At 33.5% G+C, this 70,040-nt stretch overlaps 9 protein-coding genes and 1 non-coding gene across 17 annotated transcripts in view; 6 read left to right on the top strand and 4 right to left on the bottom strand.

Moving 5' to 3' along the window:
* LOC112714321 (F-box/kelch-repeat protein At1g30090) overlaps positions 1 to 241 on the top strand; it is a 1,828-nt gene extending 1,587 nt beyond the window's left edge. The window contains exon 2 of the mRNA XM_025765894.3: positions 1 to 241. This exon is cut by the window's left edge and continues 1,232 nt beyond it. Within this exon, the coding sequence (XP_025621679.1) occupies positions 1 to 93 (93 nt within the window). The 3' untranslated portion in view covers positions 94 to 241.
* Positions 242 to 3,239: 2,998 nt separating this feature from the next.
* On the bottom strand, positions 3,240 to 11,169 carry LOC112714320 (cullin-4). The gene is made up of 17 exons (XM_025765893.3): positions 10,589 to 11,169; positions 9,677 to 9,792; positions 9,215 to 9,561; positions 8,500 to 8,680; positions 8,187 to 8,309; positions 7,802 to 8,089; positions 6,752 to 6,877; positions 6,517 to 6,618; positions 6,382 to 6,435; positions 5,745 to 5,851; positions 5,592 to 5,652; positions 5,367 to 5,498; positions 5,115 to 5,252; positions 4,927 to 5,007; positions 4,689 to 4,769; positions 3,639 to 3,719; positions 3,240 to 3,551 (listed from the first exon to the last, which is right to left on the bottom strand). Exons 1-17 carry the CDS (start codon positions 10,893 to 10,895, stop codon positions 3,438 to 3,440), a joined length of 2,439 nt encoding a protein of 812 aa, XP_025621678.1. The 5' UTR covers positions 10,896 to 11,169; the 3' UTR covers positions 3,240 to 3,437.
* Positions 11,170 to 27,023: 15,854 nt separating this feature from the next.
* Positions 27,024 to 29,637, top strand: LOC112714319 (glucan endo-1,3-beta-glucosidase 14). Its single transcript, XM_025765892.2, has 3 exons — positions 27,024 to 27,799; positions 27,891 to 28,957; positions 29,040 to 29,637. Exons 1-3 carry the CDS (start codon positions 27,730 to 27,732, stop codon positions 29,115 to 29,117), a joined length of 1,215 nt encoding a protein of 404 aa, XP_025621677.1. The 5' UTR covers positions 27,024 to 27,729; the 3' UTR covers positions 29,118 to 29,637.
* A 6,637-nt stretch (positions 29,638 to 36,274) lies between these two features.
* Positions 36,275 to 37,038, top strand: LOC112718401 (pentatricopeptide repeat-containing protein At1g26900, mitochondrial-like). Its single transcript, XM_025770169.1, has 2 exons — positions 36,275 to 36,525; positions 36,669 to 37,038. Exons 1-2 carry the CDS (start codon positions 36,275 to 36,277, stop codon positions 37,036 to 37,038), a joined length of 621 nt encoding a protein of 206 aa, XP_025625954.1.
* A 642-nt stretch (positions 37,039 to 37,680) lies between these two features.
* On the top strand, positions 37,681 to 39,346 carry LOC112714318 (uncharacterized). The gene is made up of 4 exons (XM_025765891.3): positions 37,681 to 38,397; positions 38,476 to 38,622; positions 38,879 to 38,956; positions 39,024 to 39,346. The coding sequence occupies exons 1-4, from the start codon at positions 37,990 to 37,992 to the stop codon at positions 39,231 to 39,233; spliced, it is 843 nt and encodes a 280-aa protein (XP_025621676.1). The 5' UTR covers positions 37,681 to 37,989; the 3' UTR covers positions 39,234 to 39,346.
* Positions 39,347 to 39,682: 336 nt separating this feature from the next.
* On the top strand, positions 39,683 to 42,124 carry LOC112714316 (alkaline ceramidase TOD1). 2 transcript variants are annotated; one of them, XM_025765889.3, is made up of 4 exons: positions 39,683 to 40,137; positions 40,261 to 40,470; positions 40,578 to 41,138; positions 41,689 to 42,124. In XM_025765889.3, the coding sequence occupies exons 1-4, from the start codon at positions 39,885 to 39,887 to the stop codon at positions 42,036 to 42,038; spliced, it is 1,374 nt and encodes a 457-aa protein (XP_025621674.1). In that variant the 5' UTR covers positions 39,683 to 39,884; the 3' UTR covers positions 42,039 to 42,124. The 2 variants fall into 2 exon arrangements, with proteins under 2 accessions (XP_025621674.1, XP_025621675.1); XM_025765890.3 differs by having other exon boundaries at positions 39,704 to 40,137; positions 40,220 to 40,470.
* Positions 42,125 to 43,404: 1,280 nt separating this feature from the next.
* On the bottom strand, positions 43,405 to 44,299 carry LOC112718100 (uncharacterized). The gene is made up of 2 exons (XR_011866250.1): positions 43,758 to 44,299; positions 43,405 to 43,654 (listed from the first exon to the last, which is right to left on the bottom strand). It is a non-coding gene; the product is annotated as an uncharacterized protein (transcript).
* Positions 44,300 to 48,560: 4,261 nt separating this feature from the next.
* LOC112714315 (uncharacterized) lies at positions 48,561 to 52,343 on the bottom strand. Of its 6 annotated transcripts, none has more exons than XM_029289485.2 (4): positions 51,703 to 52,254; positions 51,489 to 51,542; positions 50,435 to 50,700; positions 48,561 to 50,064 (listed from the first exon to the last, which is right to left on the bottom strand). In XM_029289485.2, exon 4 carries the CDS (start codon positions 49,971 to 49,973, stop codon positions 48,699 to 48,701), a length of 1,275 nt encoding a protein of 424 aa, XP_029145318.1. In that variant the 5' UTR covers positions 49,974 to 50,064; positions 50,435 to 50,700; positions 51,489 to 51,542; positions 51,703 to 52,254; the 3' UTR covers positions 48,561 to 48,698. The 6 variants fall into 6 exon arrangements, with proteins under 6 accessions (XP_029145318.1, XP_025621673.1, XP_072060460.1 ...); XM_025765888.3 differs by having other exon boundaries at positions 48,561 to 50,008; XM_072204359.1 differs by having other exon boundaries at positions 50,435 to 50,605.
* LOC112714314 (mannosyl-oligosaccharide 1,2-alpha-mannosidase MNS3) lies at positions 52,201 to 56,429 on the top strand. 2 transcript variants are annotated; one of them, XM_025765885.3, is made up of 6 exons: positions 52,201 to 52,549; positions 53,049 to 54,007; positions 54,146 to 54,407; positions 55,207 to 55,404; positions 55,564 to 55,712; positions 55,809 to 56,429. In XM_025765885.3, exons 1-6 carry the CDS (start codon positions 52,472 to 52,474, stop codon positions 56,056 to 56,058), a joined length of 1,896 nt encoding a protein of 631 aa, XP_025621670.1. In that variant the 5' UTR covers positions 52,201 to 52,471; the 3' UTR covers positions 56,059 to 56,429. The 2 variants fall into 2 exon arrangements, with proteins under 2 accessions (XP_025621670.1, XP_072060458.1); XM_072204357.1 differs by having other exon boundaries at positions 52,232 to 52,549; positions 52,641 to 54,007.
* LOC112714313 (potassium channel KAT3) lies at positions 56,353 to 59,936 on the bottom strand. The gene is made up of 10 exons (XM_025765884.3): positions 59,205 to 59,936; positions 58,731 to 59,102; positions 58,590 to 58,647; positions 58,198 to 58,515; positions 57,877 to 58,116; positions 57,702 to 57,800; positions 57,589 to 57,621; positions 57,319 to 57,504; positions 56,725 to 57,244; positions 56,353 to 56,597 (listed from the first exon to the last, which is right to left on the bottom strand). The coding sequence occupies exons 1-10, from the start codon at positions 59,381 to 59,383 to the stop codon at positions 56,464 to 56,466; spliced, it is 2,139 nt and encodes a 712-aa protein (XP_025621669.1). The 5' UTR covers positions 59,384 to 59,936; the 3' UTR covers positions 56,353 to 56,463.
* Between the last annotated feature and the right edge of the window lie 10,104 nt (positions 59,937 to 70,040).

Here is a 70,040-nt window from a genome sequence, read left to right as displayed (position 1 = left end):
AAATGGAGCTTCAGTGTTCGGTGGCATGTAATCGATGCACCGGAGAGTTTATCTGATCTCACTCCTTCAAGCTCTCAGGTGCTGTTTGCATAGTTTTTCTTATTCTCTAGTACTGTGGTAAGAATGTTATCCGAATAAAATGTAATTAAATATAATTATCACAATAGTCTAGAAGTTGTAATCGCAGTGTGAGGGGATACTCTTTCGAATTATATTAATGGAAGTACCTTCTTGTGGTTCATTGAGCTCTATAACATGTTTTTTTGTCATAATTTCTAGTAATATGTGTCTTTTTGAAGCCATAGTAGATTAAAGTTTTGATGGGATAGAAAGGAAAATAGTGTTTCGGTGTAGTTTATACATAGGAACTAAATATATCGTGTGAGAGACAGAGACTGCAACAATAAAATGTTCTGCAATTTACATGCTTATTCATTTTACTTTGTCCATTAGGCTTCTTATAACCATAGATTGATTAACAGTAAGTAGGTTATAGTGACTTGTATAGCTTGGGACAATTGGACAAGAACTCAATAGTTTATGAACTGGAGCTTTTTACCTCACAGGTTAAACTTAACCAATCATGAGCTGTGCTAAAGGAAATGTAGTACCTAGTCATGAACCATTAACATATTAAGTAAATTTTTAAAACATAGAGACCAAATTGGTGGCCCAGAGGGACCAACAACTTGATGGAAAAAGACTTGTGATTGTCTTAACACCTTTAAATATAAGCTACATTTATTTACCAACTGTTCTTTAGAATTGATGTACATTGGTTTTAAGCATGTATCTGTCACTTCCTGAGAATTCCCAAGTTGTACATGATTGGATTTTGCTAATATATTCAATTCCTGTAAGAAAATTTCTCCCCCTTGTTGACCAAGTTGATCCCTCTATTCCTAAAAGACATTATAGGCTTTCTTAAGGTCAAAGAAAGCCGCGTAGAAACTCATTGCTACTTGTGCAAACCAAGTAGTGATGGTGTTGTGTAAGTATAGTATTTTCCAAGATACACGACACTAGACAACCGATGATGGTGTTAATTATGCTATTCTTAAGTTAATTATGCTATTCTTAAGTTTGTTGAAATCCTTGAATGCTAGCAAGTACATACTTTAAATAGATTTTAATGCTTTGCAACAAAAGGGTGATGTGCTGCTTGCTTGTGAAGAGGATGTGGTCATATTAATTAATTGAATAATTTGATATAGGGTAGGGTGAACCAAAGGCTATGACGTTTTTTTCTTAGATCCACGTTGCCATTATTGTAATGTAAGTAGCAGAATGATATGTTGCACGTGCTACTGTATTCATTGTGAAGATATTGATAATTGATCAGAGTGGGCCGTTGGGTCCATGAATTTGGTTTTGGTTTTGGTTGTTCATCTCAAATTATAACTTATTTTGGTGGTTGAAATCATACTTTTAGGTGAGATAGGTTACCTAGGAGTGGTTGAATATAGTCATTAGTCTTTTTAAGAAAGGTTTTGCAATAATTGTCACCGGACTACAAAATGTGAGAAAACATTGAAACGATAGAGATGTACAAATAAGTTTGTATGTCATATGGGAGAGGCATCTTTTATATTTATGTATTTGTCTATTTATTCAAATAAGTTTGTATATTTTCATTTTCATATAGTCTCCTAGCTAGCCCAACCTAACAAAACCTTTATTAATGATATAAAAGTAGAGAATTTTAATTCAAAATGGTAGATTTTAATTAATAACATAAAATACATGAACATTTTTTGTATTTTAAAAGAATTTCTTTAGAGCACTAATTGGACTGAATTTTCTTTTTAAATATTTTAATGCGAGAAACTGAGAATTATTAATCTAAAGAGTATTATAAACTAATGAAAGTTAGGCCAAATTGAATATTGTTGGAACCCTATGTTGCTATCAAAGCAGTGGATGCAGCAGATAAGGTATGGTTGCACTTAGTTGAGTGAATGCAAAGAAAGAAGCCAATCAAACCTTGCAGCTTATTGACATCTCCCCTAATTACCACTGTCTTGGGTCAAAGAGTCAATTTTGAATTTTCCCACAGCTAAAAAAGAAAATTCAATGATTATTTATCTTTATGTAAAAACAATGCAAACTTTAATATAAGTAAAGTTGTTATTTTATATTTATGGTTTTTGAGAGAGTCCAAACGTAAGCGGCCCACAAAAAGCCCACAATAGAAGCCCATGAAAAGTTTGATAGTTTACTTTATCGATTGATTTCCTTCGTCAAGAGAGAGAGGGATCGGTGGGAAGAGGAAGAAGCTAAGTGAAATCGGGAAAAAATGGGTGCCATCACGAGCGCGGTGATAGCAGTGGCGGCGGTGCTTCTCGGATGGGCGACCATCGAGATCGCATGCAAGCCATGCCTCGAAATGGGTCGCGAAGCCATCGATCGTAATCTGAACCCCGATTACGATCCCGACGACGATAACCGTGCAATTCGCGCACCTCTTAATCCCTCCTCCGCTGCCGACACGGATGAATCCTCCTCCTCTGCACCTTCCACCGCCGTCAAATCCGTTTGAGCTGCCACACTCATGATCACCACCCTCCGCCTGATTGGTATCGTCGTTCACTTCCTTCTGTAACTCAAATCAGCGCTTTTTGTTTTGGAAGAAGAACAGAGAGAGGAAAAAAGGATATTGTTCCCTTTATATGTAGGGTTGAGTGTGGGGATGTTAGTTTGATTAAATGTAATTTCAATGTTAGTGAATAATGAAGTGTTTGAGATTCGTCTACTTGATTTTACTGTACCGAAATGGAGATGGCGATGCTGTGAATTGTTATAGCAAAGTTTAAAAATGAATGTTTGATATTAGTAGCTTCGTTTAACGTGATAATGTGTTAGCTTCTATGATTTTCCAGGTGCGAAGTTGTGGAGAAACGACAGAACTCGTTGCTTCACACAAAGCGACGAATACAAACAGTGCATCAGAATGATACAAACAGTGAATGAACAAAACGTGGCCAACCGATAACTGTACGTCATTCAACGAGAATGGAATCACAAGAACTATTTTTTTGGGTCATGAAGTGAGAAGTTATTTTTTTAAAAGAAAAAACTCCATTGGTATCTCCCATCTCATCGCGATTTGTTTCCCTTGTTTATATTGCACATAAATGGAATGGAAGGTTAATGACCGACAACTTAATTTGTATCTAAAATAAAATGACATTTTGTTGATGATACCATTTATCTATTAATTCTATTGAATTTCTCGATCATTTTGGAGAATAACTTTGGGTCGCTCAGAATCTTCTATAAAAGGAAAAATTATCATGCGAGATATTATGCTTTACAATAATAAAGTACAGTTGTCGATGAATGGGGGTGGAAAAAAAGAACGGGAATCCACTGTTACTGTACATATGACGAGGAATCAAACATTAAGTTTGCCCCATGTCATTTGAAAATGTGAAAGACTATGCCAGATAATTGTATATTTGAGGGTTGCTCTTGTCCCTCTCCAGATACTCTCTGTCAATCAGGCTTTCAATCCTTTTCTTCAAATCAGCTGGTTTTATTGGAAACTTGAGCTGTTCATAACAAACCAATTCCTAAATCAGTATCAATTCTCACTATAACTATAGGGATTAATAAAATGAGGTGTGGTAATGACTTACCTGTTGGAAGAGTTCGGTAATAAGAAGGGTGTGACTAAGTACTTTCCTCGTCTTCATTATCCTCACAATGGCAGCATCAATCTGCAACAAAAACAAACGAGTCATAAGCTTTGTGAGATGAGGTGTACAACGCAAAATTGATATAATTTTTTGTTTTAAAAAAAGAAAAAATCTAGGGCATATACGATAATATTTGATATTGCTTGCATGCAAATGCAACAGGATTCCTAACCGAGGCATATGCTCTTGTTTGGTTGGACTTGGCAATTTTTTAAGGTGTCCAGTTTATTTTATCTATTCATTTTAAATTGAGATAAAAGTTTTATTATTATTATTATTATTATTATTATTATTATTATTATTATTATTATTATTATTATAACCCAAAAAAAAAATCCTGAAAATGGGAAATAAAATGGAAACAGGGTGGTGCCGCCATTTCAATAAAGTTAAAATAAAATTATAAACTTAAGTTGAAGATAGAAAACAAATCAAACACCTATATATGATATACAAAAATGCTATTTATATACCAAAATCAGCCACTAGTATAAAAAATATGTTGGAATACAAAATACACATTGGAAACGAGTTAAACAACACATGTATTTATACATAAATACACAATGACTGATTTTGGTAGCTGATTTTAGTGTACATCTACCATGATTGATATATATATATATGATATGTTGATCTAAATTACCTACAATTCCATATTGTAATATTCATGAATTTTAATAATGTAATATAGAAAGGATTAAATTAATGCAGCTTTTTACACCTTTTATCCCTTGAAATCTCTACAATTTCAAAGGTCACGGAAATGAAAAGATTTGATTGGGAGTGTTAGTGCATAAAAATTGTTCTTCAGATAACATCTTTTCTCATTATTGAATCCGACAGCTTTTCTTTTAGCTTGAGAATTTATTTGAGTGAGCTTTTCTTTAAACTTCAATAACATACAAAGACAAAATATTTTTCATGTACTATGGCCTATTGGCCTCTAAGATATGATCTTGAAAAGGCTTTTGAGAACAGAAAATTGACCTGATACTGACGGTCTTGGAAAACTCTTTCAGTGGTGCTTGTGTTTTCCTCCACTGTCTCCTTCAACTGAATGGCATTCACCTGTATTCCAGATGGTGAAGTTAACTCAAATAAAAAATTTAGAGGACTAAAACCAAAGAAAAGCAAAGTCCTTAACTTCCAGAATTGAAACAAAAGTGAAAGTTTGAGATTTCATTTAATCAGTTTCCTAGTGTGATCTAAGCAATGAGGGTGATACCTTTATACGGTAAAGAGGAGCTGTAAAGCCATCATTAAAAGAGAATGAGTCATCATCCTCCACATCTCTACCCTTCGGCGACTGTTGCAGGTTCATCAAAAGAAATCTCCATTAAGACACTAAAAAAGGACCATAATTACAAAATAAATTTTATACACTGGTAATTCTCTAAATGATTCCAAACATACCTTCTGTAGGACACGAACTTTTCCGCATGCAAGCGATTGCAGAGTCCTTCTCAGTTCTTTATCCTCGATACTGGTAGAGTCCTTGATATCTTGAAAGCTCAGTTTCTCGGCATCATTGAATAGCATCAAAACAACAGTCTGAAACTCAACCAGGAATGCAAAATGAATCCATCCAAAAATGTACGCAGTGCTATATAGACAGCAATACAGATAAAGAAATGATGTTACATAAAGAGGTTTTGATAGGCAAACCTGAAATAGGGAGACTGCCAACTCCTTTTTCCCTTTAGGAAACTCTGCCTTCAAGACACAGTGACCTAATGAATTTTGCCACATCAAACGCCTTCCACTGTATTTGCTCAGATAGAACTCTTTGAAAATATCCTGAAGGAAAAGGAAAAGAAAACGGCCATGTCAGGTGAGCCACTGTCAGGGACACCAAAAGTTGAAGAGTATTAATCAGGGCTAGTGCTGAACCTGGTAAACATTCAATTCATGAGGAAGTCTAACATCCATGGGTGGATATGTTGGCCAGTACCTGCACACATCCAGCAACTTAAAGTCAATGGAGTAACTGAGCGCAGTAAGTTATAGATCATTATAGCTAAGAAACAAAAGACAACAGCTTACCCAGTTGTCAGGACATGAACACTCATTTCAATTCCTGATGGGAGTTTTGTCCTTGCTTGGGATGACTGTTTGAAGGACTCATTTATTTCTTTTGATAATTCAATGTCCTGAGGGAGAAAATATGCAAGAAACTATGAAATAAAAGCTTGGTAATCCATTAAGTTAGTCAGGTCACGTTGATCATAGTTACAATGAACCATCAAATTAGGACACAATATCAACATAAATGGACACTATCAAAGAAAGTTACCATAATCTTTGTTCATTCAGCAAATTTAAATTTAAGTCATAGTTATTTCATACAAGGGACCACTCTATAGTTGCTGATATGCTGTAGATTTTTACACAACTACAGAAGTATTCACTGGAAGAAGACTTATTTCTCATTTTTCAAACCACAATGGCTCTTCAAATAGAGTGGGAATTTGTGATTCAAAACCCAGTTTCAGCCCCACAGCTGGATCTTAGTCGGGACCAAGGACCATAAAGAGAATTTCTCATCAGATACAGATTCTTAATTAAAGGAAGAAATTGAAAATACTATGATTGGTATAGAGAGTACCCACCCAATACGTACCAAACCAAGAGTCTACTAAAGGAATAAAATTGCTAGCCTATAAATTGATTCAGATTATACCTTAAACATTCCTTCCAATTTGTTTGTGAACTGACTGCCACACTCAGTCTTCAACTGTATTGATGAAAGAAAATGGTTAACATAATAAAGTATATTAACTAATTCAGAAATTAAATGGTAAAGGAAATTGTCAACCTTGGATATCATAGACTTCTCTGCATCAATAGAAGCACTTTTTCCCAAAAGCAGTCTTTTTGCAAGATCTTTCTTATAAAAAGCTTCAAACACATCTTTGCCCTTTAAAACAAGAAAATGTCAAGTAATGTTGTCAGTATCAATATCGAGAAAAGTATCAGAAGAAATTTAAATGAGAAGTACAAAAAACAGTGTTTATTGTGTAGGTGATTCACCAAAGAAAAATTGAACAAACCTGAATGAACCTAAATAAAACCAGGACTTTATCAAGTGTTCCCTCCAATTCCTCTTCAGAAGTACCCTTGTTACCTGCACGGAGCTTCTCATCTAAGAACTTGGCAATCAACTCTGCTGGTCGGTTCTGTCACACATAAAATAGCAACAGAGTCAGTTGACTGCAAATCACCAAAACAGAAAAAGAAAAAATCCCCAAGTGTAAAGCAACCACTTCACCTATCTTGAGGAGCTTTGATATTTCACAAGCTCTCTCATGGACACAATATAGTTGATTCATAAACAACGGATGCAGAAATTTATTCAAAATTAGCATGTTATGCTCCATAAAACATAACAGCTAACGTAGATCTTGTTGTCGCATGTTTCTTATGTAGATCTGATTCAGAGACTGTAGGTCATTTTTTTTACAAGGTAGCTAAGTGTTAGCGGAAGAATCTGTTTCGAATTCTAAGTGGGTAGATGTCCTCTCCAGGTGTACTTGTGATACACTTTGAAATGCTTTGGCATTAAAAAGAAGGCTGTTAGGGTTAGGCTATGTTTCTAAATTAAAGCACAGCTTATGGCCATTCTATGCTGAAGTTGATTGATAAGGAAGTGCAAATATCCAAGGATGTCTGTACTCACCTTTTTATTCTATTAAAAATTGTATTACAATCACAGCAACCGGTCACAGTCATAGTATTTGCAAAACATTGAAAGCAATTCAATGGCATGTAAAAGACATCAGCTATATTGATATCTGCAGCCATGGTATTTGTATCAGGTTTGGTTTAATGATTAGGAATTAGGATATAAAATGTTTACTTATGATAGCTAGAGGATAAAATGGTTTGGCAACATTGCTTTTACTACCTCACAGGATCAGGTCCGTGGCAATTGCAAGACTAAAAACTTGGAAGTTAAATGGTAGCCATAAACTTGAGCAGGAAAGTAAAGGTATCAGGAATTAAAGGAAAAAGAACTCAAAACAGTTGGCCCACAACTTACTGAATTTCTATCTTGAGACTTTAACAAAAAGAGGAAAATGACAACATAAAAATGAGAATACCTGTCGTAGATTGATAAGATGCTCAAATGAATCTTTAATGGTGTTAGAGAATACTTCATTCTTATAAAAACTTTCTTCCCATATTCTGTCAAGAGAAGCCTTAAACTCCAGAAGTGAAGAAACCATGTCTTTATCTTTCTCCTCATCCATAACAATGGCCTGCCCAGTTCTCCTTATATATGAACTTAGGGCTTGTCTTAGTGACTCAAGGGCATTGACCCTTAAAAAGAGTGAGTACATTCTCTGAAGGTCTTCAATGCGATTTCCATCCATAAGCACAGAGAAACCCTGTAACACCAAAAACAAAATTCAATAAATGGGGAAAAAAAGGAGGGGGGAGGGGGTGAACACCCAGAAAAATCATGAAGCTGGTAGCAGTCACAACCTTATCAAGAATGGCAGGTATATGACGTTCAAGAAGTTGCTTTTCTGCTGTGGCTATCAGCGGCTTCCTAGTACTCGCATCCAAGTAGATCAGGCATCTGTCGTGTTCCTCTTGCAATCTTGTCTACAAAAATGAGATGAAAGCTCCATTCAGTACATAAACAATGTGGTATGGAGGAAGGGTTCAACTATGCAAAGATAACTATTATGCATGATCAGATAAAATACATACATGGCATGGCAAGATCCAATAGTTAAAGAACTACTTAAAGGAGCTAACAAGATAATAGAAGGGGATAAAGAAAAGGAAGCACCTCCACATGCTTCAAATAATCTGGAACATCTGATTGCTGCATGTATTTCATACCTTCAGCAGCATAAAATTCAGATGTGCATTCAAGAAATGGCTTCTCGAAGCTTTCTGCATATATTCCCAGTGCTGTGAACATCTTCAAAAGATGGTTTAGAAGCGTTCTATCCACTGCTTCACCTAATCTGAAATGCCAGACGAAAAACAGAAAAATGAAAGCTCCATCACAAAAGGACATTTATCCCCCCCCCCCCCCCCCACAAAAAAAAAAAGAAAAAATGATAATTTAGCTAATCTTTTTTATGTTAAGAGAGATAAGTTAATTCACATAACCACAAATAATGGTCATATATAATAAAGGTGTATTCTACTGGGCCAAATTCATTAAAAAATAATTAACAAACTACTCAAGCCAAAACTATTCACAAAATTATCCTTTGTATTTCAACCAGTTACAATGGTTACTGATATATTTTGAAACAGGAAATCAGGAATATTACAAGTATTTACTAATTCTTGACAGCACATGCTCCCTCATGGTCTCATCAGTGTCATATCAACTCACCCCATGCAAGGTAATGGCAAGAAGAAAATAAAATCTATGATGACAGCAAATAGAAAAACCAAGGAAATACACTCCCTGCCACCTGCATACATAGTCATCTATAAAGAGGTCTGGCATTCATTTATAAGATTAGGATTGTAACATAAGGATTTACCTTTCACTTTCAATCATTCTTAGAAGACCAGTAACAGTTTTGTGTTCAACTTCAGGAGATAATGAAAGATGTTTGCGGAAAAGTTGTAAGCCCATGTCCCATAAGGACCGTACATTTGCTGTTTGCTTCACATATGTCCTATCCAGATACAAGGCTATACCCCGAATCATCAACATTTGGTCACAAAGATCCTGCCAACATCTCTCAACTAGAGATAGAAAAACAACCAAATCTGGGCTTTGACCAACCAAAGACTGCAAAGCTGTAGATATATGTGCTTCGCATTCTGTTTCAATTCGCTGATAAAGATTTCCAGCCATTTTATATATGCAAAGATCACTGACAGCCTACAGAAGAGTTCAACATGAAATACTAAAGAGCTATTTCACCATAAAATTCACAGGACAAACCCAAGCCAACCCAACTGTGGATAATAAATAATAACAGAATATCTAGGAATACCTGATAAAGCTTTTCCAAATCACAAGAGTCAGGTTGCTTCAAGAATATAGCACAAATAGCAGACTTCAATTTTGCCCATGTAACCTCCTCAAAATTTGTGGGCAGTGTTGGCTTACCTTTGAAAGGAAAACAGGGACGTATGAATAATAAATTTAGAAGTTGTCTCTTTGTAAAGCTAAATATTCAAACTTATTTACAATACTACTGTGCCAATTTGTTTTCCAAAGAAAAACAAGAAACTACAAATATGTTCCGCTTCCACATAAAGAAAACAAGCTTATAGTACCACCATGTGTTACATATACATTCACCATAATAAGAAAATACAAATAAGTTTAGATGTAGAAGACTAGAAGTTATTGATAGCTATATCTCTAAATTAAATCCCATGATATCGTATCTTACATTATATAAAGTGAATTTCAATTTGGATGCATTGAGTCTTTGCATTTGCATGACCATTCAAGTGAAAAATGCAAGACTGAACCACATTTTCTAATGTGGCAGGATATGATCGAAAGGCAGTTAGTGCATTAAATTTAAATTCTTTCTCTTGGTAGCTGCACTACTTAGGGTCCAAAGTTAACCACAGGCGGGGAACGATAACTAATACTCTAATAGGCAAAAGTGAGTGTTTGGGTCTTACATTAGGAGCTTCTATGTTATGACTGACTCAGTAATTAACTTGTGTGGGTCTATAGACGTAAGAATGACCTAAATAAGTACACCTATTGAGCCCATCTTATTGTTTGCCAAAGAAACTGAACTGTTTCATATCGTGCTTCACATTTTAATAGACTTGGAAAAGCTAGATCAACAGAGAAAAAGCCTATGAGCTGAAAAACGGGAAGAATTAAAGAATATAAGCAGAAATGGAAATTAGGTTAATAGAAAGGGGGATTGGAGGCGCACCTTTGTGGAGCTTGATGAGGAGCTTCTTAGCGGGGTGGGGAGGCGTGGCTTTCTTGCGGGAGAGGTTGGCGGCGGGAGCGCGAGGGTTGTTGGGGGAGGGGGAGGGGGAGGGAGAGGGGGAAGCGGCGGCGGTGGGGTCGTTGTGGGACATGGAGTCGAAAAGGAGGTCGTGGTGGTGAGAGGAGATGGCGTTGGAGTCTAGAGCACAGGCGAGGCCTTGCGACTTGGCTTTTTTCATAGAGCTGTTTGTTTCAGCTGGCGACGGCGACGGCGACGGCGACGAGCGTTTCGTTGAGGGCTGAGACATGAAATGAAAACACAAGAAAGTGTGTTTCTGTTTGCGTTTGAGGGATTCACTTACAGCTCCACCACCACCACCACCACCATTACCATTTCTACTCAAAAAGAGTAGTGAGTGAGTGAGTGAGTGAGTGAACGAGTGACGATGGATTTGAACACCTTCAGATCATGGATGGGATGAGATGGGATGCCTCGCTCTCCCTCTCCCACGCGCATTCCAATATTTTATGTTTTGTTTTTCCATTATTTAATTTACACATAATTATAAACCCATCAAAATTAATTGAAAAAGTTTTAAATCTTCACATTTTGTACAGAACTGTAACCTTTTTTGACACTATGCTTTCTTGCAATTTATTCCCTAATCTTTGCATGAAATGTAATTTAAATTTTCATTAAAGAATGTTATTTCATGCTTTATTATTATTATTATTATTATTATTATTATCTTGCCGTAGTAGGCTCATAGCTTTTTGGGTTTTTGGTGAGGGATGTAGTAGGCTGATAGCTAGAGCTTGTATTGTTGGCAGTTCACAGTGAATTTTGTATTGGGTTGCAACAGCATTTGGCCCATTTCATCAGATGGAACCGCTACTTTTCCTGCACCATGTCCTGTGGGCCAATCTCTATACATGCATATTGCATGTACTTAAATGCCACACACACACTAACGCGCAAGTTAGCACAGATGGATATGGATGAGGGTCCGTGTCCTTTAACCATTTCTTCTGGATTTCATATTCACGTGTCTTTAGTGCAAAACAAAAAAAAAAACCCCACACACTGTTTTTTTCTTTTATTTGGAATGTAACAAAAATTGTATTTAGGACTCAGAAATTTAAACTAAAATTTTAATTTAGACATAAAATTTTAATATATTTAATATTTTCATACAAAATATTAAGACATAATTCAATCTCTTATATGCTTTACACCAGGGACGGATCCAGAAATAATATTATGGGGGCCAAAAACACATATAATATTAAAAATTATGTAAAAAATATATATATAATATAAGATGTATTACAAAAATATACCAACAGAGAATATATTTTAAAGTAAAAAAATATGTGTATACTTTTTATTAACGAAGTGGTTGAATCTTCGTATCATAAAATTTACCAATAATAAAATTTGTGTCAAATTTTTCAGTAATTTTCTTTTCAATATAACTAAAAGACAATTAACAAGAAATTCATCTTTTATTTTGTTTCTAAGTTATTTTTCACAGTATTCATAGTTGAAAAAAATCTCTTAATTGTAGCAGTTGAAACAGATAAAATTAATACCAAATGAATAAAAAAAAACGGCCACAAGAAGAAAAAGAATTCACTTTATGAGATTTGAAAATTTTTATTTAATTAAAAAATATTAGTAATAATATCTTTTTCAGATTTCTTTAATATTGTTACTTACTTTGTAGATATTAAAAATTATTAATATTTAAATTAGACTGAACTTTTATTTATACTAGCCAAAATAATAAATAATTTTTAAAAAAATTAAATTATACATAATAACTTATTACTATTAAAAAAAGTTGGGGGGCCGAGGCCGCCACTCGCCCCCTTATGTCCATCCCTTCTTTACACCAAATACAATATAAATTTAAATCATTCCTTTAATAAGCAACAGGTAAACCCACTTAAAATTTTTAATACCGAAAGAAAAATCTCATTTTCTTAGAGAAGAATTATAGACAAGTATTATTTAATCATAGATTAATATATTACTGTATTAATACTTTAATAGTACGATATAGGTTCACCGGGTTATAAGCCTGAGCATTACACTCAATTTATTTTCCCCCCTTTCTCTTATTAGAGCACGCACGTATCGTTGTGACGTTCATAAAAATCATACTCAAAAGCCTCCGATCTTTGGTTGGTAATTTTGTTAAACACCCAACTCTTCATTGATTCACAAGCTCATTGTTCTTCTCCTATTAGTAAGTCTTAGCAATTACTTGAGCTTCATGGCTTTAATTTATTTGCTGTAGTTCAAAAGAAACATGCGTGAAAATTAAAAGTAAAAAGTCAAGATGATAATAATATTCAATCTTCTGTGTAGTCTCAAATTTAGAAAGTTATCATGTTAGAATTAAAGCAATAATATATCCTAATAATTTTGGGTCAAATTAAATAAAGGAGATATTAGAATTCAAAGAGAATAAAGACAAAAGTTAAACTTTTCTTTTCTTACTATGATACTTTAATTTGTTTGCTATCCTTCTCTTTTGCAAATTGTTGACAAACTTAAATGTATGAATATGATGTGGAGTAGTATATATGACACACTAATATAAATAGTGATGAGATAGAGATTCATGTGTATAGGTATAATAATTCTAATATCTCATACATTATATATTATTAAATACTCTAAAATAAGAGTTGGGAAATAGTTTTCAACTTTATTCAAGATATATTATACATATCGTTATGTCTTACTAATGTTATTTGTGATAGTATTTTAATTAAGGAAATTGTACTTATAGAAATGTTTCGAGTAGCTAGTCATTAATAATGTCGAGAAAAATATTTTTTTCCTTAGTAATCACGTATGGCATTTTAGGATAATATTCTTTTGTTTGACGATAATATTCAAATCATGTTGTCGTTGAATTTCAGTAGATAAAAAACAAAAAAGTCTACTATGATGTATTATTTTTCAGCTGGTTAGTTATTATTTTGAACATTTTTATAGTCATAAATGGTCATGATCTATTATCAGCCACAAAATTCTGAGGGACAAGGTTCTAGAAATCCAATCATATACCAAACTTTGAGTATCATTATTAGTGCAATACAAGGTCGGGTTTCATGGCACATGACAATGAAAATTGACAAAAATGGTAAAGAAAAAAGCAAAGAATTCATGACACGCGAAATGGAGAATCTAAGACTTGTTGAATGAATCCCTTGGCCTTGACCAGATTCCAACTTGCGTGCTATTTGACTTGGACTCTGACGTTTCAACTCTCCAGCCAGTATCCTTAGACTACAGTCTACAACTCAAACAATATAATGGTTAACGAAATATATAAAACCCGAAAATATTAAAATGGCATATGAGTGTAATATATAATAAAATTAAGAGTAATGTTATATGTACATTAAAATCAGTCATCAAAATCAATTAACAGTATAAAATATATATTAAAATATAAATATACATTAAAAATAAATTAAATCACACATATATTTATAATTTTATATATAAATACATTATGACTGATTTTAATAATTGATTTTGATGTACAAATAATAATTTTGTAAAATTAATGTATATCTTGTTGGGATTTTCAGTGCTTAAATCATTGCTCTTGGTTGGGTTAAAAAGTAAATTTGTGATCCTTTATTCATTATTCTTCTTGATTTGAATATATGTTGTCTAAATATTATCAGTACAATTAGGTATTTTTAAATATTATTTTTTATTTAATTTAAAAAAATTAAAAAATAAGAAATTTTTGATTTTTTAAATAATAAAAATAAATATTTAAATTAATTAAATAATAATATATTTTTTAAAAAATTAATTAAAGACTAAATTTTAAAAGATAAATAGCATTTTTCAATAATTAAAGTATAACTCTAAATTATTCACCTAAATTTTAATATTAAGATAATCTTCCGTAAACCTAATAAATTAAACATGATATATTTATTATTTATATTATTTAAAATTTTCCTGAATTAGGGCTTTTGAAGATGGAAGAGTCAAACGGAAATAGAGCCCCACTTGCATGCGTATATGAGTATATATAAATAAACATGCATATATATACATTTACATACAGAAAACACAGTGCATTAAATTAAAGAAGATAGAGGATGAGGGGTGGTGAAGCTCCAAAGATAGTGCAAATTGAGACACGGTATGTGGAGACGGATGCCGTGAACTTCAGGGATGTTGTTCAGAGCCTCACTGGCAAGAACTCATCAACGGATTGGATTGGATCCGCAAGTCATCAACCAAATCAACTTCACAAACAACCCCCTCTTATTGCTGCTCCTACTACAAACAAACCACCTCAGACTATTCATAATTCCATGCCTTCTTTCAAAGATTTTGATGCCTTGTTGCCATGGTTTTAGGCAGCTACACCTGCATTTTCGTTTTTATATATTTGGAGAAAAATGCAAATTTCATTCTGATATGTATTGTTATTATTAAGTTTGGATCGATGTAATAATAATTGTAAGTTGCAAACTGTATGAATGAGCATTATGTTATCAGCGATTAAACAATTTTAAAAGTGAATGAAGAATAATCATAAAGACTGGAAATTATAGTTCAATCAGAGTGAGTAACTACTTCTAGATGCAGCTACTAATGTAATTGAAGCACCAGATTTTCAAAAGGCATCAAAATCAGAAAGTAACACAGCCAACATTGGTTCCAAACTCACTTCTTGCCCAGTCTTTCACCGTTTTTTGCTAGGAAACCGGTAGAAACGTTTCATTGACTAAGATATGCTGTACTAGTTGGCATTAGCAAAGTGATACACAGTATTATGGTTTTGTATAAAAGGAATTTGAAAAACAGAGGAACAGCAAAGATGGAGACTGGAGATAACCCCCACCATGAAGACCTTATATTCTGTTACAACTTACAATCATCAGAGACGAAATTGGTGCGGGACAGCATAACAGCTTTGGACATATAAGTGGGCTGCCATTCTGCTGTTTCACGGAGCCCAGAAGCCCACTGTCTATTCTATTCTCTCCCATCAAGTCCATACACTTTACGGCTCTACTATTTCCAATAAAATATATACACATAATATTTTATTTGTAAAGTCTTTTTTTTTAATTTATATTAGAGCAAGTATAAGATGTGATATCTGTTGAATTGAAGATTGGTTTGTGATACACATTTTGCCCCCTAAAATTTTCGACTGACTTCAATTTTGCCGCCTAAATTTATAGTTATCTAATTAACACTCCAAAATATTGAATTGTGCTCCACATTTATCCCTATAATTATTTCCGTTGAGATTTAATGTGACACGTTAAGTTGATACGTAAAAAACCTTAAAACGACGTTATTTTATGTTTTCTCCCAATTTTCACTCAATGCAACGTCGTTTAAGGGATTTGTTAGGTTAAAAAATGTTATAACTGAAAAAAGGAAAAAAAAAAGAGGAGGAATACGAAAAAAGCACGTGACCCATTAATTCCTCTTATTCCTTTGAGGAAGGCTCCCGGAGCCCTTTCCCTTCCTTTCTCAATCTCATCTCGCTCCTTCCTCATCCCTCTTATCTTCCTAATCTCTTTCATCTTCTTATATTTTCTTATTTCAATCATACACTATCATCAAACTCACTTTTCTTCATCACACTTTTTTCTTCTTTTCTACTCTAACTTCATCCATCTAAATTTCATTTATTACAACCCCAAATCATGGAGTTTTAACTTAATGAGTGAGAAAAGTATACAACCTTTGAGTTTCGGTTATTATTGAGGTTTCAAGATAACTCTTTGATTCAATAATTAGCTATCTCAAATTTTTGTCATCTCTATACTTGTGAGTATAGCAAAATCCGAAATGAGTAAGATTATATTAATTGACAATATTAGTAGCTCACAAATATCATTATTGTCATATTCTTAGAGTTGTAGAGTTATTGGACATCATGTGATAGCTCGTTGACGCGCTCAGAGTTGCTTTTGATTCTTTGAAATCAAGTTGTGAGTGGATATTATGTCTATAATTATTTTTAAATATATTATTATCAATATTTATGTTGAATCATTATTTTTGGAGTTTGAAAATATTTTATTATCGTGATTTTTGAATTTTTGAAATAAATATTGATTTGTGAAACTTATAATTTTATAAAAATACACACGAGACAATATTTGTATATTTTGTAAAGCATACATGTTTTCTTATTTGATTTTATTGAATTTTAATTAAGTTTTAGTATGCAATCTTATATATATTTGATTTGCTATGGAATTTAGTAGTATGTTATAAGCATTAGTGATTTGGTTTAGATTGGTTTAGGAGACTCTGACTAGAAAATCGTAGTTAACGGCGGTTATAACGTTAACCTAGATGTATCTGACTCAGACCTCAACTAGCAGGGGCGTTGCTAGCCTAACGTGTAGGCCATACGTTGAATCTGTTATACCGTACGGGCACACTAGAGGAAAAGGTTACCCTTAGAGGTGGAGCCGCCCCTAAGTGTGTAATATTCGATTTGATTTGACTTCTGAAATGAGAACTCCCAAGGGCTAAGTAATTATGTAATGGAACATTTGCTCAAAGTTTAGATTATGTCAACGCTGCATATGCCACAGGCAGGATTCTCGTGTGGGTTATGTTATTTTGAATCTCAAACTGTTCAGATAGAAATTATAATTTGGCTATGCAAGACTTATGGATTTAACTTTATACCCTCGTTATCAACTTAATATATATAATGCGTATTTTGGAGATGTTTGGTTATGGCTATGATTGGAATATGTTGTTGTTGTCGTCTTTGGATATGGATATTTATTATTGATACAGGAAGATAGTATTTATGTTGGTAAGGTTTTAGGAACAGAGGGGGTGCTATCCGTTTTTCTGAAAATTTGGTCGTTTGGCTTGCTGAGGGACTTGTTCCTTGAACCCCAGTCATGACTTGGTTCGAGTCATGATAAAAAAGTTGGGTCAACATATAGATGAAGACACAGACGTAACCTGACCCTTCTTCTTCCTTCACTTTTTCTTCTATTCTTCTTCTCCGCGTTTTTGATCTTCTCGCATGCTTGACTGTGAGAAAGGAGAATCAGAGTAACATTCATGGTGTATTGGACTGCTGGGTGAAGTTGCTGAACAAGTAGCATTGCCACGGAAAGAAACGACGAAGATCAGGTTAGTAAGTGAAGTTTTAATTTTTTTTTTCACAAATTTCTTGATACTCTGTTCTTGACTTTTGTTTCAGTTTTTGTATTGCATTATTATTGTTTAAGCAATGTGCTGGTTATATTTAGGACATTGACAGTTGTTGCATGTGAATGATGCTAGGTTTTTTTTTCTTTGCTGAAGAAGAGAGTGTCAATTTTATCTTTTGCTGTCTCTGGATAAATGTTATTATGTGTGTGTTATTGCTTGTGTTTAAAAAAATTGTTATTTAAAAATGAATGATGAACTATTGTCCTGTTTGGAGTTTGAAGTCAATTAAGCCAGTACGCTTTATTTTTTGAAATTATTGTTGAGATTTTTATTATTTTGCAATGTAGATCAATGATGATATAATAATTGTCATCCACCATGGAGAAAGTTTTGAGACAAAAGAAGATGGAGAAGTGGTGTATGTCGGAGACCAAATTGAACAATTGTTTAGACTAGAGGAAGATACATTGGACGTATTCTCAATAAAAAATTACTACAAGGTTTTAGGATATGACAACTTGAAAGAGTACTGGTGGCTAGCTCCTGGGAGGCCCTTAAAGACTAGATTGAGAGCACTCTCACATGACAAGGAGCTATTGGAGATGTACTTTCACGAAAGAATAATGAAGGTGCAGTGCATGTGTACATTGAGCATGGAAATTCTGAACATGAAGGTGATGAGGTTCCACAACTGATTCCTATGACCCCCAATCCAAAAACCCTTGTATCATACACCACCTCAAATCCATCTTCATGTATTCTAAATACATCCCTTGAACAAAATACTATCACATTTCCTAAAGCAAACTCTGCACCCGCACCCCCAGACCAGCTGAATTCTACACTTCCAACTCAGCCTAATTCTGAACCTTAAACCCAACCCAACTCAAATCATCTAGTTCAGCCCACCTCTAAACCTGCAGTCCAGCCCAAGTGAAAGCCTGCAATGAGACCCAACTCTTCACCTACAAGTTATCCCACCTTAGATCCTACACCCCAGTCCACCACCTCCACACCTCCAGCCCAGCCCAAGCCATGTTCTTCTAAACAAAAAATAAATAAATCTGAGAAGTCTATTCCACCCACCACTACAAAGAAGTCCGCAACAAGTGTCAAAAAGAATTCAAAGTCTACCCCCAAAGAAAGGTGCCGTCAAGAAGGTACCAATACTACCACCAAAACAAGTGACACGATTAGCTTCAAAATTTGCACCCAAAGGGAAGAAGGTTGTTGGTGATGTCTCTACAGTGACATTAAGCAGTGACAGTAGTGACTCGTATGAGAGTACAGAAGATGAGCTCTATAGGCCTAAACCCAAGGCTTTTGATAATTCAAGTGATGATTATTCTGATTCTGAGGTTGCTGAAGCAAGAACCAGAGTGTTGAAAATGAAGAAGAATAAGGCAAAAGGTAAGATATATCTCGAAGACTTGTGTGAAGAAGATGAGCTGATAGTTCAGAATTCTGATGAGGAAGTTGATATGGGTCAAGTGATAGGAAAAGTTAGTGAGGTCCAGCCACCATATGACGCCTTTGATGCATACCACGATGATTTCGATGAAAATGATTCATGAATATCTGAGAAAATGAAGACTCCACCTAATTCAGACGAAGAATCTGATGTGGATGATGACGATGCTTTCCCAATGTTCATGGAGGGAGCAAGATTTGGAGAGCTAAAGTTGGAGGTCGGGATGAAGTTCAATAGCAAACATGATTCTATCGAGGCAGTGAAGGAGTTCACCATACAAGAGGGGAAGCAAATCAATTTCAGAAGAAATGAGAGTTATAGGGTGAGAGCTGTTTGCAAGTACAAGAAGGAGGGTTGTAAGTGGATTGCATATGCCTCTATGGATCATGAAGAGACTTGCTAGCAGTTGAAAACATTCAACAAAAACCACACATGTGCAAGGAGGACTAAAAATAGGGCAGCAAATAGGAAGTGGCTAGCCTCAAAGATGGTAAAGAAAATAAGAAAATATCCTAACCTCAAGCATGGAGAAGCATTTGATTACTTCAAAAGAAAGTGCGATCTTGACTTGAATAAGTCCTCTCTGACTAGAGCCTTAAGTGATGCAAGGAACATTGTATATGGGGATGCGGCAGCACAATACACACTTCTCAGATATTATGCAGAGACATTACATAAAAGTAACCCTGGATCAACTGTTAAAATAGGAGTAAAGTCACAACCTAAAGGAGAACCAACTTTTGAAAAAATGTACATATGCCTCGATGGATGCAAGAAAGGATTCAAGGCTGGGTGTCGGTCTCTAATTGAACTAGATGGAGCCTTTTTGAAGACACACTTTAGAGGACAAATACTAGCCGCAGTTGGACAAGACGCTAACAACCACATATGTATCATCGCTTGGGTCATTGTAGAGGTCTAGAACAAAGAAAATTAGCGATAGTTTTTGGAGCTTCTGTTGGATGATCTGGGTGATGTAGCCTCTAACAACTGGTGCTTCATGTCGGACATACAAAAGATAACATTTAAGCTTTAAAAAATTTGACTACATCTTTAGGAGACTCTGTTGGGATATAATTTAAATTTAAGGGATCATATAAAGTCATAAGTTTTTATCTGGGGGGCTCAATTGGGGCTCGATAACAGTAACTGCTAATTGTGCTGTATATTATGGCAGGGATTAATTTCAGCAATCCTTGAATTGATGCCTGGAGTGCACCATAGGTTTTATGTGTGACACCTGTGGAAGAACTTTAACAAGCAATGAAAAGAGCAAGAGTTCAGAACCATGTTATGGGAATATGCAAGAGAGACAACTAGGCATGGCTTTGAGTAGAAGATGGAGAAGGTAAAGAGAAAGAATGAGGATGCCTGGGCCTACTTGAACAAATGGCCGAAGAAAAGTTGGACGAAGGCATACTTTAACCATGATTCGAAGCTGAATAACATTTGTAATAACGCGTGCGAGGTCTTCAATGCAAGGATAAAGGAGTATAGGGCAAAGCCTATACTCACTCTACTAGAGGAAGTATGCATGTTCGTGATGATAACAATTGTAAAAAACAAAGTGAAGTTACAACACCACATTGACAGGTTACCTCCTATTCAGAGGAGCAGACTAGAGAAGATAAGGAAGGAGTCACAAAAATGGCGTCTGGTGTGGTATGGTGATGATGACTATCATAGATTTGAGATTCATGGGTGGCCAACAAACATGGTTGTTGACTTGAAAAAGCAGATATGCACATGCAGATTCTGGCAGATCACAGGTATAAGATTAATTTTTTTCTTATTTGGTAGTAGTTGTAAAATGTTTCAGATAATGTAGGAGAAGTCTCAGTATAGTAGGCCTCAGGCTCCCAAGATTCGGAGAAAGCTAGGTCCTTTGAAGCAGAAACAACGAAAGGATGCAGATGAAGAGCTTTGAGGAAGTAAAAAAAATAAGACAAATGCAACAAAATTACCTAGAAAGTACAAGAAGTTTTCTTGTGCTTACTGTGGGACAAAAGGTCACACGAAGAGAAGCTGCTTCCACAAAAAAACTGATGACATTGCAGCTGCCCTTGCTGCTGTAGCAGCTGTAATAGCTAAGGAGAAAGACAAGGATTCTAATGTAAAGCCATAGAGGGTCAGTCTGCACAAGATAGAGAAATAGAGGGTGATCTTGTTCCAGCAACTGATGTTGCCATTTCTGCAGCCCCAACAATAGCTAATGCTCCTTCAGAGATTGTGCTATCAGAGACACTTTTTTTACAGTCAGATAATGGAGATCAGGAACAAGTAAGAATCCAATATGTCTTATTATTTGTGTTTTTAATGTTTATTTTAAACTACTGTTTAATTTAATTGTTACTTTGATTGACGGGGACTTGTATTCTACTCATGCAACTATAGGTAATTCCTGCAACGAGACCCAACAAATTACAACCTAAGAATAAAGCATCTCCAGCTCCAGGATCATCAAGTGTTGACCAATTGCAAGGAGCAAGTGTTAGAACATCTTCAAGGATGGCTGAATTTATGAAATTTTTCCCAACACCAGGAGTGAAGCCAGCATTCAAACCTCCTAAGAAGAAATGAATGATGTTTAGTTGTGATGGATTATTATAGTTAGGGTAGTTGTTTTCTTAATATTTTTTATCTTGTGTCACTGGAAGATGGTTATGTGTGTCCAAATACTTGGCTATTTTGTTAAAGAATTTCTGGATGTATTTTGTTCATGAGTTTTTGGATATTTGTTTAGTTATTGGTGAGCAATGCTTTTGGATATGCCACTATGAATGCTCTTTTTTGGACTCTAAATATAGACACTTTATTTTAGGTCTGTGAATGGTACCAGTAGTTTAATACTTAACTTTACTTCCTCACTATTGCAACATTACATATGTACTAGAAGAGCTAATACCATGCTTCTTTTTCAGAAAAATCTAAATACAATGCTTTCATTCACTTTCAGAATACACACCTTCAGGTCCACACTTTTAATCAAAATTTAATCATAATTACACCATACATAACAGTTACAAACACAACTAAACAAATAACCAAACTTAAAATACTAATCCAATTTTTCAAACACCTAACTTTAACCTGTATTGAAGTAATTCTCTATGCTAAATTCATCTTCCAACTATCATTATTGCTTGTAGGTTGTGTTTTGCCAACTAAGCTCTGTTCTTCTTCGCCGTCTGCCCACATAAAGAAATCACACCACATTCTCCCAAAACTCTACCAATTTCACATCAACCAACAAAAAGAAAAAAATTTTAAGATTATTCATCAAACACAAATATCAGTAGCAATACATTGAAGATGAAGAAGACAACATTGAGAACTTATATTATAATTTGGACACCTATAAAAGGGTCTCTCAAGATTGGCATTCGTCCCAAACCATCGAAACATAGGACGTAATCCACAACCACACCAATAAAGAATCTTTCCCAATCTCCCACGAGTAAGATTCTTTACAGAAGCCCTATGAAAACGTGATCATGTAGAACTCCCTGCAACTTGGCTTCCTGAACTCATCGTTTCTCCAGCACAGTCTCGAACGTATTCGGAAAGGAGGGCTACAAATTAGAGTTTTATCATATAGGGGGTTTAAATTGAGTTCTTTCAATTTTTGTCACATCATTTATTCATTACACATCCATTCTGGCAAGGTGCCACGTGGATACACATTTTGTCAACTTAACGAATCACATCAAATTTTCGCTAACAACAATAATTACAAAAACAAACGTGAGGCACGATTCAATATTTCGGGATGTTAATTGGGTAACTATAAATTTAGAAGGCGAAATTGAGGTCAATCAAAAATTTCAATGACCAAAATAGTTTCAACTCGTGATACACATCTTCGGACAAACATAAACATGTGATGTGCGTCCTAATTCCCTTTTGGTGTCTGCACAGCAGATAAACCTCCCATACCTGCCACCTATCTTTCCTTTTACACCAATTTTTTCAACAAATTCTAAATCATGCTCTTCACTCTTTACTCATACGTTCTGGATTATATTCATATCAAAGCTTAAAGATATTCTTCTTTTTGACCTACACAAGGGATCAAACATTATATTGGGTATATCATATCATAATAAATTACTAATACGAGGCTTAGCAACAGAGATATTAGTTACGCATCTTTTTCACAAACCATATTATTTTTATTTTTGTGACACACACAAGCAATATTATTTAACATAGTTCAAAACTTAAACATGAAGTACCTGCAAAAAGGTGACTATTCAAAATTCAAAATAGAGTTCTAAATTTAACCCCATATATTAACAACTATAATACCTGAATAATGAAAATCACCAGACTCATACACTTTAATAGGAATATTAATGATTATCATAAAGCCACGAATAAACGTAATTAAAAAGAATCTTGAATGCATTTTATATATCATTTAACCATTATAGTATATATATATATATATCATATATTATATTCAGAAAAATGTTACGCATCAATATAGAAGTATTCATGGAGGTGATGCATTAAGGTATCTCTTTAGCATTTTGTTAATATAATAAAAGGTGTTACGGATAATGGCATACAATGTAGGCACTTTGCATCAAAGGAACTTTAAAGACGTAAGCTTATTAGCTTTGTCTTCTTTTTATCTCTTTTAGCAGTTAGATCACATGCATGTGCCGATGCCATTTATAATAACTTAACAAAAATAAATAAAATAAAATGTTAATCGTCTATTACTAGCTACTGCAATTTTAATTTGTATTAACACAGAGATGAATGAGGTGATGATGATGATGTGACATGGATGAGCTTACTAGAGGTAGCATAGTGATACAATTAATAAATTGAATGAATGAAATATAATTGCCCAACATGTCACGCAAGTTATGGCTACGTCTCTATGAATGGTTTACTGTGTGTAACTATAGGAAGCTGACTGAAAAGTCAACCATATCCACAACCATTGAATAATTAGCTTTATCTTAGGAACAATGTCTCATCCATCCAAGGAATTAATAAGACAGCTTTTATTTGTGGAAGAGCACAAGGCGAAGAGTAATAATATAAGTATCCCACTACCTTTTCATTAAGATCTAACATATTATGACGTTTCATATCCTTCAAACTTCTTTGTAACTTATTATACAACTACCGATACATCATTTTTCGTTTATTTCCTAAACCGCTAAACCAATAAGCACCTCTTGAAATGTTCCTCTCCAATTTCATTCAGGCTTATCCCAAATAAAAAAACAAATTAAATCTAGGATAATAAATTTGAAGTACTTTTGTTGATCGGAATATGGTCTTATCGTGCAACATAAAAATTCCTTATCCTCTAACCAAAGACTGCTTTAGCCAAATTCGCTAACCAAAGCAAAAGCCTACCTTTTTTTGTGTCTTTCTTTTTCCAAAATTACGTAAGTAATTATTTTTTAAAACGCCTCTAAAATGACCAATTGCAAATGTAGCACATTTAATTTGTCTTCTTCCCAAAATTAAAGTACATATTCTAAATACTAAAATAATATATGATATACATACTAGTGACTCGTTTCCTTCCTTTATCGGTAACCAATTGAACAATGCAAAATTACGGCTACAAATGACATAGCTAGCAACAACTAACATTGTAATTAAAGTCTAAAAAATGGGTTCAAGCTAACTTACATTCATTACGATAAAAGAGTTAAAATTAAAGGAGTTCTGCGCGCTAATCAGATCATACATGATCTGTAACCCAATAAAGAAAAATAACCTTGTTACTTACTTTGAGATTAGAGATGTGTTAATGTTGCAAGTGTGAGGAGTGTATGAAGTTAGTCCCACATCAAAGAAAAAAAAAGAAGAGTGAAGAGTTCATAAGATAAGAGATCCATTAACTTATTATCTTAAAATTTTGAGTTAGATGTGGTATCTTTTTATTTTGGAAAAGTCTAGGGGCCAGCAATTTTATTGCATTTTGGCCAGCATGTAACCAGCAGAGAAATGTGAACCATTGGATGAAATCTCACACCAATCTCACACCATCAAATTATCATTGATGGCTAGTTGATGACTACCACAAATGTTGCTGGCCCCCTAGCATTGCTCTTTTATTCCTCCCTGAAATCTTTTTAGTTGTCGAAAGCTTTCTACGGTGGCCAACAAGAGGTCTTTATATAGAAAATAAAGGGGGAAGAAAAATTATATGATGAAAAAACCATTATTAATAAATGAACATAACTAATTTGTTTAAAACCACACTTTTCTTTTTCATTTTTTTAATTTCACTAAAGTCCATTTGCTTTGAAAGAAATGAATGAAGATTTTGCTAGTGATGATGACTGAACTTTCCAACTGGCGTCTAGCTCAAATACGGATGTATGCAGAAACTTGCAATCTTTCAGCATCTTGTTTGATTGATGAATGATTAGATATAAAGTACAATGAATAATAATAAACGGTGCATGAATATTCTATTATTCTCCATATATATTTACTTCAATTATTGCTAATCTCGCTCATGATTCTATAAATCAGTCTCTTTTTTAATATTTCTTTTAGTAACATCGTCCGAAACTATATATCTGTAAAACGTTGTGTTCTAATTTGTTGGATTATAATTGCTTACAATAAGACAGAGAGACAAGCTAAATACAGTTTGATTATATTCTCAGCTCATCAGAATTATTATTAACTAAATTGTTGTTCCACAACCGTTAAGGAATTATACAGAATCTACACCTGATTTTAATATAATCAAAGATGCTCACGGAAAAGTGTATGCCAATAATTTGTATTATAGCATTGGCTCATCTCTTAATAAATCTTCTGCTTATATATGTATTGTCAACCTAGGTTTAATTTTCAGATTTTTTTTTTACTAATAAATTATTTATAAGATATCTCTATCATCAAAACTTGAGGTGAGGCTGTCATATATTTTATAAGGTAAACAACAAAAAATGGTATACAAATATTAAAAATCAACTATCAAATATTTTATATAGACAATTATTTGATAGTTAATTTTTTTATGTGCAGGTAGCATAAACAAATAAACAATAATCATATTTCTGTAATCTATATATGATTAGGGTTATTTGACAATGTAAATGTGCTTAAAAAATACTATACTATTTTGTTAATTAGTTTAGACTTGTGTGAGACTAGTTTAAAAATTAAATCAAGTAATGCATCTCAATTTTTTATTTTAGATTAAAATTTTTTTCACTTTTCATTATAGTTTAATAAAAACAATGAAAATATAAAGTGAAGAAAAACAAATAAATATAAATATAAAGTGAAGAAAAAAAATAATGAAGAGTTTTGTTTCATCAAATTCCAAAAGTTACGTTAATCGAATTCCTTTTTATGAAAAGTTTATATATTGAGCTTCACGCATGCTGATGAATTGACTTCATTTTTGGGGATCTTATTATTAAGGTTAAGGATTCCAAATTAATTAAGAGGGCTATCAAAAGGTTCACAAAGACATTATTCTTGATAACTTAACCAACCATATAACTTTAATCAAAATAAATATAACAAAACATGTATATATTCATACTTTACATCACATGCAGACCTTAAAAAACAATTTAGTCCTTGCTAATTAAATGGATATCCGAAGTCAGAAGCATGATGTATACATGCTTTTGTTTCAAAATCCATATATGTGATCATGTACTGCTGTGAAAAAGGGTGCAGATGCCTAAAATTGCTCAAAATTATGGTCATGAGAAAGCATCTCCAAGTCAAAAAGGGTCAGTGGCCAGCACCTCCTATTGCCTTTTCATACAAATAAAAGCACCTTATCTTCCCACGCCTCTTAACATTAAAGGACCACTCCTGATTATATATGATGTGTTATGTACTTATGTTCATTAATTATTTATTAGTATTGAAAATATATAATTGAATATAAAATGTATATTAAAAATGTGTAAAATAATATATATACACATACACAAATACATAAAACTAATTTTTTACTAATAGTAATAATTATAAGAAAGTAAATTAGTATAAGGAATGTGTGATGATTAAGGTGGTGTAATATTTGACCTTACCTCAAATATTGGGATACTGCGATGGATGACTTGCCTGTAATATTTAACCGACTAGTGGGGGATTTGTGTTGCTTTTGATGGAAGAAAGTTGGCGAGTTGAGTTGAGGGGTATTGAGGTCAAAATAATGAAAATGGAAAGTTGGCATGGTTGGAAAGAGACAACCTAGTCCAAAAGATTACACTGTTCATTAAGAATATGTGTATGCATGTATATATATATAAGGAAATTAAAGGGAGAAGGCAATTGAAAAAGAAGTGGAAGGGTTAAGGCAGGCAATAACTGCTAAGGCAAGCTATATATCCACTTATTATTTGACCTCCTCCAAAAATATTCAAACAAGAAAAGAAAGGAATTCCAAAATAATCATATATATCTGCCATTTTTGAATTCTACAATATAATCTCCTCTCATCCCTCCCTCAACTAGTATAATGGCAACAACAACAATAGGCATCACCTATATTATTATTCTTGTTGCATGTTTTCTCTCTTCATCATCAGGTACATACTATACCCTGCTTTTATTTAATTTACTATGTTTGTTCCTCTGCTTTATTTTGTGTCTTCAATTCGTTCCATTCCATGCATGCAGATATTGGAGTTGAATCATTCGGAATCAACTACGGGCAAGTAGCAAACAATCTACCAGAGCCAGAGAAAGTGCTAACACTGTTGACCACCCTAAGGATCACAAAGACAAGAATCTACGACACCAACCCTGACATTTTGAGGTCTTTTGCAAACTCCAACATGGACTTAATCGTGACGGTGGAGAACGAGATCTTAAGCCAACTGGACGATCCACAAGCGGCGTCTCAGTGGGTCAGCACCCGCATACTGCCATACCTACCGGAAACAAAGATCAGCGGAATTCAGGTTGGAAACGAAGTCTTCACCGACGACGACACTACTCTCATCCAGCACCTTGTCCCTGCAGTCATCAACATCCACAACGCTCTCACCAAAGCTGGCTACTCCAACATCCAAGTCTCCACGCCCAGTTCTCTGGCGGTTCTGGATGAGTCTTACCCTCCTTCTGCCGGCACCTTCAAGGCAGAGATATCTACCATCATGTACCAGTTCTTGAACTTCCTCTCAACAACCAAGACCCCCTTTTGGATCAATGCATACCCCTACTTTGCATACAAAGATGAGCCCGATCAGATTCCACTCGACTACGTTCTCTTCAATCCCAACTCGGGAATGGTTGATCCCAACACCAAGCTTCGCTACGACAACATGCTCTATGCAATGGTTGACGCTGTTTACTTCGCCATTGCCAAGATGGGCTTCAAGGGGATCGAGGTCAGAGTCTCTGAAACCGGTTGGCCTTCCAAGGGTGACGTAGACGAAGCTGGTGCAACTCCGCAGAATGCTGCTACTTACAATCGAAACTTGTTGAGGAGGCAAATGGCCAATGAAGGCACACCTTTGAATCCCAGGATGAGGTTGGAGGTTTACTTGTTTGCATTGTTCAACGAAGATTTGAAGCCTGGACCTACGTCTGAAAGAAACTATGGTCTCTTTCAACCTGATGAGTCTATGACTTACAATGTAGGCTTCTCTGCTCTTGCAACCACATCTTCATCTTCATCGCCATCTTCTTCGTCTTCTTCCTCCGCCTCCTTTTCCCTTGCCTCACATGCCACTCACACCAAGGTATGTGCTGTAACTTATTAAATACTTTTAATTAAAACTATCCATCTTTCTAAATCTCACTCGATGTGGTACATACATACAGGTAGTTCACACGGGATACCATCAAAGCTTCATGTGCTGGATGTTTGTGTATTGGGTAATTTCAGCTCTTTATGTGTGAACAAAATTACAGTGCATCATGCGGTAATTCAAGTGGCTAAAAAGGTGACCTGTCTCTCAAAACAAAAGGAGCTTTCCAGAATCTGAAATACTACTTCATGAACTCTATCTATTAAAGGCAACCTAGCTAGCTATTTTGTGTAAGGAAAATAGAAAGCACACGCTTTCCAAAAGATTGGGCAGCAAAAGAAAGGAGTTCAATTTCGATGGGGGAGAATTGATGATGAAGATTATTAGTACTACCAAACATCTTAATTCAAGTGGCTATACTTTAATTTCTTTCATCCACTTAACCCCACCATTAGTCACATTATTCTAGCAACATTACCATGTGGCCGCAATGTGATGTGAAATTTAGCTTATTTTTAGGTACATAAAGGGACAAAAACGCCACCTCATTCTTTCAGTTCGATGCAAGATGATGTTGCAAACAGAATCATTTCTAGTTTCAAATACCAAATATATCTTAGCTTCTACGTTCCTCATTATATGTAAAGTTTTTAATCTCGCTTTTGTTTCTATCTCACTTCTTTGCCATATTCGTCATTTATATTTATTGATTACAAGGCCAGCTACAACTATAACAATTTTCCATATATATAGTTCTAAGATGTGGGAATATATAACCAAATTTTTGTTCTTAAAGAGCTTAGGCTTCCATACGTTGATAAAACTTGCTGATTTTAAATTTCATTGGCCTAAAGAAGAAAAAAATGTGTGACAGCTTGAGGAGAAAGAGTAAAGGCTATCTTTCTCTGCATTATAATGCATGAAAGAGTATTATTGAGGCTAGCCTACTCTATCTTATATGCGTCATCCTATTGGTGGTTATGAAAAGCTTCCTATCTTGTAAGTAAGGTGGAATCCATTAGTGTTATGCAAATCACTCGTTAATTTCTACAAAGTTGAAATCTTCTAATATTAATGTATAAATTATTAAAAACAATTAATATTTTGTATTCCAATATATGTTTTTGATTGCAGTGACTTAATTTTAGTATACGAATAATATAGTTAAATGTGGTAGTCTAACATTTGAATCAAAATTTTATATTTAAATTAAATGTTGTATATGGAAAATAAGAAGTTTCTTTCTTTCCCACAATATTCCACCTGATTCGAATAAGTTAGTTGATGAATCTGAATGCATTTGAAATTGGGTTAAGGTACATTCTTATTTCTTAAGATGGTCACATATAATAAAATGATGATGATGTAGGACTGTTATTCCTTCTCCCTTTAGGCACTTTTGTAACCTTGAATATGCAAAAGTGTAAAAAAGTTAATGATGAAAATGTAATTAAAAAGTACAGAAAGATAAGGCTATGTTGGGTTATTTATAATTATCCAGAAGAGGAGAATGGGGCGGTCATGCTTTATTCCTTGGCGAAATATACATCAGCATAGGGCCACCATAGAAATCTCTTTTTCAAAGGGAGACTTTAATATCAATATTTGAGTCCTTCTATTTTCTTCTGTCCTAAAGCGGAAGAATGAAAGGTGAGGGAAAAGGTGAGAGAGATGGATGTAGGTCATTAACATCAGCTAACGTGGTGCACATGATCCCCTCAGAAAATCAAGAATATGTATGTGTCATTGTATTTGAACCTGCTTCCTGGAGACAAGTGATGTGAGAATGCAGACAGTAATTGTGAGGGAGAGAGAAAGAAAAGGAAGGCTAAGAAAAGGAAGGCTAAGAGTTATTATAGGAAAGTTTTGTTTCTATCCATTGAAATTATAGCATATAACCACTATATAAACGTTTGTAGAATTTCAATTCAATCATCATCAACAATAACAACTATATATATTCACATCTTCTTTTCATATTATTATTATTATTTTATTTTATTTCCTTTTCTCTTTAATAATTATATAGCGAGTGCATTATTATGAGTAGTGTTCAATTTCATATTACTTTGTAGCTATTAGAAGTCAAAATTCCGCTGCAGACTCAACAATTGGTATCAGAGCCAACATTATATTATTCATTATTTGAGTGGTAAAATTCAATTTTGAATATAATGGCTTCTACTAGTAGTAATGTCAAAGTAGGCAAATATGAAATCGAGAAGTTCAATGGAAAAAATGATTTTTCCTATTGGAGGATGCAGATGAAAAATCTGCTTATATCACAAAAGTTACACAAGGCACTAGCAGGAAAAGAGAAAAAGCCGGAAGGAATGGAAGATGAAGATTGGGAAGAATTAGATCTTGAGGCACGGGCTGCAATAATCTTATGCCTTGAGAGGGATGTTGCTTTCTTGGTGAACGAAGAAGCAACTGCAGCAGGTGTCTGGTTAAAGTTAGAGAGTAACTTCATGACGAAGACTCTAACTAACAGGATCTACTTAAAATCCAAATTGTATACATGCAAGATGGAGGAAGGCACCTCAATCCGAGAATATATCAATAAGTTCGACAGGATCATATCAAACTTAAAGGATATAGATGTGAAGGTTGATGATGAAGACCAGGCACTCATATTGTTACTTTCATTACCGAAGTCCTATGAAAATCTGGTGCAGACATTGATGCTGGTGGGTGACACTCTGACCATGGATGAGACGAGGGCATCACTTTTAGCAGATGATCTACGTAAGGTTGCTACAAGTGTAATGTCATCTTCAAATGGAAGAGAGTATAATGATCAAGCACAAGGATTGTTCGCGGCTAGAGGAAGGACTAATGAAAGAGGAAAAGGTAATAAGCGTGGAAAGTCTAGGACAAAATCTAGACCTCACGCGGAGAGAACATGTTTTAAATGTGGTGAGGCTGGACATTTTAAAGCAAATTGTCCAAATAAGAAGATAACTTTCAAGAAACAGAACAACGACAACCCAAAAGAAAAGCAAGAAGCAAGCTACGTCTCAAATGATGAGGAAGATTGTTACTCTGTGACAGAACAATCTTATGAAATCTTCGATAAGTGGATTCTTGATTCAGGAGCCTCTCACCATATGTGTCCAAATAGGAAGTGGTTTACTACCTATGAAAGCATAAATGGTGGCACAGTTTTAATGGGCAATGATCATGCTTGTAAAACTGTGGGGTTGGGTACTGTAAGAATCAAGATGCATGATGGTGTCGTAAGAACCTTAAAGGATGTGAGACATATTCCAGACTTGCGGAAAAATCTGATCTCCATAGGTTTGTTGGAGAAAAATGGTTGCAAAATAGTTGCGGAAAATGGGGTACTGAAAGTTGTTCGTGGTTCTTTGGTAGTGATGAAAGGAGATCGTCACGGTAATCTTTATTCTCTTTTGGGGACAACAGTTATAGGTGAGTTAGCAGTTGGAATCGGTGGAAGTAGAGATCAAACAGATTGCACGAGAATATGGCACATGCGGCTTGGACATATGTCAGAAAAAGGTCTATCATTGCTTTGTGGACAAGGTTTGCTGAAGAATATGAAGAAACCACAAATGGAATTTTGTGAGCATTGTGTGTATGAAAAGGCACATAGGGTGAAGTTTTCTACAAGCAAGCATAAAAGCAGAGGGTTATTAGACTACGTGCATACTGATGTTTGGGGCCCGGCTAAAGTTACTTCCAAGGGTGGTTCCAGGTATTTTGTTACTTTTGTTGATGATTATTCCAGATATGTTTGGATTTACTTCCTCAAACATAAGAATGAGGTATTCGATACTTTTAAGCGATGGAGAGCAATGGTTGAAAACCAAACAGGTAGGAAGCTGAAAACTCTACGATCTGATAATGGCACAGAGTACACGGATGGGGCTTTCAAGGAGTTTTGTGACCGAGAAGGCATTACAAAACACTGGACAGTTAGAGAAACACCACAACAGAATGGAGTCGCCGAACGACTGAATCGTACGCTACTTGAGAAGGCAAGGTGTATGCGCTCTAATTCTGGGTTAGGCAGAGAATGGTGGGCAGAATCGATTGCTACAGCTTGCTACATAGTGAATCGATCTCCACATTCTTCTCTAGATGGAGACACACCTTATAAGGTATGGTCAGGGGAACATGCAGATTACGAGAAACTCAGAGTCTTTGGATGCACAGCCTACTATCATGTTAAAGATAATAAGCTTGATGATAGAGCTAAGAAGGCAATCTTTTTGGGGTATCCAAGAGGGGTTCAAGGCTATCGCCTCTGGAGTGTAAATGATTCTAAGTTTGTAATTAGCAAGGATGTTACCTTTGATGAACGATCTATGGTAGCTTTGTCTAAAGATGTGGTGCCAGATGATGGTGATGTTGGAAAAACTTCAAATACTCAAGTGGTGGAGATAGAGTCTAAATACCAACAAATAGACTCTAATAATGTTCAGGTGGAGCATCCTAATGCTACTCGAGATGACGCAGAAGATGAACTTGATCATGAGGAAATTCAGCGAGAAAATGCACATTCATTACAACAGCAGCAGCAGGATTCTTTGGCATCTACTAGGCCAAAGAGGAATTATAAATTTGTTCAGAAGTTCGGGTCAGACAAGCCTTTGAGACATTATGGGCAGCTAAACCTGGTAGATTATGCACTCTCAGTGGAGGATGATGAGCCGGTCACCTTCAAACATGCTATCAAAGACAAAGATAGAGAGAGTTGGTTTGTCGCTATGGAGGAAGAGATGCAATCTCTTCATAAGAACAAGACATGGGATGTGGTCCCATTGCCGTGGGAAAGACTGCAATTGGTTGTAAGTGGGTGTATAAAAGAAAAGAAGATCCTACTAAGTCAGATGGTACAAGATTCAAAGCTAGGTTAGTAGCAAAGGGATTTGCACAGAAAGAAGGTGTTGATTACAATGAGATATTTTCTCCTGTGGTGAAACACACTTCCATAAGGGTGCTTTTAAGTCTTGTTGCTCATAGTAATCTTGAGTTGGAACAACTAGACGTGAAGACTGCATTCTTGCACGGTGACTTAGAGGAAGAAATCTACATGTATCAACCTGAGGGTTTCAAGGTTGAGGGTAAAGAAAGTCAGGTATGTCGCTTGAGGAAATCGCTATATGGATTAAAACAATCTCCTCGGCAATGGTATAAGCGATTTGACTCCTTTATGTTAAAACAAAATTTTTCCAGAAGTAATTATGATTGTTGTGTATACATTCGTAAGCTTCCTGGAGGTGATTATATCTATCTTCTATTGTATGTGGATGACATGCTTATTGCCTCTAAGAGCAAGGTAGAGATAGATATGTTAAAGGTTCAACTTGGTAAAGAATTTGAAACAAAAGACTTGGGTGCTGCACGAAAAATATTAGGCATGGAAATTAAAAGAGAGAGATCAAGCCAAAAATTGTTCTTGAGCCAAAGAGGATACATTGAGCGCGTCATTGAAAGGTTTGAAATGAAAAATGCTAAATCGGTGGTAACGCCGTTGGCTCCACATTTTAGGCTCTCTGGTAAACAATCTCCCACAACAGCAGAGGATAAGGCTTACATGGAAAATGTACCTTATGCTAGTGCAGTCGGTAGCCTAATGTATGCTATGGTATGTACACGCCCAGATATTTCACAGGCAGTCAGTGTTGTTAGCAGATTCATGGCAAACCCGGGTAAGGCACACTGGGAAGCAGTCAAGTGGATATTAAGATACTTGAAGGGTACCATTGACACAGGTTTATGCTTTAGTGGAAAATCATGTCAAATCAGCGGCTTTGTTGATTCTGATTATGCTGGTGATCTAGATAGAAGACGTTCTACGACTGGTTATGTATATAAAATACAAGGTGCTCCAGTTAGTTGGCGATCGATGTTACAAGCTACAGTGGCACTATCTACTACAGAAGCTGAGTACATGGCAGTAGCAGAAGGGGTGAAAGAAGCATTGTGGCTAAGAGGTCTTCTAGATGATTTAGGGTTGAAGCAAGATTGCGTGAATCTGAGTTGTGATAGTCAAAGTGCAATTCATTTGGCTAAAAATCAGGTTCATCATGCTCGTACCAAGCATATTGATGTTAGATATCACTTCGTGCGTGATGTTATGGAGAAAGGTGACATTTCTCTTGTAAAAGTACACACGGATGAAAATCCCGCTGACATGTTGACTAAAGTGGTGTCAGGAAGCAAGTTCCAACACTGTTTGAAATTACTCAATATTGTTCCATGTTAGGCAGTCATTGTCAAATGATGCAACCGAATACGAATACAATTCTTTGATCGTCCAAAATTTGCATAGATTTCAAATTGTGAACGAGGTGGAGAATTGTGAGGGAGAGAGAAAGAAAAGGAAGGCTAAGAAAAGGAAGGCTAAGAGTTATTATAGGAAAGTTTTGTTTCTATCCATTGAAATTATAGCATATAACCACTATATAAACGTTTGTAGAATTTCAATTCAATCATCATCAACAATAACAACTATATATATTCACATCTTCTTTTCATATTATTATTATTATTTTATTTTATTTCCTTTTCTCTTTAATAATTATATAGCGAGTGCATTATTGTGAGTAGTGTTCAATTTCATATTACTTTGTAGCTATTAGAAGTCAAAATTCCGCTGCAGACTCAACAGTAATTTGGGCTTTACTGAGATTTGATTAATAGTATCATAACAAGTTGGGGTTGGGGTCCCATTAGATATAAGTTACATAAGTCTACCATGTGAAGTGCTACTTCATAAATCATAATCATTCTTAAGCTTATTATGCTGCATGTATCCGATTCATCTGCAAAAAAGTAGCTTAACTGTCCATTCATACCTCAATTATATTCAACTGTATGTCATTATTCCATTATATGTTTTCTATTATTCAACTGTTACAATAATGTAAAAACATGAATTATGCGGAGTACCTTTCCAACTTTGTCAACAAGTGGATAATAATATTTGTGGAAGGCTTATATTAAAATCAATTCACTCAGGCTACATTTATATTAAAAATTATGAATTGATTATTGGTATAAAATATATATTAAAATTAAAACATATACATAATAATAAGTAAATTATAGTGTGCATGTAATATATTTTTGAAATTACACCTTGTGAAATTGCAAATGGAGAGCAGCTATATAATTAATGGAACTGATATGAATGAGAAGTGAGGTAGAAAGAACTTCCAACCCCACAATCTGTTTGATGAATTTTCCCAATGAAATAACTTGGTCTCATGGAACACTTTGATGGCTTGCCACCTTCTTGCTTCTCAACCTAAGCTGACCTTTCATTTGTTTCGGAAGATGCGTTGCTGCAAGGTCCAAGACAGAGTTGCAACTGCATTAAGTCTTTTGTCAGCAACTGCTGACACGCGGGATTTTCTTAGAGGCAAGTGTCTCCATGGTTACTATATCCGACTTGGACTTATTTCTAATTTGAATGTTCTTACTGTATTGATTGATCTCTATGCAAGAATGGGTCGTATCTATTTGGCGCATCGAGTTTTTGATGGTGTTGCTCAAAAGAATGTGATATTTGTAGAACTGTTTGATTGGTAAGTATGCAAGAAATGGGATGCTTAGAGAAGCAGTGAGATTGCTGCAGCAAATGAGACTTGAAAGTCTTAAACCTAATTTATCTACCTTAGTCGGGTTGCCATGCTTTCAAATCTATGCAAATAGTACGATACGTTACTAGTTTTATAGAAGAGGAGAAACTAGAGCTGGATGCAGTTCTTGGAACAGCACTTGTTAATGCATATGCCAAATGTGACTTTCTAGACAAGGCTACGGACATTTTTGAGAGGATGAAGGGTAAAGACATAAAAGCAGGGACAACCATGATTTCAGGTCATGGAATTCATGGCCAGCCAACTAATGCTGCTAAGCTTTTCAACAGAATGGAGAGTGAAGGGTTTAGACCAAATGAGGTTACTTTCTTGGCAGTTCTCAGTGCTTGTAGCCATGGAGGGCTTGTAATTGATGGGATGGAAATTTTTAAGAGCATGGTTTGCAAATATGGCTTTTCACCACGAGTTGAACATTATGGATCTCTCATTGCTTATTAAGCGCACAAATTAATCGAAAGCTTGCCTATTAAGGACGACGCAACTGCATGGCCTACATTGCTTTTTGCTTGCCAAGTCTATGATGGTGTTAAATTGGAAAAATGTGTGAAAAATGTGCTAAGCAGCATTTATACATAGCATTCTATAAATTCACTCCTAATTTCCGGCATTTACGTTATTGTTGGAAGAATCTCAGATCTAATAAAAATGCAAGAAATGAATCTTGAAACTATCGGAGGAATTATGTTAAAGGAAGCTGAAATCAATATAGTTGAAATTGATAATCAGGGATGTAAATACTGATGTTTCAAGTAAAATCTTTTGTCATATATATAGAGAGAGCAGAACTAGTTCTTAACTGTATACCATTATATCATCCTTTTTTTTTTAAATTTTGTGAGGTATTCTTAATTACTTAATTCTTGCTATAATATGTCATATCTTATAAGAATGTGATACACATCATAATACTTCAATTAATAATAATTCTTTTAAATTATAAATTCTAAAAAGCATATGTATGATATAAAATAGGTGAATTTATGTTAACTTTAATATAAAAATAAACTTCGAAATTAAAGTACACAAGACGGACTATAGAGATCTGATAGATGCTTATATTGTCTTAGAAAACATTGTCACGAATTAACAGATTAAATCTTGCCAGCCTTCATCTTGAGAAACTGATAATGTTTTAGGCTAATTTTAGTAATCTTTACATTTCCTGATAGAATGGTTTCCACATTACAACACACCTATGAGAAAGGTTGAGATCTTTTCATTTCGAATATAAATCTTTGCTTGGAGAAAGGAAAATATATCTGAGAAAAAGGTATATACATTTCTTTGCATGCCTTCCAAGACTAGAATCATATGCTTAATTGATAGCATTTGAGAAGCATAATATATACACACAGACACACACTGAGAAAACATGAAAGTTGATTTCACATGGAATTACTATGGAGTGTAATGATGAAGCAAGTAATAGAAAAATTTTCTAATTTTTGGTTTGCTCAAAGTTTGAGCGAATGTGTGAGGAATTGCATGACATCAAAGTATGAGATAGATGGGAGGACAGCTACAGTGTATGTGATCCTTGGGTGTGTGTCCCTATGGATTTGGTATATCATAAAGAGAAAGAGAAGGCCCATCGGGCCCAGGCCCAGGCCGAGGCCCACAAACGATGATGACGTAAGGAGCTACTTGGCTGCGGATATTGTACATAGTGGAGCGCTAGCACGGCAGAGATTGGAGGATTTCAAAGCGGCTAAAGCGAATCCAGAAACACTTGACAAAGCTGAGAAGCTTCTAGAGACTTTACTTGAACGAGAACATCCCGATTTAGTCATGCTTCAGGTTTCACACCTTCTTCAATCAACTCTTTCTTTCTTTCTTTCTTAATTTCTTTTCTAACTGTATATATTGAATTTGAAGAAAACGGTGGCGAAGCTGGAAATGAGTGGCAGAGAAGATTCGGCAGTGGAAATTCTTACAAGAGCAATCAAAGGAGCGAATGATGTAAATAAATCACACGAAGCTTACGAGTTCGAAATGCTACTGGTTGAAATGCTGATTTACAAGGTATTTATTTAAATGGAACAAGAAAATGAAAGGTTCATGAAAGAAAGTATTAATAATTAAGTTTTGGAAGAGTACAGATGGAAAATGAAAATATTAAATAATATGAATAATGAATATATCGTTAAGATTGAATAATTTAGGATATAGTGTGTTTTAGTTGAATTGAGTCAATTTTAAAACTTATTATTCATGTTATTCAAAAAAGTCATTAATTACCTAAGATACGCTTGTAAATTTTATATATACATGATGGTAGGGGAAGTTTGAAGAGGCCTTGAAATGTACTTGCTTGGAAGATGAGTTTCTTAAAGATGCACGGCGCCCACTATACAAGGTACGTACCGTACGTACATCTCTCAATAATCATGCTCTGCTGTTTCTGACTCGCTCTGTTTTCACAGGCAATGATACAGGAAATGCTGGGCAAAAGGGATGACGCCCTAGCCTCTTGGGACCAATACGTTCAAGTAATTGACCCTCATGTGCATTTTGATCTACTATATGTCCCACGTTTTCTCGAGGCTTCACCCTCTCAAGATTTCGACGACTTTCAACAAAAAGTCAAACGACTTCACCACGCCATAATCAAATCCCACCATTACCCCAAATAATCTGCACTACAATCATTTCACCTACTATGCTTTATTATGTAAACTCTAAATCAATCTGTATTAATATCAAAGTGCTGTATTTATTTATTTTAATAAAATACTACATACATATATTTTCATGCGTTCAATTATTATTAACAACTTTCAGGGTAGGTATTATTGAAATAACAATAATTAAGAATCAACGACAACTATGAAAGGGAATCATTGATTTGTTTAATAAAGTAAAATATTCATGAATTCTATAGCTAATGGCCCATTGATTAAGGAAAAAAACTCATCTTTACAATACATACATATTCTACCAAATAACAAAATACGATAAAGGAATACCAACGTTGATAATGACACCATGCAATCAACTTGTTCTTAAATTTAATTAAGATTTTAATAGCGCCGCCTAACCTAAACCTTGTTTTAAATATTATATATTTGTCTTTATCTAATCTTGACCGATTCAGGTTTTGTTGCTTTCGAACTAACTTGCGAGAATACCCCCACTTTTATGCAGGGCCCAAAAACCGTCCTTTTTCTAGGCACACATTACACATATGAACAAATTGGTGTTCACTCATCATCAATGCCCTCTTTTTTCTGAGGAAGAGCAAAACTAAGAATGCCATTAAACAGAAAAATAATAAAACAGAGTTTATGGGGAAGCTGATTACCACTACCAAACCTCTAATCTTCCAATCCAAGCTCCTCTGTTTTTCTCTGTTATACCTCTTCACAACTCTTTTCCTCGCTCTCTACACCATCCTCTCTCAATCCAAATGCTTATTCAGATCTTCCCCTTTGGATCCAATTCAGGATCCTCTCTTCTCTTACCCTTCCTCCTATGGAGAGCACAAGTATGCTGTCTCAACCACACGTTCTACATGCACTTCTCCTATTTTCTTTTCAGGTGGTCTGCTTCAATTCCTCTGTTCTGTTTGATTCTCTCCCAATATAGAAAATGCTGAATTTGTGTTGTTGTTGTGATAAAGCTGAAGAATTTCCACTAATGGATTGTGGTTATCGGATTCAGATTACTTGGATGTTGTGAAGGAGATCAAGAATTTGATCCAGGACTCTTCATCAGCTGAGGAGTCGAGTGCTCTGCGCTACATGCAGGGGAATGCAGAGAGTTTTGGTGGGAATTTGAGCACCAAGGCGAGGTTCTCTTATTTCGATCGTCAAATTGATCACACTCAAGTACCCTGCGGATTTCTCAAGAAATTTCCAATCAGTGATTCCGGTGAGTTCCGAATTTTCATGATTTGATGTTTGATAATAGTATGCTTAGATTTCATGATTCCGGTCATAAATCATGTGAATTATGATGCACTTTGAGGCTTGATTTAGATCGAATTGCGATGGAGAAGTGTGATGGTGTAGTAGTAGTTTCAGCAATCTTCAATGACCATGACAAGATACGGCAACCGAAGGGAATTGGTGGGAAAACAGTGGAAGAAGTGTGTTTCTTCATGTTCATAGATGAGGTGACAATGAAGGGTCTTGAAGATCATGGAATGATAGGGAGGGAATCAAGAGAACATAAGATAGGTGTGTGGAGGATTGTTAAGGTTGCGAAGGAGGAGTTGTATGAGAGCCCAGCAATGAATGGGATCATACCAAAATACTTAGTCCATAGGCTGTTCCCAAATTCGAAATTCAGCATTTGGGTGGATGCAAAGTTGCAGCTTGTGGTTGATCCTTTGCTGTTGATTCATTCGCTTGTTATATCTCAGAATGTGGACATGGCTATATCAAAACATCCTTTTTTTCTTCACACCATGGAAGAAGCAATGGCAACTGCCCGATGGAAGAAATGGTGGGATATTAACGCCTTGAAGCACCAAATGGAGACCTACTGTGAACATGGACTCCAACCATGGTCCCCATCCAAGCTCCCTTATGCTTCAGGTAACTTTGAAATTTCAAAAAATAATTACCATGATGGTTACTTGCTTGGTAAGTATAATCCAATATGTATCTATAATTACATACAAAGAGTGCTAGGGCAGCAGAATTTGTGATGTATAGCCATCAATTAGCCATCATCAATAATTTTAATGGTGTAAATAACATCTAATGACGTATAATTACTCATTTTTCTTTTGATGGTTAAGTGCTGACTAAATTTTAATAAAAGTGCTGGTACTCTAGACTTTTTCATTACGTAAACTATAGCATTTGACTTTTGCAAGTTACATTGAATTTAATAGTTGTTATTTTAAGGAACGTGACAAGTTATGCCGCCGTTAGGATTGGAATGGCTTCAATAGGGGAAGGTACTTCCCATGAATTTCATTAAATAATAGTGAAAAAAAGTAGATCACCAAAAAGTAATCACGGCTACTCCGTGAAATGTGGTCCCAAAGGTCATCTTCTTTGCTTTGGGGGCAGAGATGAGAGGTAAATAGAGAAAGAATAATTAATTAAGATGCATGAGATTGTGTTATGTTTTGGACAGATGTGCCAGATAGTGCTGTGATCCTTCGGAGGCATGGAGTGGGAAGTAACCTGTTCTCTTGCCTAATGTTCAATGAGTTGGAGGCATTCAACCCAAGAGATCAATTGGCTTTTGCATTTGTGAGGGATAAGATGAAGCCCAACGTGACCATCAACATGTTTGAGGTGGAAGTGTTTGAGCAGCTGGCACTTGAGTTCAGACACAACCTCAAGAATAAGCGCCATGAGAGCCTTTTGTCCACTTCAACAAGGACCAAAAGGGCACACCCTGGTTTCTTGTATGTTAATGCCACCTGTTGCAGCAAGTGCCAGAAGTATCTTCTCACCATGTGGGATCAATCCAATCATTGATTATATTCTTCCCATTCTAAAACAAACACATACCACATTTTTATGTACATATATACTTTTACATCCTACACCAATTTCATTCCTAATTCTTTTTTTTTTTCTATTATTTGATTGAGTGGAATAGAATTAAATTAGATCAAATCTAATTGTCCAATAATAATTAAATGTGAATTAAACTAGTTTATTTTTCAATGTTCACTTTAAAGGAATGCAACATGAAAACCTTTTAAAACATTATCATCGTCCAATTTAACTATTTTATGATATAAAATAAATATAATTATTGTTAAATAAAAGCTCAAGTGAAATTGATATCAAAAAACTATTAAATAAAAATTTAATTAAATCAGTCACGTGAAATATATTGTTCCTAAGTTTCCACTTATCGGATATAGGAATTTAATAGGCGCGTGTTTTTTTTTTTTTAGACAATGGTAAAGAAAATTAAGAAAAAGAAGAAAAGAAAAAGGGAAGACCAATTATTTTATTAATATATAGAGAGAAAAGCTGACAGGGTGTTACATGTGAATAGAATGTTCCCTTCCTTCTGCCATTTTGTAGTTATTGGCGATTAATTATTATGATGTTGGGTGGCGTATAGTGTGAAAAGAATAATGGAAAATACTTATGATGAGAAGATTTTGCTTCTTAATTAAATTAAATAGTGAAAGGTTCCGTGATCCTAAAGTATAGCAGCTTAGCCCTTAAAATGAGGAAAAGTTTAAAATCTCGATTTTACGTACCCCTTACTCTTCCCTCACATCACCTCACCTCTAAGAAAGTTTATACTGAAGAAAGAAGAGAAGCTTATTTGAATAGTGGTTATATATGAAATAATATTCAAAATAAAAATGTATTATATTAAGTAATTTAATTAAAAAATAAATAAGAATTCTAATTATTTTTATGTGAATAGTTGTGAGTGAAAAAATTAAAATAAACCTTTTGTTTTGTTATTTGAAATGTGTAAATAACCTTTTTTTTTTAAATTGACTGAGAATATGCTTGTTATATTAACATTCTTGCATCGGGCAATGAACATAGCATGCATGGCTCCCTATATAGCAAACTAAAAACGCATTCTAGTAGTCATGCTCATATGGAAACAAAACGTTTTATTTTATTTTATTTTATTTTTTAGTTTAATGATGAATTTAGTTTGTTGAAAACCAAGGTGTACGTGTAATAAAAATAGTAGTTGTGCATTTCAATGGCGTTATGCATGCATGAACAAGAACAAAACAAAGTAAACGCCACGATTGGTTTATCGTTTTTGTATTATTATATATTTTTGGTTTCCCCGACGAAGAGAGATGAAATAATGCAAGCTCACATGATACCTCAACGTAACACACTCTCCCATTAATTGGAGCATTTATAATTCTATATGACATAGATACTTTAAGGATATATGGTCAGTTATATTACAAGCAAAGCAAGTTAAGTATTATAACAGAAAATTAAAAAGCAAGAAAGTTAATTTGATGAATAATTGGTGCTACAATAAGCAGGGAATATAATGAATTGATAAGGTAGATAGTGTGTTTAATTTGCTACAATGGAACACATATATGTTATGGTTGGTGTTAGTATCTTGATGTTGTGCATCCTGGGTCCTATTACAGAAAATATATATATATATAATGAAAAAGGTAGATAGATATATAGGATATGAAAAGAAATTGATATTTATAAAGAAAGGTGAGATCAAAATTAAACCTTGTTTGCATTGAATTTCAAGGGCGTTGTGAAGTGAGATGGCAGTGGAAGGAGGAGTAGGCGGAGTTAGGCTGATCGTTGTGGCACGGCGAAGAACCCGACGGCGGCACGAATCCCTTTGGTAGCATTACAGAGAATGCTCTGCTGCTGCTGCTGCTACTACTAATTAATGAGTTCTTGTTCTTGTTCTTGTTCTTGTTCCTCTTCTTCTTCATCATCTTGACGATCCTCCTCCTCTTCTTGATCATGTCACCATCATCATCATCTTTCTTGTTGTTCTTGAGGAAGAACACTTGGTGGTACTGGGAAAGTGCGGTGGCGCTGCTTAATATTGGAGAAGAAGAAGAAGAAGAAGAAGAAGAAGGGTTGGGGTAGTGGTTGTTATTGAAGGAGGAAGAAGAAGAATGAAGAGTGATAAGGATGATGAGAAAGAATAAGAAAATGGTGGCCATGATGATGAGGATTGAGGATGGAAGAAATTAAAAACGGAAAATGGAAATGAGAGTCAGAGAATTAACAACGCCAATTCCAATGCTGCTTCCTTCTCATACTACAACACTTTTCTCTTATACCAACCAATATGCTTCCACTCATTTTTAAAAAAATTATTAATAAACCAAATTATACGAAACTAAATATAGTATATGTATAAAATATATAATTTATATTAATAAATTAATTTTATATTTGCATATGACATTCTATTAGGTATAAGGGATAAACAATGGTAAGTAACTTTGAAAATAGTTTAAGATTGGCCGAAATACAGAAAATTACTTTCTGCTTGCACTTGAAATTGTCTTTATTCAGTTTTTTGTGTCCCTTCCTAGCAGTTGTAGGTGTTAATTAGTTCTTAGATAAATTTTGTATGCTACTGAGGCTGGAGGGAAATGAAAACTTAATAGCAATAAGACTAAGGTGAGTTTGATGCTGTTGGTGTTTTATTTGTCACTATCCCTTTTTATTATAGGCTGCTACCAAACCAACTTGTACAGTTTGCATTTATAGATATTAACCATTCAGATAAGGTGGCAGCCTGGCTACCTTTGATTTCTGCGTTTATTTTCTTCATTTCTCTAAAACATACATACATACAAAAACAGGATCTAAGAAGCATACCCGTAGAAGTTAGTATAAGAAATTAATAGAGTCATACTTATTATCATTGTTGATATTTATTAGTAGATGAATAACATAAATTATTTTTATTTATATCCAACTACTACTACAGCTTCAATATCTTCTTTTGAACTATATCATATCATCTTTTTTCTCCCTCTTGGAAATGTATAACTTTTCTGCATGACAAGAATTTTCAATCTCATTCCACGTTTTTAAAATTTATTAAGTTTCTTCTGACATCCCAGTTTAGGCTAATATGTTGTAATTTTTTATTCAACAGTCAATATTATGTACCAATATATTTCTTTTAAGAATTTGTTACACCTTAGCATATAGTCATTATGAAAAAAAAAAGTATATGTAGACAATAAAAATATTAAACAATGTAAACAATTAATATATCGGATATTCAATTCACTAAGTATACGAGTGATTATCTTAATCTTAAGATTTAGGTGGATAATTTGGGATTTAGTGTGTTTTTATTTTATTGGGTAATTTGGAGTGTAGTGTATTTTTATTTTATTGGGCCAATTTTTAAAATTCATTATTCACTTTATTCACAAAAGTGATTGTCTACCTAGTAAAATCTGAATAAAAAATATTATATACACATAAAAAATCAACCACTAAAAATCTAAAAATATGATTAGAAGAGCCAATAATATATATAATATTAAAATAAAATTTATATAAATAAATTATATAATATGAAATACATTACAAAAATATACTAATATATATATATATATATATATATATATATGACAAGAAAAAATAAATTAAATTTTAATTCAATTTATATTTATTAAAAATATTTAATATTAACAACGAAAACATAAGGTAACTTATATAAAAGTAAAAAGTAAAAAAATAGAAAAATTAAGGTTAAATGCCAATTTTATAATAAGAATAACGAAAAATAAAAAGTGATAGACTTTATATAAAGAAATAAAACAAAATTTAATACCTCAATTATAGTTATTAAAAAATATAATATTAAAAGAATTCTATTAACATATAAAGAGAGAAGATTATGAGAAGATAAAAATATAATAAAAATTCTAAAGTAAAATGTAAAAATATAAAAGGTTAGGCCACTTAGAAAAAAAAAATCTTATGTAACAAAATAAAGTAAATAAATCAAATGTTCAAAAATAATTGTAGAATTACTTTAATTTCTCTTTTAATAGATTATAAATAGATAGATGATATGAATAATATATGTATTGTTAAATTTATTTTTAATGTATTTTCGGTAACTCAACAAATATTTTACATTAATAATTGATTTGATGACTAATTTTTTTTGTATTAACCTAACATAATTTTAGCGTGATATTATATGTATAAGCATTTTTATAACCAATTTCAATTAAGTTGGCACAAACTCAACAAAAATTTTATACATGTGTATATGATGCATTTTTTCTTCTCTACGCTTATTCGGCATAAAAATTATTTTTGTTAGAGAGCATAAAAACTTATTGAAATAATAAAGAAATTTTTGTATATAGCAAATAATTTTTATGTGAATGTGTTTTGTTAGTTGGATGAGTCAACATTTTGAACATGTAATTTTTAAAAATTTTTTTTATTATATATCAAAATTTATGTGTTATACATCAAAATTTATATTGTACGTATTTTATTAATTGGGTCTCAATATTATGAATATATGGTCCTTACAATTTTTTTATATTGTGCACTAAAAATTTAATGTTATGCATATTTTTCATATTATAATTATAGACAATATTTCTTATGTTTATAATTAGAAGGCCAAATTAGTTATTTTAAATTATAATGATTTTATTAAATAAAAGTCAACTATAAATGATTTCATATTATTTTATTAATTTTATATTTTATAATACAAAATTATTTTTTAACTAAAGTATAAAACAGTTAAACTAATTTCACATTATTTATTAGATAAGTAATATATATAAGTTTTATTAAAATAAGTCTATTTTTAATATTCTATCTCATTGTTAAAATATATTACATAATAAAATAAGTGGTATCATAGAATCAAATCAAAAAATATTGTTAGATTTTAAACAATTCTATAATTATGAATTTATAATGATTGAAAAATAAAAAGAAATTGACAAATTTAGTTTAAATATAAACACTTTGATATACTTTATGTACTTAGTTATATATTTGGTCCTGTATACTGTATTATACGTTGATAAAATTTAAAAAATTAAATTATAATAAATAATTATTATCATAATAATTAGTATTTATTTTTCTAAGTAAACATATGCTATATATGTTATTAAATTAATTATGGATATAAAATATATATTAAAAATAAATTAAACAATAATATATATATTTATATATAAATCTATAGTTGATTTTTTTGTGTGACTAATGGTTGATTTTTTGTTGTGTAGATACTAGATAGTAGATACCATTTTATTTTTCCCTAAATAAATAATCCATAATGTAAAATTAGTAATTACTTTACGCGAAAAATTAATAGTAAAACATTGTTGATAAAAAATAAAACAAGGCGAGAGGATGAACGAAGATTTAACTTTCTACACAAACATCAAATCCTCAATTTTATCTTGAAAAGCATTATCTCCTTTTGATTAATTCTTTATTGATCATTTCATCCAAGATATAAACAGCCTTATTTATCCTTTTGATCTTGCACCACACCACCATCCATAGATTAACGAAATATATTATAGTATATAGTTATTCCCGCTCAATATAAAAGACAAGACCATCAATATCTAGAATATCATAATGTTTATTATACATTGAACTTGAATTCATCTAAGATACATTTTTATTATATATATTTGGTTTTGGTTGAAATACATGCATTTCATATTTTTGTTCAATTTCTAGAAGTTAAAGATTTCGTGATAGATTCGAACACAATGTGAAATAAAAAAAATATTTGCAATAAATCGTTTTCAGCAACAGTAATATTAATACAGGAAGGTTTATGGCTAATCCCCAATTATATATAAATTGATTCTAACATTTGTAAACTTTTTGCACCACCAACCTTATTAGTAGTTGACATCGAATTACTTTTTGTAGCAATTGAATAGTCAAGTCTAACCCTTTAATTCTCTGGATTTATAAATAAATATTAAAAAAATATAGTTACTTATTATTTTCTTTGTTCATCACTTTGGATTCGGTAGTTCGATGTCTGGTTGATCAAATCGATGCAACTTTTGATTTGGGGACTTTGATCGAATTATATAGTTTAGCCATCAAAATTTAACATATAATACACAAATTTAAAAAGGTTTATCTGCATAAAATTTGAGGATACCGGAACTTATTAAGAATTTTTTGGTTAAAAATGAATCAAATGGCCTATTATCCTTAACTTTAATAACTAAATTTTTTTAAAAGTTTAAATAAGTTTTTACTCCTTATAAAATACATATTTATTTTCTTGTAATATTTTCTATGGTTTTGGTTTTTAATGTTATTAAATGAAAATACTTTCTGTTAAAATATAAAGTAATTTTAAATTATTTAACATAATATCTTCTAATAGAATTATTTAATCTAAATTTAAAAATATATTAACAAATACTATATTAAATACAAATATTCTTATATCATAAGTTTTAACTTGTTCCATAAAATTCTATATGAATGGAGCTTAAAACGAAGCAGATGACTAGAGTAAAGTAATGCATAACCTTCTCAAGAAGGAAAATTTTGCTCTGTGGCCAATTTGAAAACAAAAAGCAGCATGGAAATCTCAGTTTCTGCACAAACATCAAATCCTCAATTCAAATATAGAACTAAGAGGTTTTATTGATATATTCAAACAATTTTCTGCACAAATTCTTGAAAAACATTCTCTCCTTTGTGTGTAGAGAGGTAATCTACAAGCAACTCCACGGTTGTAGCGTTTGCTGCAAAACCTTTATCTTTCATAATCTGAAAATATTTTATTGACTTGAGAGCAGCATTTTGTCGTAGTAATCCTTGGATGAAGACATTATATGTGCAGCTATCTGGCAAGCAGCCATGCTCTTCCATATTCATCAGCAACTCTTCAGCATCAATCAGAAGTCCTTCCCTACATAGACCTTGGATCATTATTGTATAAGTATATAGATCAGGTTTCAAGCCTTTTGTTGGAAGACAAGAGAAGAGTTCACACGCATCACTCAGTTTTCCAGCACGGCACATCCCATCGAGCACCACATTGTAAATTTCAATATTAAGATCCAAATTATTCTTCTCAATTTCTCGAAATAATGATATTGCATCAGAAGACAAGTGACATTTGAATAGGCCATCCAATATAGTGGCACAGCTCGATAGATTAGGATATTGACCAAATTTGTGCATTGTAAAAAACAATTCTTTAGCAGCTAATGGTTTACCCACTTTGCAAAATCCATGGATAAGAGTATTCCAAGTCACAACATCCAGCTTTAAACCTTTATTGATCATTTCATCCAAGAGATAGATAGCCTTATTAATCCTTTTGATCTTGCACCACCCATGGATTAATGAGGCATAAGTGTTGACGTTTGGTAGGCATCCCTTGTGAACCATCAAATCAAATACTTTCATGGCCTCCTCCATTTGATTTTGGAAACAATAACCAGCAATCATTGAGTGATAGGTGACAACGTTAGGCTCCTCTCCTGATCGAACCATTTGACCAAGTATGGCTCTAGCACTTGAAATCTTTCCCTCTTTACAAAGAGCATCCATTAAAATAGTAAAAGTATGTGTATCCGGCATAATTCCCTTTTGCTTTCTCTCGCTCAGTAAAGATGCAGCCTCCTGCCATCTGCTGAAAGTACACAGCCCTTGAATCAAGCAATTGTAAGTGATAGTACTGGGTTGTACACCTTTCGTTGTCATTTCGGAGAATAGACTCAAAGCCTCAGATACCAGCCCATCCTTGCAAAGACTATCCACAATTGCGTTATAACCCGCAACATCAACACTTGGTTTGCAGTTTCTTGTTTCCGTCTTCCTTAGAATGGCAATGGCAGCAGGGGTGTTGCCCATCTTGCACAATCCATTTATAATTGTTCCAATCGTGTGGGCGTCGGGTTGATATCCCATGTTATTCATGTGGTCAACAATCCAAATAGCATAATCCACATTGCCTTCAATACAAAGACCATTAACAATGGTGGTAAATGTGACCACATTGGGCTCCAAACTGATTTTGAACATCATCCCCACCACAGAGAAGGCAAAGGGAGTGTGATTCAAACGGCACAGACAATTGACAACAATATTGAGTGTACAGATATTAGATTTGAGTCCTAAGGAGAAAAAGTGTTTGACTAACGAAATGGCAGCTGTGTAATGCTTCATCTTAACAATAGAGCTAAACAATAAATTAAAGTCCTTCACAGATGGCAAAGGGTTTACGGAAACCATCTTGTGAAAGAGATGCAAAGCAGAATCAAGGTTTTGGAGATTCCTAATAGAATATAGGAGATGGGATCTGTCTTTGATGGCATCAATATCAGTGGTATAAGAGAGATTAATGGGAAAAAGGAAGGGTTTGGGATGAGAAAGAGTACCAAATTGAGATTGGTGCCGAAAGAAGCGCAGAGAAGCTGTTGTTGATGAACGCAACATCAATGATGAGTGAGCACAGCAGCTACGCTCGCCGCAAGGGTATGAAATTCATTCGAGTCTTGTGAGCATAGCTTGACATCCACCGCTGAGTCCACTTCAATCTTCACATTCACCTTTACACTCATCACTCAGTTAAACAATTCACAACCCTAATTCTCTTATGATTTCTTTTGGAAAAATAAAATCCCGTTCAAGAAGGAAACCATAGCTGTAAGTAATTGAGAATATTTGTCAAACTCAGCACCAAGACATAGAACAAGTATACATATAGAGCAGTACCAAACAATCCAATTCTCAATTCCATGAATCATAAACAAAAGGGTGTCTAAAATTTCCACAGAATCAATCAAATTCAGCATTAAAAAATATCAAAAACCAAATTTTGCAGTTAAACAGAATAAAGTAAAGATGGGATTTATACTCAAATTCTCCTTAATCTTAAACCATGTCTCAGCACATACTTTGTGAGCAGCAACAAAATCAACTTTACAAGCACAACCCAGTTCAATTGAAACACCAGACTCAGAACTATCACTCTCCAAACCTATGTGACAAATTCTACAATCCCTCTCCACTTTGTGATTAGTATTATTATTAATATTATATTAACATTGCCAACTAAATGGATATTGAAGCTTTAAACTTTATTTAACAACAATCTGTAACATGGCTCAAATAACAAATTAACCAATTTAATTAATACACAACTCCAAACACAGCAAGTAATCTGCTTCATACACTCCTCAAAAGCAGTCCCAAATCATTTGCAATAACAGTGAACTATGCTTCATAAACTACTCAAATTATCAAAATCAGAAACATGAAACACACTATTTAGAATCTACAGAGGCATACCAATTTCAAGAAATGCATAATTGGCACAATTTATCAAGCATGGCAAAGCTAAGTTCTCAAAGAAAATTTTTAATTGAACACAAAAACACAGCACAACGGTCAACAGAGCACAGCAACGAAGAAGACACAAAAGAGGCATACCTCACGTGCAACACTTAGTTTCAAAGGATTCAAGCCTGAAGACCCCATCAATTTCTGCAGATGAATTATCAGAATCATTAACAATGGAGTAATTCACAGTAAAAACAGCAAGATTCACAGATTAATTAACACTTATTCAACAATTATTCAACCCATAACAAGCTCACAGATTAACTAACAACAATTCTTCAACAATTATTATTAAAAAAAATACCTAGAAGCTAGAAGCCCTAGAACAAAGCAGAGCAGATCCTAAGCAAGAGGGGGACAAGTCCACGACCAAAGGGATGACAGGTGGAACAGAGATAGCGCCGGCGACGATGAAACAGAGCTGCGCGACGGTGCTTTCAAAGCTGAAACAGTAGCTGCACGATGGTGGAACAGAGCTGCACGATAACGACGGTGGCTTCGAAGCTCGTTTCAGCGACGGCGGCGGGAGCTGGTAGGAGGTGAGGCAGTGAGATCGATGACAGTGAGAGGAAGGAGGAGCTCGACGGTGATGGGAGGGATGGGTTCGCGTTTGCCGTTATGTGGAGCTAAGGTTGCTGGGTTGGGTATTTGGCTAGGGCATCCCAGCATCCAAACCGGTTTCCGACCGGTTCGACGGTCCAACGTCGGTTTTTCAAATTTCCGGTTTCAACGTCTGTCCGAACCGTTCTTCCCTTCGGTTCGAATCGGTTTTCATAACCTTGGATCTAACCATTTTTTCTCCCATTTAATCACTCTTGGTTTAGTTGAAAGTTGAAAGTTGAAACAGTGAACGAGTGATTGCAACTATCAATTTTGCCGCAACTAAAACAACAGCTCTATCTCTCTGTCTCTGTTGCTGTGCGCTGCTTCAGCGATGAATAACTTAATCCTACGCAATCCAATTCCAACCTGACTTTGTCTATTGCAGTTTGCTCACTTCTCTTCTCTCTTAATTTCTGCATTTCGAAATTCGGATCCAATTGATTGCTATATTGTGATCTAGTAGCACCAGCATGTCCAACTCTCTACCCTACTCCAAGAAAGATGTTGACTACGATAACGCCAAGTTTCGCCACCGCTCTTTCTCAAAGGTATTCCCTTTTTTCCTCTCAGCTCTCAATTCAATCCATTTTATGTCCAAGTCAACCCCCAATTTTAATTGTTTATTGATTGCATCATCAGACTGTAGATTTGTTCCAATCTTGTTTCTGGGTAGATGGGAAACTTGATTTCAGATCAAAGCTAAGTCTTTTTTATTTTTTGGGAACCATTTTTTTTTCTGAAATATGATGCTATCTGTTGTAATTAGGGCCTTGAGTGATAGGAATCCTTGCGTTGGTTGGTGGATAGAGAGTCAAACTGTTCCAATAAGAAAAACTGGTTATTCTTACCTGTGTTAGTAAGATAGTGGAGAATTTAGTTGTATCTTGATCACTGCACTGATGTTCTGTATATGAGGAATTTTGGTCTTGAGACATAAAAGGTATCGAGAGAGGAAAAACTAGTTATTCTTACCTGTCTTTTACTAAAATGTGAAAAAAAAAAAGGAAAAAGAAAAGCACACTTATTTATCGTGTTTTGATTTTCCAGGTCATTACTCAGAGCTTTCTCACCAGTAACCGAAAGCGGGATTGTTTTAGCTGTAGTACTGGAAAGTTTTTGCTTCTGTTACTGATCTTTGGTGTAGCATATCTTATGCTGACACATACAAGTCCTGGTGACGTAGTTTCTAAGGATCAAACAATAGGAAATAGAAACAGTGAAGGTATCAGTATTACTAATGGTGCTGGTAGATTGAAGAAGTTATGGAGACGGGCTCCAAGGCTTCCTCCTCGGTTACCACCTGATGCTAAAGGGACTAATAATGGTATTGGTCATGCAACTGAAAATCGAGATGCCAGATCAATGTGGATTACCAGGAAACAAAAGGTCAAAGATGCTTTTATTCATGCTTGGTCTGGCTACAAAAAATATGCAATGGGTCACGATGAACTTATGCCACTGAGCCACCATGGAACTGATGGATTAGGGGGATTAGGTGCTACAGTAGTGGATGCTCTTGATACAGCTATGATAATGGGCATTGATGAAGTTGTTGCTGAAGCAGGAACCTGGATTGAAGAAAACCTTTCTGATAGAATTAGCAAAAAGGGCCAAGTAAATTTATTTGAAACCACAATACGGGTTCTGGGTGGCCTATTAAGTGCATACCATCTAAGTGGTGGGGAAAAGGGAATGAACATAACTCATGCAGGACCTAAACCTGCTGTTTATCTAGAAACTGCTAAGAATTTGGCTGACCGTCTGCTATCTGCTTTTACAGCCAGTCCAACAGCAATTCCATTTAGTGATGTTATTTTGCATGACTCATCAGGCCATGCAGCTCCTGGTGGATTGAGTAGCACAGCAGAAGTTTCCACTTTACAGCTTGAGTTTAATTATCTCAGTTCTGTATCTGGTGATCAGAAATATAGTTTGGCGGCAATGAAAGTCATGGATCACATAAAGACTCTTTCAAAGACTGAAGGACTAGTTCCCATCTACATTAGGTAAGGAATCTCGTATGATTTAATTGGAGTATTCAGCCATTAGTTTTAACTTGAGGTCATTTTTGATAAATCTTTAAAATTCTCTTGTTAGTATGTTGTCATGCATTTTCTTATTATATTTCTCATATGTAAATGCAGCCCACATTCTGGTCAATTCAGTGGAGAAAATTACAGATTGGGATCCCGTGGTGACAGTTACTATGAGTACTTACTTAAAGTTTGGCTTCAGAGTGGAGCTAGCAGAGATAGTAATACATCGTATCTATATGATATGTATAAGGAAGCAATGAACGGCGTTAGACATCTTCTTGTTCGGAAAACAATTCCAAATGGATTAGTTTTTATTGGCGAATTGCCGTATGGATTAAATGGTGATTTCAGCCCAAAAATGGATCATCTGGTATGCTGTACCTCCTAATTATGAATCTTGGCATTGCATGAAATCTTTTTAGCAAGTTAGCTGCTTGAAAATTCCATTCAGTAGAAACAGTGCCAATTTGTTGAGTTATTGGGCTAAATGTCAGGCAATGAACCAGCTATTTAGATGACACTGATGAAATATGGATTGGCTTGTTATTAAATGTTATTGATTTGTAATTGGTGGACTTGAGGTGTCAAATTCATTTCTCCCCCTCTGGAGTTATGATATGCCCATCCTGTGGTACTCTAAGTTATCAAACAAAATTAGACAGTCAATGCCCTTGCACTTTGCCTTTATCTAGCATACACAGTATGTTAAATGCCTGCTTCATGCTAAGATATGCTTTTTTGTGTCCTTGGTAAAATTTGTTCCACAAACAACTTAAATTTCTGCCGAGTTTGTTTTATGTACAAGGAACAGTATTTGTTTCAAGTACTTCCGTATAGGCATTCATGTTTTCACATCTGTCAGATGATGATTTCATAATTGTAGAATGAATTTGAATAAAGAAAAATGAGCCTATGTAGTAGTGTTACATAAGAATTCTAGGAAATTAGATGGTCACAACCGTGATTGGCTGAACTGTGTGATATTGTGATTGGTCCAAGATATCAGCATTTACATTAGCAGTATTGCTTAAGAGCCATAAGATAGGTTATTATATGACTTTAATGCTCTTGAAAATGTCTTTCAGCCAAGCATTTTAACCAGTTGTAAATGAGTGTATGTGTTGACATTGTCCTAATAACGTTTATGTAAATTAATGCAACCAATCCAGGTGTGTTTCTTATCTGGTACTCTTGCACTGGGTGCCACCAAAGGCCTCACAAGAGAACAAGCAATGAAAAACAACATGCTTAACTTTGAAGATCTGGAGAATATGAAGCTTGCAGAAGATCTGGCTAAAACATGCTTTGAGATGTATGCAGTAACTTCTACTGGTCTGGCTCCTGAAATTGCTTACTTTCATACTGAGGTTTGTGAGACTATTGTGGCACTTTGAATTGTTTATTTGGTAAACCGTTCAAAAGTAAATTCTGCTCTGCTCCGTGGGGCCGTATATGCTATTATTTGTTTTCTTGCATTATTATATAGCAAGAATGGAGACTTGACATGTAGCATCTGTTTTATATAGGAGTATTCTGAACAAGATCTTGATGGAGGGAATAAGAGCTCAGAATACGTGAATGACATTATAATAAAACCTGCTGATCGTCATAATCTCTTGAGACCTGAGACTGTGGAGTCATTGTTTGTTTTATACCGCATTACTGAAGATCCAAAGTATGATCCCCCTCCTTCTCTTATATCTAAGGTTGATTTATATTTTCTTTTGTTGCGGTAATAATAATTTTCTTAAATATATATTTTGTCTTACAGATACCGCGAATGGGGTTGGCAAATCTTTGAAGCTTTTGAGAAATACACAAAGGTCGATACTGGTGGTTATTGTTCTCTGGATGACGTAACTAGTATTCCTCCGCATAAAAGAGACAAAATGGAGACTTTCTTTCTAGGAGAAACACTCAAGTACTTATACTTGCTTTTTGCGGACAGCTCTCTCATTCCACTGGATAAGTTCGTCTTTAACACGGAGGCGCATCCTATACCGATCAAGTTGAAGAGTTAAGTTTTATTTGTCAATAGCATTCATTAGGCAGAGCTTTCAGAAATCCAGACTGCGGCAACGCAAAAGTGAGATGATTCGTTTAAGGCTACCCAGGCATCTCTTTTGGCTGAGCGAGAGCACTTCTGGTTGTAAAGGCATTGATTACTGCGAAATACTGTTTGATTAAATCGTGAAGTACATTGGCAAACACATTACAGGGACAGTCACTTGATTATATGACTTGGTTTTCTTGGACTAGTAACTACCCCTATCTTAAATTATTAATGAGATTGTAAAGTTTTGTTTCCACCATCATAAACAAAGAGCCTATGTTGTAATTGAATTGTATCATTTTTTCCAATTTGATTATGACATTACATTAGCTTTCTAAAGGTACAACCTACCATTGCTTGTGCACTGCTAATATCATAATGTCAAATTTTCACTATCACTACAAAGAAAGAAGAGATGATCCCCATCTCTAATGACGTTTGTGTCGTCTATCTCTGCATTCTTTTCATTAATTACTTTTGTAGGTTTCAAGCCTCCAAATTTTTCACCTGCAGTTTTCCAAGTTAATAGTTATAACGTTGTATTGAGAATATTGCTTTACTGATTTATGAATGTAACAAAAGAAACTGAAAAGCAGAAGGCAGGTATAATAGGTTGATAATTAAATATACTTACCAGCAATGTTGAGCAGCTCTTCCAATGATTCAGGAAGGATGATCAACTTTCCGTACTGTCCCTGTGGGTTAGTTTTGCACCCGCTTAGCAAGTGGATTGTGACTCTCTTCTTCATGAACCCAGAAGCATCTTTTCTTTTGTTCATGGTTGAGTCATTCCTATCAAGGTTAAGTATTTCTGGCTCCACAACCTGTATTCTATATTCTCCTGAAGATTTCATCTCCTTTTCACAAGTCACTATTTGGTCAGAGATGCTCTTGCTTTTGAGCTGTTGCACTGGAACTTTTGGGGTATTTGCATTTGCGTCTCTCTCAAGCAGAATTTCAACCATGTCTTGATCATCTCTTTTTCCATCTTCAGCACTGATTGAATGCTGATCATCCTGCAAATTGGCCTCAGAATCCGTACATGTGCGGGAAAATCTGCCTCTTTTGTTGCCTCCGTGAAGCAGTTTCTGAAGAAACAATCTAGGATCCGCACTCGGATATTCCAAGCCTGGCTCTTGATGCCCCTTTGACCTCTGTCAAGCAATGATTGAACGTTGTAATAGCAGGGAGAGAGATATGCCAAATGCCATAACTGAATTGTAATTACCATGAAGAGGTTATCTGTTATGATCTGTGCATCTCTGGGATTTGCATGCAAAACATTGGTGAGTGATGTTCTGTTGAGTCTTAGAATTTGAGAAAGCTCTGTGGTCCGAACTGTGAAAGGCTGAGGTACATGATATAACGCACCAATCTCACCAAACGTATCTACTGCAAATACTTTTCTAAAGAGCTGAAACGATAACAATTCATGTTCAGTTCTAATTTGATTGGGGGGAAACAAATGAAACACTAATGTTTGAATAGCATGACATACTTGTTCTTGGCCATCCACGTATTGAACAAGATCCTGCAACAATAGAAAAGCCTCAGTAAGCATTCTCTGACATGCGTGCACTCATAGCTTCATCGATTCTTTATGTAACTCACCACTGCCCCTGAAACCAGAACGTACAAGTCTGTAGACGACTCGGTTTGCAGTACCACATCTTCCCCGGGTGGGAAATACTCGGCTTCCATTTCTGAAACCTGTTTTTTATTTATTTAAGGAGTTTGATACTGTTGTGTGACAAAGCTGAAGAAGAAATTATTATTATCATGTTACCAGTTGGAAAAGGAAGTCATGGGAGACTCCTTTGAAGAGGTAGACCCTTTGCACAACTGGAAAGAACAGATGGTGTGCAATGCTTGAACGAATCGCCCTTGGCAGATCATTCAGAGTTTCTTGCTGCTTCAATGCTTCTGTCTTGAACTTCAAGCATATGTGTGACAACATCTGATCCTGTATCCGTGGTGGAAGATGGTTTCTGGAAGCGAATTCAGTGGCTGCTCTCACTGTATCTCTCTGTGCCATTCAAACCAGAATTGATTGACTAGAACTGAATGAAAAGAAGAAGAAGAATATTAGTGGAGAAGAGAAGCATACAAAGTTTCTGGTGCGGCTGGTCCAGTGAACAACTAGGTTGGTCATGTTTCCAATGATGTATGATGTTAAACCCAAGTTGAAGAGCATGTAGAAGATATCAAACAGCATCTCTCTGGTGTTCTCTGCATGCAAATCTCCATAGCCGGTGGTTGTAAGAGTGACAATGGACCAGTACATTGCAGTCACATATCTGTCCCAGAGGCTTTCTTCTTTGAAATCCGGGTACGTGGCGCCAATCCAGGTTCTCTTTGAATCCGGGTACTTATCTGCAATCAGATAGTTGAAGCAGCCGGCACAATGGACTGCAAACAATGTTACCTGAAATAGTGTGAAATGAATTGAGTTTGTTGAAGTGAAAGAAGGTAGAGATCAAGGATGGATGAATGGCTTACAGCAATAAGCTTTGTGCACCTTGTCCAGAAGTAGTTGAAGCGAATGTCCTTTTCGAGTCTGAAAGCAAAAAAGAATGAGGTGGAAGGAAGTATGAGATGCAAGTAGAAGTAGTTGGTGTGGTAGAGACTAGAGAGGTGAACCTGGCAAAAAGAGAGCTGACTCGTCTGAGCCTCCATAATCGAAGCATGTTAAGGACTTTGAAACCAATCTCACTGCTGTGGTTTGTGAAGAGGAGGGTGATTGGCTGGAAGGGTGCTGTGGAGCATACATCAAAGGCAAACCAGGTAGATATGTACCTGATTGCAATTTTCTTTGGATCATCAACCAGAAGATATGAGTGGCTGTCTAAGTATGCCACGAAGAATGTGAGGATGATGTCAACTGCGAAGAAGCCATTCACTATGTTATCTATGATGAATAGCGTGTCTTGCTTGTAAGTCAGAAAAGCGAACTCAAAGGGACAAATCCAGGCTGAGTAAACCACTAGAACAACCAGTAACATCTCCCAAGCCCTGCCATAACACATACATAACAACATACATCAAGCTAAGCTTTACTCTCGAATTCGATTGGATTGGATTGGAATGGAAGACATAAGGTACTGGTACCGGTACCTATAACGTGGGTTGAAAGGCGAAACTATGTATTTTCGAAGGCGAGTTTCCTGGTTTATTCTTGCTCCAAGAGATGGTAAGAGGTCATTGTTCAAGAAGCTGCTGTGTGAGAGACTTGGCATTTGGAATTCATCCATCCAGAACCTCTGGAAGAAGTTCTTGGCACAGGAAAGCGACATGTTTGTCAAGCAATTGATTGAGTCTTGAATGAAACCTTTTGGTTATATGCCCACATATTTATACTCACCCTGCCCTTTGTTGACTCTATGACTTATGATAATGCAAACCAAACAAGGTAAAAACGTTGTAGGGTAATTAGAAGATGTTGCAAGTGGCAGACAAAGAGGGTTTTCTACAAATTTAAAGAAGCTGCAAATGATGTTTCTAGCTGCATATGAAATAGTAACATGTGTAGTGATTAGTGAAGCACGGGATATTGCAAATGGTTACTGTAAAGTTTGGAGTTGAAGAGGTGTTTGACACGTGGACCAATAAACATTCAAGTGATATGTTATCTATAAGCCACCTTGTAATGCAGTGGTTAGTTATTAAGTCAGTTGTTGTTAGTTGTTCTTCTCATCCAATAAATGAGCATGTGAAAGACATAGTCTGATATGTGAGTAGTAGTAGTATATAAATACAATGGTCCCGTGCGTATGAGTATCTTACAAGAATCTTTTCCAAGAGATAATGGATGCAAGAACTGAACCCCACTTGCTTTGGGGGGATACCATACAAAACAGAATTTTTTTTACTTTCTTATAAAGCTCAAAATCCTGCACTGCATCTAATTTCCTCCACAATTACCAACTAATTTAAATAATAAAAGATGCTCATTGCAATCTTTGTTACTCATAAAACTATATAGTATATCATATGATTTTTCTTACCTCTATACTCTGTGGTCCATGTTCCAAGTTTCCTCCGCTAGCCTCAAGCTCAGGGCTCAGAGCAACACTTACTTGTCACTTAATTGTAGCAAATCAGAAATCTTAAGATTTGTTTGGGTGAGTTTATAAGAAAAGATCTTTTTGCGAGTTATCTTTTTTTAAAAGATTTTATGAAAAAGTAAAAGTAATTTTATGTTTGGGTATCTCATGTAAAAAGATATTTTTATTTATCAATTATATTTGAATATAACAATATAAAAGTATTTTTTATTTATTTATTACATGAAAAACATCTTTTTTTTTCAAGGAAAAAAAATCTTTTAAAAAAAAGATGTAAATGACAGCTTCTCAAAAAAGATGTTTTTTTTTTATTTTTCTAACATCTTTTACCTTTACTATTAAAAATTTGCTAAACACGCTAAAATATAAAAAAAAAATCTTTTTTTCATTGAAAAAAGATTATTTTTTATCAAAATAATGGCGTCCAAACAATCACTTAAACTCTACCTAATCTTTTATCTTTTATTTATCCCTTATGCTACTACAGAGAATTATAACTGCCTTCTCATAACACAATAAATACACAATAAAATGTATTATCTGACACAATTTTAATTTCAATAAAGAGTTAAATTGAATAGAATATTAAAATGCATATTTCTTTCTTTGGAAAAATTAGGTGGTAGTGGGGATACCTTTTTCTTTTTGTCCTTGTTATTAATAATATCATAAGACAGAGTCGACAGTAAAAGAAGTAGTAGCATCGTAGTAGTGTCAATAATCATGCAACACCATTAATAATATATAGAAATGAAGTTTATGGATCAAAGTTTATATAATTAAGAGGTGAGGTTAGTAGAAACATGAAACATGCAAGTTGAGGGTTGTCCATGGTAGCAGCAATAAGTTGCAAGAGTTGCCCCACTACCTATCGTGGACTGCATGGTATCCAGATAGATAGATGAAGAACACACAGTTACAATTGTCCATGATCATCACGTGCTCACTGCTTTCATCTTCTTGAATAATTCATCAGATTAATTAATTACCAAATTCTTGCAATTCATTTTGTGGTTAATAAGGAAAACCGTGTGGAACTCTTGATCATGGTTTGTTTCTAGTTTGGTAAGGACGTAGCCACGTAGGGTTACCCTATGAATCATGATCCTCGTGAATATCACAACATTATGCAAAAGATATAGTGTTCAAACGATGTTAACATTACACGGACAAATAAAATATAATTATTTGGGTTTTGTTAAAAATTCTTATAAGCAAAGTTATAATTCTTATAATAATTAAGCAGTGAAATATATCACCTGCCAACCCGGCCCCTTGCTAATGTTGTTTTTTTTAAGGGATATGCTAGGTAACCAATAATTTTTTTGAATAACATGAACAATCAATAATCAAATTAAAACACATTACATTTTTAAATTATCTACCTAAATTTTAATATTAGAATAACTATTCGCACACCTAGTGAAATGAACATCCGATATATCAATTGTTTACATTGTTTAGTATTTTCATTGTCTACTTATGTTTTTCTTTTTTTTTAAAGTATAGGGAGATAATGAGAATACTAAACAATGTAAATAATAGATATATTAAATGTTCAATTCAATAGGTAAGCAAATGATTATGTTAAAATTATTCTTAATTGGATGGTTATTTTTTTATTTGATTTATTGATGCCCAATTAACAATGACTGGATGTTCAATTTACTATGCAAATAGTTATCCTAATGTTAAAGTTTAGAAAATAATTTGGGAATGAAGTATTTTCTTACTTTATTCGGTCAATTTCAAAAATTTACGTTGTTTAAAAAAATTATTGTCTACCTAACAAAATCATTTTTTTTTTTTGAAGTTTGTGGTTCAGTACTTCAGTTAGCTTATTATTCATCAAAAGTTGCCAACATTTAAAGCAAAAACCAAAAAGTGTAATGGGGCACGTGAATTTTGTGAAAATAAAAACGAAATAGAAGATCACAACTCATTAAGTTTCTGGTTGTTGGGTTGGTTGTGTTTTTTCAATTAAGTCAAACCCATTTTGTAATCAATTTCATGAACGAATATTCAAGGCTTCCCAAGAAACTTGCTTTTGGAAAAGTAAGAGAAATTTCTGACTGTTTTATTATCGTTAAATAATTATTAAGAAACGATAATACTAAAAAGAAGATATAATTAAAGACAGATATTGCCACAAGACTAATGGACTGTTTTCTCAAAGAAATGAAGATGGGCTAGAAATGACTTTAATTTGTTCCTATATAAGAAAAGAAGCAGTAAGGCGCATAGGATCCAAATCCAATCCTTAATAAGCATTTGGCTTTGGTATCAATTGGGGCTCACTTACGTTGGTTCTTGAAATGACACATAATTAGCATTTGCATATGGTATCAAATGGGGCTCACTATCAATGCAATTCGCCACGACCTCCCATTTCATATTTCAGTATATGATGCACTTCATTTGCTTCAAAAGGAATCCCGTTCCAGTTGAATGATTTTTTGATAGTTAAGTTCCATTATAATATTATAAGGTCCTATTTTAATATCACATATGGATATATATCGTACATGCATGTATGTAAAAGAATTAATTTTAGTTTTAATACTTAAATATTAACACGTAGATATTAATAATTAATTTTATTATTTGTTTTCGATAAATATTAGTATATATAAAAATTTAATACTATAATTATATAACAATTAAATTTTTTTATAAGAGATAATCTTGAATGAGTAGAAATAAATCATGATGGAACTAGAGAAATTTTGTCATCCACAAGTCTCAAATTCAAGCTTTGTTTGTCCAGAAGAGAAGTATATGATACTTGAACTAACTTTAATATAATAGTAATTAAAATCTGATGAATAAGATATTGATAGTTTTTTTTTTTATTTTTAAATTTTATCAAATACAAATTGAATCCGTACAAAGTACAAACAATTTTCACTCTCTAATAATAAATTAAGCAAAAAATTACAATGAAATAATTAAGAAGAAGATAGAAACAAAGCTAGGAAGAAAAAAAGAATATTTGTCCTATAACGATTAGAAGACCTAAAAAAAAAAAGTGGTTTATGGTCCTGCAAATTGAAAGTAAGATGCTCATCATCAAAGTGGTCCTTATGATTGCTATCTATATATAGTTCAGTAATAATTCTAAGTAATTAGCGATACCAAATTACAGGTTTCCCAGCAAAACTATGACTAAACCCAAACGGAATTTGGATTTTAGGCCTTATTTCCAACGCCAGATGATGAATACGAGTTTTGTGGCCATTACCCGGAAAAAAAAAGTTAAAAATAAAGTTTCTTGTGTGTATATTTCGTATATTATTGTTCATATAATAGTAAACTTGTCCTTCACTACATACTTGGGAACCTTACATGAAATTAAATCTTGCATGCATGCATGGAACTTTACTCCAATTTTATATTCACGCGTTTTTTTTTTCGTTTCAATATCTTTCTTTATTATATATGAACTTGCTAGTTAAATTAAGTTGATCGAGTAACTAATTCATTCGTTGGTGTTAAGTATTGAAATAAATTTTAATTTTATTTTGTGTATGTAACAAATCAACAATCATTACAATAGAAATATCAACTTCACGTGAAATCGACTGCATCTGAATTTTTACCGTACCGTTTATCTAAAAAATTGTAATGCATGGTTTTAAATCGTTACAAAACAATTACGAGCATTATGAAAATCACCATCTTTTAAAACGCAAAGAAATATATTTACGATTATTTCTAGCAACTGCTGATATAATTGTCACTATATTTTTTATTGTTTTTTTTTTTAAAAACTAACAAAATGGCCGTAACTTTATTGTGATTTTTCTTTTCAAAAATTGTAGCAATTACAATCCGTCACAATTTTATACAAGGATTAAAAAAATAGAATAAACTATGATTTGGTATACAAATATATTAAACTATAAAATATTATATACATTTATATATAAATACATAATTGATAATTTTAGTATATAAGTAATATTTTTATATAATAAAATTATTTTAATATGTGTGGCATAATTAATTATAGAGAATAATTTTTTTTAATTCATTGTAAAAATAACTCATTAAAATGCTATACATCAGAGTTCAGTTTGGAATAAAAATTCGGGATCAAGATTCTTTATTAAAATAAGGAGGTTGATAAAGTGATAACGTGAGAAGTTAATCATTTTTAAATTTAGATAATAGACACATATTTTATGAAAAGTACAAAATCAACAATAATTAACTATTTATTTTAAAGAACTAATAAATTATAATTTAAATGACATTATTTTTTTATACTCATCTAAAAATTACTAATTCGTTTTGAGACTCTTGTTCCACTGGTGGTGGCTCCTGCACACATACACATGGCACTCGGATGAGTGATTGAATTAGCATAGTTGTGTAATTTGCAAATAAAGTAGCTCACGTGGGTACACATGATATGTTCCATTAATGCAGGGCTTTTGGTTCTCCAAAGAGCCCTACCTGCAGTGTTATGTGTATGTTATGTTTAGAGTAATAAGATTTTTAGAACAAGAGAACATGCATGCAAGCAAGCATTACTTTCAAGCGCATCTCTTTAATTTTTGCTAATTATATTGCCTTCACTGATAAAACCATTATGTATGTGGCTCAATGCTGTACATACTTTTTCTTTCCGTATAATTTGGTGAAAATTCAGGTATAGTCTACTTTACGTAAATTTGATATTTGAGAGCCGTTAGATGATTTGATGTTTTTAAATAATTGAATAAAATTGTTATGTGCAGAAAAGGGGAGATATTCCCTTTGTGAAAGGAGAGGCATTAATTAATACTCATAATGGGACCAATGAATTGCATTGCCGTCGAGAATGGGAGATGCTGGATGCCCTTATTTTCATGTGGCTGATGAACTTCCATTTACCACTTTCTTCTTCCTTTCACCTTACTATATTATGCTTCTCTTTCCGTCCTCTGTCATCTCAACTACATGCTTTCTTTTTTTAATTTTGTCCACTTCTATGTTCTATCTCAACTTGTGCTTTGCATGCTAATTAAGCACTTGTCCTTTTTTATATTTCAACAGTTGAATGAAATTTATATCCTATCCACGTATAATAAGATTAAAATAAAAGATAAATAATCAAAATTTTAATTCTTATTAAACGAGAACTTTAATTTACTGAAATTTATAAATGAAAATATCAACCTAAGATCAATCAAATATAGTGTTTTAGATATAAGATATAAGAAAGTATTTTCTTGTCCTATGCAGTACATATCTATCACTTTGTTATAATGTGATATTGAAGAATATTTAATTGCTCACTTTTTTTAGAATAGATTCCCTTATTTTCTTTTTTTCAACTGTTTCTAATATATGATATTTTATTATATAATATTTTCTCTCACATCCTTTTAATATTATTTAAAAGAATTATTATAAAAAATGTCACACGTTATACGATTAATTAAAAAAATTGAATATATATAAAGAGACGGTAACAGTGATAATTTACACTATTTTTATTTTAAAAATAATTTAAAAATTTTAAAAATATTTCTATATTTAATTTATTTTAATTCTATCCAATTTTTTTATTTATATCAAATGTACATCTAAATTTTCAATATCACAAGGACAATATTTAATACAAGTAAGTCTAACAAAGTTTTGTCACTTCATTCCTAGTCACCAAATATTATTTTTGAATTAATTTTAAATTTTTAAAAAATTTAATTATCAGAAATATATTTGATGTAAATAAAAAAATTATAAAAAAATTAAAATAAAATAAAATTTAAATAAAATTTTTAAAATTTTTGACAAATTTTAAGAATAAAAAATATATTTTACACAAATTTTTTTACAAATATAAATTTAAAAAAGCAATATTATATAATTTCTTTAAACAAAAATCAAATACAATTTTTTTTTAAATTTATATAAATCGTCTTGAACTGTCGGTTTTAAATTATAACGTAAATCATCTTACCTAAAACGTTTTATGAATTCAAATTTTAATAAGAGATAAAGATAAATCATCCTAGATTAATATGTGTTAAATATTTAAACCGATCTAAATCGTAATAAATTATAACAATTTTTATTTATAAATTAATTTAAATTATACTATAAAAATTCTAGATTTTACTCATAAATTATTTTCTATCATTTTAGAGTAGGACCATTTATGTTCTAATCTAAAGAAGCTATACATCATAACACGATTTATACTAATATTAAAAGAGGATTATAATGTACTTAATTTTCGTTTAGAAAAATAATGTAATATGGATTCCGTTTAATTTATATATGTAGAAAAGCCTTTTACCCAATTATTGTGATATATGGATATAGGACGAAGCACACAGATAGTGCCATGTGCCCTAGTACGTGTTAATGGTGAATCCGGTTTTTACCTTTTATATATAATAAAAGATGGAAACTCAGCTACAGTTCACGTGAAGTTGATAATTCAGAGTCGTTAGATAAAAATTTAGTCAAATTATTTAAATCATCTAACGGCTTTTAACTATTAACTTCACGTGAAATCGACTGCACCTGAGTTTCTACTATAATAAAAAAGAAAATATATACTATGTAACTATGTGTTATATATAATAAAAGCCTGAATAAATGATCACCCATTTTTTACCTTATATATAATAAAAAAGAAAACATATACTATGTGTTATATATAATAAAAAGTTGAATAAATGATTATTTTTAAAAAATACTTAGTAGTACTATAATAAAAAAAATACTTTTTTTGTTATTTTATTTATGGATTTTTTTAATTTTATAATTAAAAAAAATATATGAGTTAGTTTTATTAAAATTTGACTAGTACTTAATCGACAAAAATAATAAATAATTTTATACTATTAAATATAATTTTACATTATTAAAAATACTAATAATAACTAATTAATAATTATAAATTATAAAATTTAATAATCTCCTAACACTTTTGTTATAATTATGTATTTAAAAGAGCAAATTCACTTGGATAACGAAGAAGACACTTTTGAAAGGACGTGAATAAGAAGAGAAGTTTAATTTAATTACTTCATCTATCCATTGAATTTGAATGTCAGTTTGCTAAAATAAGAAGGCAATAATATCCTTGACTAAGATGAGGATTAGACCTTCAAATATAGGGATGGAAAGAGACAAAACTCAAAAGAATGTAATCTTAAATTCAAATTTGAAAACGTCGTCATCATCCAATCTCTATCTCTATAAGACTGGTAATTAGGATATCAAAAAAAACAGAACCCGCCGAAAGTGGCAGCTTCCAATAAATGGAAGGCATATATAGCTGCTATATATATCTAGCAAGTGCAGGTCCATTATTTAATTCTTCAACTTATTAAGCTTTTGTTATCAAGCATCACTAGCATATAAGCTAGTATAGTCAACAATGCATTAACATGCTTATCAAGGATCTATATATACCATAATACCAACAATTCCCTATAAACTTTGTTCTTCTTATTACGTTATACTTGAACACTGCCACCATACCTAAAAATGATATGTACGATCTTCCTTATTAGACTAGTAATGTTCAATGCCTATTTTTTAATAATACCTTGTTTTTATTTATGATGATAAAAAATTAATTAAGTGTAAATATTTTTACAAACAGTAAATATATTTTAGTATATATAGCATGTAAAAAAGGTAGTATCGTTTTTATTAGAACTATTTCAGGAAATAATATCGTAGGGGTTGCTTCTTAAGATGTGAAGCCTATTTATCTGCCAAAATTAGTTAGGCAAACTGCCAAATTAGTTTTGACGGTTTTGGAAAAAAAATCACACACACATATATATATATATAAAACTTTAACACAAATCTAATAAGAATATTTTTACTCTTCACTTTTAATGATATAGTTTAATCTATAGTTAGTTAAGTTAATATCGATCGGAGACTTAGTTGTAATTTTTTTATACTGTTAGTGGTAGAAGTTAGGAGAGTACATGGTCTGACTCAGTCTAAAAACTCGATTCAGATCTGAACATTTTAGAGGTTAACTTGGTATGATTTCATCAAGTCTACGGTCGGGTAAGGGTTTTAAAATAGATCTGGTCATTATTTAGGGTCAAGTCCGAGTCAAGGCAAACCCGACTTTATCCGACCCATGTGTATATTAAGAAAACTAAAAAATTGTGTATATGTTTTAAATTAATTATAACATTATATTATATTAATTATAAGTTTATTATTTTATTTTTTATCATACTTGTTAAATTAGAAAATAGATTAAAGAAGCATCAAATTAAAATTTATGAACAAATTCAAGTTTAAATATGAATATCAACTTCTCAATAACAAATTTTTTTTTTTTATAGATAAATACATTATAAATAAATTTCTTTATAAATTATTATTGAAACTTTAAAGGTTTAGTTTTCTCCCAGTTTAGATCCAGTATAATTGTGACCTAAAAATATTTAGATTTCATCGAATTTAGAGTTAGGTCATGGTCTAAAAAATAGGCTTAGTATATATCAAGGGTCGAATCTAAATTAGGACAAACCTAATTTCACTCGCACCCCTAATAAAAATTGCTGTTATGGTATTACTATATATAGTCTAACTGTATATATAGTGTAAAACTGTAAATGTGTATGTGATCCACCGTAATAATAAAATCACTTCATCTAACTCGCATGCTTCTCTCATTCAATTTCTCTTTCACTTCTATGAGAGCACAGACAAATTCATCTCTCTAAGCTCATTTCATCAAGTTGTGTAAAGGACCTAACATAGCTTTAAATTAAACCTAACTTAAAGAATCGTTCAACAAGACTAACTACTATAGTACGTGGTCATGGACAAGTGTAATTTTGATTAATTAGTTTTTAATTTATCGGGAGATGGAATGAAGAAAGGAAAATCAAACAACAAACCTAATCAAATTTTGTCATCATGTCATTTCATGGGTTTTAACCTTTAAATAGCAAAGCCAGTCCAATTCAAATTATTTCGTTTGTTTTTCCCAGTCATATATATATAAAAGGCAACAAAGCTCAGAATAATTATATTTTTACCCAACCCTCCCAGCTACACATGGTAGGTAGGTAGGTATGTTACACCAAAATTATTAGACACTTCCATGCGATCAATTGTAACCGTATTTATTCTATTTAGGTAAAGAGTAACTAAGACTATAGCAATATAGCAATGCCAGTATCCTCCATTTCAATTCCCTCAATGATTAGTCTCTTCTAGAAGTACTAATCAACTCAATAATTGCATTAACATTAGGAATCATTTAGTCAAATGTTCACGTAAAACGAAATTGAATACCACACTCAAATTAAACACACCGTGCTTCCCCTTTTTAACTAGGCAATGCATATCCTACCTATAAAATATGGAAAAGTATGAGGAGCCAATAGAATATTTGTACAATATGTACAATGGAAATTTATGGCGTATTAAAGATATAATCATTAGTGTTACCTTTTTTCATCGGTTGGAGTTTTTGGGATGAGTGGTATCATAACATGGTATTAAAGCTCTAGATTTGAAATGTTAAGAGTTCGATCCTTGATAAACCTTAATTTAAACTTTTGAAAATATGTTTATTATTCTTAGTAATAAGATGGTTATTTTAGATAGTATGAAAGATGTTCATTTTGTAATTTCTATTGTAGACATTGTACAAATAGTCCATTGATTCCTAACAGGACTCATAAAACATTGATCACATCAATAAGTATTTAGGCTTTCCGTTTCTGCCAACTGTATATGTACAATATTTCTCCCCAATACATAAAAAAGGATTAAAAACCTAAAAACAACAGTTAGATATTGCCTACGGTTCTTCAACTAATATACCAATATCCAATTTAAATAACCATAACCAATAATTCAGCAGCATCCAAAATGTCTCAATATATAGTAAAAGCTA

Source organism: Arachis hypogaea, chromosome 10, assembly GCF_003086295.3.
Source record: "Arachis hypogaea cultivar Tifrunner chromosome 10, arahy.Tifrunner.gnm2.J5K5, whole genome shotgun sequence".
Lineage (NCBI taxonomy): Eukaryota > Viridiplantae > Streptophyta > Magnoliopsida > Fabales > Fabaceae > Arachis > Arachis hypogaea.
The sequence above is the reverse complement of the archived record's forward strand: the minus strand, read 5'-3'. Positions and strand labels throughout refer to the sequence as shown.

What these genes read in the sequence shown, in the direction of transcription:
- LOC112714313 (XM_025765884.3), bottom strand. Translation starts at nt 59,383, where the DNA reads ATGTCGCTTTCCTGTGCCAAGAACTTCTTCCAGAGGTTCTGGATGGAT. An exon ending in ACGTGGATGGCCAAGAACAA is followed by an intron (nt 57,505 to 57,588) that starts GTATGTCATGCT and finishes TTATCGTTTCAG; the next exon opens with CTCTTTAGAAAAGTATTTGC. An exon ending in TAACAGATAACCTCTTCATG is followed by an intron (nt 57,245 to 57,318) that starts GTAATTACAATT and finishes ATTGCTTGACAG; the next exon opens with AGGTCAAAGGGGCATCAAGA.
- LOC112714314 (XM_025765885.3), top strand. Translation starts at nt 52,472, where the DNA reads ATGTCCAACTCTCTACCCTACTCCAAGAAAGATGTTGACTACGATAAC. An exon ending in CTAGTTCCCATCTACATTAG is followed by an intron (nt 54,008 to 54,145) that starts GTAAGGAATCTC and finishes ATGTAAATGCAG; the next exon opens with CCCACATTCTGGTCAATTCA. An exon ending in TTGCTTACTTTCATACTGAG is followed by an intron (nt 55,405 to 55,563) that starts GTTTGTGAGACT and finishes TGTTTTATATAG; the next exon opens with GAGTATTCTGAACAAGATCT.
- LOC112714320 (XM_025765893.3), bottom strand. Translation starts at nt 10,895, where the DNA reads ATGTCTCAGCCCTCAACGAAACGCTCGTCGCCGTCGCCGTCGCCGTCG. An exon ending in AGAATGATTGAAAGTGAAAG is followed by an intron (nt 8,681 to 9,214) that starts GTAAATCCTTAT and finishes CTGGCATTTCAG; the next exon opens with ATTAGGTGAAGCAGTGGATA. An exon ending in TGGCAGTCTCCCTATTTCAG is followed by an intron (nt 5,253 to 5,366) that starts GTTTGCCTATCA and finishes GTTGAGTTTCAG; the next exon opens with ACTGTTGTTTTGATGCTATT.
- LOC112714315 (XM_025765887.3), bottom strand. Translation starts at nt 50,492, where the DNA reads ATGTTGCGTTCATCAACAACAGCTTCTCTGCGCTTCTTTCGGCACCAA.
- LOC112714316 (XM_025765889.3), top strand. Translation starts at nt 39,885, where the DNA reads ATGGGGAAGCTGATTACCACTACCAAACCTCTAATCTTCCAATCCAAG. An exon ending in ATTTCCAATCAGTGATTCCG is followed by an intron (nt 40,471 to 40,577) that starts GTGAGTTCCGAA and finishes GGCTTGATTTAG; the next exon opens with ATCGAATTGCGATGGAGAAG. An exon ending in CAAGCTCCCTTATGCTTCAG is followed by an intron (nt 41,139 to 41,688) that starts GTAACTTTGAAA and finishes TGTTTTGGACAG; the next exon opens with ATGTGCCAGATAGTGCTGTG.
- LOC112718401 (XM_025770169.1), top strand. Translation starts at nt 36,275, where the DNA reads ATGCGTTGCTGCAAGGTCCAAGACAGAGTTGCAACTGCATTAAGTCTT. An exon ending in TTTGTAGAACTGTTTGATTG is followed by an intron (nt 36,526 to 36,668) that starts GTAAGTATGCAA and finishes ATACGTTACTAG; the next exon opens with TTTTATAGAAGAGGAGAAAC.
- LOC112714318 (XM_025765891.3), top strand. Translation starts at nt 37,990, where the DNA reads ATGGAATTACTATGGAGTGTAATGATGAAGCAAGTAATAGAAAAATTT. An exon ending in CCGATTTAGTCATGCTTCAG is followed by an intron (nt 38,398 to 38,475) that starts GTTTCACACCTT and finishes TTGAATTTGAAG; the next exon opens with AAAACGGTGGCGAAGCTGGA. An exon ending in TTGAAATGCTGATTTACAAG is followed by an intron (nt 38,623 to 38,878) that starts GTATTTATTTAA and finishes ACATGATGGTAG; the next exon opens with GGGAAGTTTGAAGAGGCCTT.
- LOC112714319 (XM_025765892.2), top strand. Translation starts at nt 27,730, where the DNA reads ATGGCAACAACAACAATAGGCATCACCTATATTATTATTCTTGTTGCA. An exon ending in TTTTCTCTCTTCATCATCAG is followed by an intron (nt 27,800 to 27,890) that starts GTACATACTATA and finishes CCATGCATGCAG; the next exon opens with ATATTGGAGTTGAATCATTC. An exon ending in CACATGCCACTCACACCAAG is followed by an intron (nt 28,958 to 29,039) that starts GTATGTGCTGTA and finishes ACATACATACAG; the next exon opens with GTAGTTCACACGGGATACCA.